This window comes from Populus nigra, chromosome 16, assembly GCF_951802175.1.
Source record: "Populus nigra chromosome 16, ddPopNigr1.1, whole genome shotgun sequence".
In the NCBI taxonomy this organism is placed as follows: domain Eukaryota; kingdom Viridiplantae; phylum Streptophyta; class Magnoliopsida; order Malpighiales; family Salicaceae; genus Populus; species Populus nigra.
In genome coordinates this window covers 7,496,205-7,568,293 of record NC_084867.1, presented here as the reverse complement: position 1 = coordinate 7,568,293, position 72,089 = coordinate 7,496,205, and the positions used below count along the sequence as shown (strand labels likewise).

Here is a 72,089-nt window from a genome sequence, read left to right as displayed (position 1 = left end):
GAAAAAGAAATCATCACCTATCTATTCACCCTAACAACACCACATTCATTCAACCATTGAAGTTGATAAGGCTTCTCATGTTTTACGGTATTCAATCCTAACTTTTTAACCAAAGTAACACTAGCTACATTAGTACAACTACCACTATCAATTATCATACTACATATCTTATCGTTGATTAGGCATCTAGTATGGAAGATGTTCTCCCTTTGTTGCTCCATATCATCCTCCTTAGTCTGAACATTAAGCGATCGTCTAATCACTAAAACTTTATCACCAATAACATACTCTAAATCACTAGCATCCTCAAATGATGGCATGTCATCACAATCAGACTCCTCACTAGTGGACACAATCTCTTCATCATCCCTTAGAATCATAACTCGCTGATTTGCACACTAATGCATAGTGTCCCAATCTTTGACACTTGAAACACTTTATATCATAATTACGCTTTGGTTGGACTTCTCCCTTAAGTCTTTTATCATTAGGTGCAACCTGCTTCTTCATGAAGGTAGGTTCAATATTTTTGGAAGTCACCAATGGCTTTGTTGGTACACTACCCTCTCTCTTAAAATTCGTTCTCTAACTCGAAGAAGACCCCATATAAGCTCCAGATCATGTGTTACCCTTCATTTTCAATTGTCCTTCAACCTTAATGGCTAAGTGTACTAACTCCTCCAAATCAATATATGATTGCAACTCTACAACATTAGCTATGTCTCTATTCAAGCCATTCAAAAACCTAGACATAATCATTTCCTCATCTTCATTAACATTAGCCCTAATCATAGTCATCTCTAATTCTTTATGATACTCCTCCACACTTTTATTACCCTGTGTAATCATTTGTAAACAATTAAATAACTCCCGATAATAGTGTTTAGGAACATACCTCTTTTTTATTATTATCTTCGACTCCACCTATGTGCTAACTGGTCTTTCTCTATTCCTTCTTCTTTCTACCACTAATCTCTCTCACCAAACCATGGCATAGTCAGTAAACTCTACTACAGCTAACTTAATCTTCTTTTCTTCCGAGTACCTATGAATGTCAAAAGTCATCTCTACCTTTCTCTCTCACTCTAAGTAAGCTTTTAGATCAGTATTTCCTTTAAATACTGGGATTTTCAACTTAATACTACCCAAATTTTGATCTACATCACCCAAATCATCAAAATTACTCCTATGCCCAGAATCCATGTCTGGTCAAATTCTACCCATCCTTGGCCGAGCCTTATACAAGTCATTTCTATGTGTACGGAACTCACTACCACGGTTAAAATCATCTTCGGCTCCTTTTGTAGAGTTTCCAGCAACACTCTCCTTTTTCCTAGTTTCTCTACCCTTTTTCCCAAGCCCACTTTCAACCTTAGTCTCCAATTTTTCAAACTTATCTTCAAACCTACTCATCATCTCTCCAAACATGAACTCTATCTGTTTTTGCATTTTAGATAGCCCATCCTCTAGAACTCCTTTCTTTTCGGTGACACACTGCTTGAAAACATTATTTCTTTTTTTATACCTGCATGAAATTGTTAGTAATAATTAAAAAAAAATACCTCGCACACTCATGTTTCACATAAAAATATAGGCTTTTCTTTCTAATATGCTCACCGTGCCTTTTTTTCACTCAAAATTGCCTTTTTTTAGTTCTTAAGATCACTTAGCAACAATTTCAGAAAACAACCAACTACGCAGTAAATTTATAAATGCAATATAGACTCAAGAAGCATGAAATTACGGAACTAACAAAACGAAACTCGATGACAAATTCACGAATAGCAATGCAAATTTGTACGAATAATATGACGATTTGAAGACACAAATGTTTTTTAAAAAAATCAAAAACGAGCTAAACAATTATGAATTATCAAGAACTAAGGATTTAATTCAAGAAAATTCCAGAAACTTAAGAAATCAACTAAACTACCCAAATTTTCAAGAAACACAATCAATACTACTAAAAGATTAACGAATCAAGACTAACCAATTGCCTAATGATCAAGGTTTCTTCAAGCATGTATTCAGCCAAAACTCAAACAAAGTGATTTTTTTTTCTCTTTTTTTTTTGTGCGGCAACAATCAAGATTTCAAGATAAAGCCTCTCATATATATATATATATATATATATATATATATATATATATATATCTAGCAAGAATAAAAACAAATCAAGAACTTAGGTGTATATGCCAATTTTGATCAAGAAGCATAAAAAGAACACTAACTTATGATTAAGTGTTCAACAAAGCAATAAGAAGTAAGATCCCTAATTTTTTTTAATTTATTTTATAGGTGGCCAAATCTATCAAGAATCAAATAAGAAACAATAAAGACTCAAATTGAAGGATATAACCTGTAATTAGATCTGCTCTGATACCAACTGATCGCGAACCCTAGCAGAATTTAATGAAATTCATGACCCCAAGATCAATCTAATCCAAGTTTATTGATATTTGAATGAGCTTATCACAATGGAAGACTTGCTTCAAGGCAACAAGATTATAAACCAACTCGATCACAACGCTTATACCTAGAGACGAGCAAAGGAAGTATAAATTCACAACAAAGAATGGTCAATTCTTTGAAGAGTTGAAAGTTCAATCAAGAACCAAGATTGAGCAACCAAAAATTCAGCTACAATGCTAAAAATATCATTAAAATTCTGCCCTAAAATTATTTCTGAAGAGTATTTAAACTCCAAGCCAAAACTCTAGTTTCCCTAATGGGTCTCACATAAGCCCAATTTAAATATAATCAACCCAAGCTAAAACTAACCCAAACTAATTAAAATAAACAAAATAAACAAGTCTAAGACCCAAATAAAATGTCTCCTCTTAAAATAAATAAATTTTGATAGCCCAATTAATTAAATAAGACAAGATTGTTGTTTTCACATTCTGTCTGGCAACAGCAAAGCCCAACTTAAAATGAATAGTTCTCTATGTTCTTAATGAATTAGATGGCTTGCCATATACCGTTGGAAAGGTATGAAAGTCTAACTTCCAGCTCAACTGGAATCACATCAAAATGCGATCTGTAGCTTCAGTTATGACCAAAAGAGTAACTAAAGGTCAAACTGTCCGAATCTAATCTTCTTCTCCCAGTCCTTATGTAATGGTCTTGGATCCACCAACAAGCCCCTCTTGAACATGAATCAGATTAATCAAGACTTGCTCTTTATTATTACAAATCCTCTTGAAGTCCACCTTAGCCCATGTATCTTGAAGAAGTCCATTGAAAGCTTCTTTGAACTTTTTAGCCCTAAGCCTAGTAATTGGACCAACTAGAACCTTCAATGGATCCTTTGATGGTTGGATCGCATCAATAATTGTTATAATTGTTGCCGGTGTTGATCCTCCATCCACCATAAAATCTACCCAAAGAACCAGAATTAAAATTGATGTTATAGTATCCTATAAACTGACTTTGAGATTGATGTGGCTAGCATTGAACAAAAATGGCTGAAGAAAAGCTGAAAGGTATATGCAATAGTGATGTCGTTGTGTAGTAGCCAACAATAGGCTTAAGAGAACTTTTATTAAGGTATTCATGAGTGAAAAAATGACTACGCAAGTTAATGTAATTGAGTGGTTCAACTTTGGTTAAAAGGCTAGTGACCAAGTCTTTAAATTCTCCTCATAAACCCTTTAACACATAAAGATTGAAGTCCTCTAACATAATTGGTCTTCTAGCTAAGCATGCTCATCAAAAAAGGACTTGGCTTTCTATAAGTAGGCACTAACAATATCATTTCCTTATCTTAGTTCATGGAAGGACTTGTAGAGCTACATAATTCCTGAGTTCGATGAAGATTCAAGAACTTGTTCAAGAGTCTGCCATATATTATATGATGTTTGACAGTCAACAACCAAATTTAAAATTTTGATAGATAAAGAGGAAAAAAAGCATTCATAATTAGATGGTCTTGTTGTTTACATGACATAAATGTTGGATTAGTTACTAGAATATCCATGGTTGGTGAGATAATATGAAAAAGAGTGCATGGAAAAAAACCATCAATAAAAGAATAAAACCCCTAGCCTAATAGATAAGGCTTCTTCTGCATCCTTTAATATAAGTAGTTTGTATGAGAAAATTTCAAAGAAATCACTTGTTGTGTGAGAGATAAGGAAACCATAGTATTGCCTTGAGAAACATTAGCATATAAGGAGGAATTGAAATCAGCATCAGGAGTAGGGGCTTGATCAACAAAATGAAGAGAAGAATAAAACACTAATACAACTAAAGAATTCATTAACGTTGTTTGCACTAAATGAAGGCTTTGTGTAAGAGGAAAGGAAGAAGAACCACCAGGTGGCAAAACAATGTAGAAAGTGGACATAACAGAAATGGTATGTCCAACAACAACATAAGGATTAAAAACAAGAACAGTCTTAAAGGAATCAAAAGCAGGATTAGTAGTAGTTGTATATCTTGATTAGGATCTATGTATAGCAAGATTAAAGAGAAGTCTATTATATAAAGTTAAGATATAAGAAGTGTATGAAGGCTTAACAATTGTATAATTCATCCTCTCTATTTATACAATTAGGGTTGTGTAAAATATTAACAATTTAACACCTTACATATGATGTGAGCTATAAGTTATACAAGGTAAATATAACTTTCTATATTTGTATCCTATAATTAAGCAGTGTATTTCCTATAATATAAGATAATGCCTCAATATATGATTTATATTATTCTCAAACACAATCGTTTAAGAGAAATTCTTTTAAGTTTGAAACTTGCATAGATTCATACCACCTTGTGCTGCTAATTATATATTAATTAGAAGAGAGAATGAGGATGGTGAGATTTGAATTCATGATCATTTGATTCGAATTCATGATCATTTGGTCATCAAAACTTTGATATAATATTAAAGAACCATCTCAACCCAATAATAACTATTAGGTGAGGTCCAAATGTATGATTTATATTATTCTCTAACAAAAAGTAATGAAGAATAATATAGATAATAACCATCTTAACGCAATGAAGATAATGAATCACCTTGTCTTAGACCACATGTAACTCTAAACTCTAATGATGGAGAGCCATTAATCAATACTAACAACTATGAGCCAAAAGACTTCAAAGCCCATATATTCCATTACCTTATCCAAATATTCCTATGAAATAGAATAAAAAAACTTTTTGAAAATCTATTTTGAAAAGAAACATTTAAAGCCCTTTTCTTTTTATAAAGTCAATCACCTTATTAGGAATCATTATTGAGCCTAAGATATATCAATAGTTAATAAAAGCTAACTAAGTTCTACTTATACAAACCATTTATTAAGTTTATTAAGTTGATAGGTTTGAAATGGCGAAAGTTTAAGTTTCCTTTCTTTTTTGGAATAAAAAAGATGAAAAAAATGTTTATACATTTAGAAGGCTTCCCACTTCTAAAAAATTCTAAAACCACATAAAAAATTTCAAGCCATCTTTCAATGTGGTTTTATCATCTTCCATAAGCCCCTTGAATTCTGCTTGGTTTTCTATCTGTTCAATACAAGTCTCCAGGTCTAATAAAATCGTATCCTGGTTTCTAAAAGATTACTTGTTCCAAACTTGTAACTTTGCTTTAAGGGCATTGGTCTTTTGAATAAACTTAAATCTAACTAGTAGCATATCACTCACCTCTTTTCAAAACTCATTTAATATGGAAATGAATTTTGGATTGGAGAACTAGCAACCTAGTCCCTTGAAAGGCTGCCATCCCTAATACATCAAATCCTCATCAAGGACGATAGAATAGTGATTAAAAAGCCCACAATGTAGATAGAGAAATCTGAAAGCATTGAATTGTATTAGACATTTCAAATAAGCAAGAGCCCTATCAATCCCACTCATGGAACCTCCTCGAAACAATGTATACCAATCTGCTGCAAAGGTGCTCAACCAAATTACAGCCCTGAATAAACTTTTGAAAAGCTTTAGCCTCTATTGTGTCTAAGTAACCATTATTTTTACCATTCAAGCAAAGAATTGTAGGAAAAGTATATTGCAGCTCAGTAAATTCATGCCATATAATCTTTCTATCAATATCCATATACATCCACAACTACATATTCAAAATTATTCTCTGTAACTTTCCCAATATCCTTTCTCTTTTGATATCTCTTCTTGGAACTTGGTTGTAATCTTTGTATCATATAGCCCCTAATCAATACCTAAATCCCTACCCACTTGCATAATTCTCTCTATTTCATTCTCAGCATTAAGCTGAAAAGTGTTCTGGCAAGGCAGAGATGACTAGATTCCAGAGTTTACTACACGTATACATGAGTTTATAAAGTCACCAATCTGATCTATGTCTATTGTCATAAGGCTACCTTTGAGTGAGATGTAGTTAATCTTGTATTTTCTACCCTGCAGAACCATGAGATGTTTGCAACCATGAGAAAGGCTCATAGTAGCGAGCTAGATTGCTGAAGTTGCTAACTCCTGATTCATATCCTTAACACCCAGAGTACCAGTAGTGTTTTGGTTTGTACTTCTGGTTGGCTCATTGATGAAACATCATGCTCCAAATAAGAAAAGTCTGGTTCTGAATCAAATGTTTTAGCTGAATGTATGTGAAACCCGTAGGTGATTCTCCTTTCTCTTTAAACTCTATAATCTACATAAGCAAATCTAATGATTTATTCATGTCGGCAGGTTGAGATAAAGTACTGTTCATTGCCAGCCTTTTTATACATTGGTGATAAATGATATCAATATCATCCAATTATGGTCTGCAGTAAACTAAAAGTTCATCATTGCCAACCTTACCACTGTTATGGAGTGACATAATGTCATCTTCATCCTCAGATTCTGATTCAGGTGTGTAATCTACAAAGTGTTGAATTGGTGAGAGTTTTGGACCGGAAAAATGTCCAATCTCTATAATTGTTACCTAAAATTTCTGTGTCTAAAGCCAGATGAAGTCTATCATACAAAGAGTCAGCAGATGATATAGCAAGCAAGACACGTACTCCAGAGACGTACTCCAGAGAAGTAGTTGTGACCAACATTATTTAAGTCATATCCAATGACCTTCCCTTGTGCTGCTAAAATATTAGAAAGGAAATCCTTGTTCCATATCTATACAAGTCCGCTCATCCCTGAGTTGCACCAGGGTTTGATTCATCTTAGGTAGTTCTCTGTCAAATGACCCTTCCTAATGCCAATCTTGGAACGTTTGGAGAAGATTTACTGAATCACACCACATTAGCCCTAAGTTTAAAGGTGTCAAACTAGATTTGATCTTGCTTTGCAATGAGACTATCATATGATTGATAGGATCGTATTGTAATAAATCCAAACTGTCTTCCAAACTTTGTTTTCCTTATGGAGAGAAAAAAGGTAATTACTTGTCCATGTTTATGAAATTCCTTCTTCAATTCTCTATATGTCAACCATGTTCGGAATCGTTCAAAGTAGAATCTGGGAACTATGTGTGGGTTTTGTAGGCGTTGCTTACACTGGAGGTTAACGGGTGAGGTGATTTAGAGCGTTAGGCATTATTTTAGAAGAGGATGAACGGATAAACTAGAGAGTTGAAAGGTGAGTATAAGGTTTGTGTGGTGGTTGTGAAGACTAGGATTCAAAGGGTGAAGCAATAACTGGTTGTGGGTTGAAAGCTATGGTGGTTTATGGAAGACCATGGCGGCCAGAAAGAATTAAGACAGAAAGGGTTTGTTTCTCTCACAGTCATTTAGTCGAACATATGGGGTGCAAGTTGAGGGGGGCGGGCTATTCTACCTCTGTTCCATACACGTAGTCTGTAAAGATTTTACTATATTCGCCACTGATTTTATAATTTAAAATATCATATATTGGTTATTCTACATCAAATAACTAAGTCAAATGATATAACCCATAAATCATAAACATAAAGTTTATTTATGCAGAAAATAGAATTTTGTGAAGGATATATTATTTTATTCGGGATTTATAATTTTCTAAGATATTAAATTTATTGTTAAATCCTCTCAATATATTACAATTGCTTGCCTAACCCAATACCTATAGTTAAAAACCGTACTAATACCCTATGTGTTCTTTACGGCCACTGGAGTTATCAGACAGGTTGATGTATTTTAGGTTAAACTTTCATGATGATCACAGATTGGGAAGTTCCTGAGGTAAATACATCAGTGTAGGGGTAAAACATAAAAAATTAAAACAGTAAGGATATAATAATAATTTAGCTTAGCATTTAACTCAGACACGGTTCATACTGAATAGTAGCAGAAAAAGAAAAACACAAGAACCAAATAAAGAGAGAGACTCCCACTTGAACATGAGAAATCCTTCCAGCAATAAAATTGTGAGTCGTGGGTGCTTATGATTGAGTTTTGGTGGAGAAAAAACAACTTAATCCAACTCTTTTTTTTTTAGAAACCGAGCTTGAGAAACTAAAGGTATAGGCAAAGGAGGAGGGACAAATTAATGAGGACCTTGCAAGAACATCTTCAATTAAGTTTTAAGTTTGCTTGGCAAGGTGTTTTCTCTAGTTTTTCTTCTAAGAATAATTGAAAATTTCATAAATTCTTAATTCTAAGGTTCATACTTGAAATTGAGGGAAAGGATATACTATAGAAATTGTTGTGGAAGACATGGAAGGAGTAAAAAGGGGTTAACTATAGTAGAAATATGTACCAAATTGAAGAAAATTAAGGAGGGAATTATACCTTAAGTCTATTACTAGATGAGGGATGAATTGTTTGAATGTGAGTTGCTTGGGTGCTATTAAAACTTGAATTACAACAATATATTAGTATGATTTTGGAACAAAAATATTGAAATAATTGAAGAAGAAATCTCATTCCTCACTAGGTACTAGTTCCAGCTAAAGGAAAAAAAATATAGGGAGGTGGATTGTTTGATAGAAGAATGAAATGTAGACAATGTCATATTTGAATAAAAAAAAAAAAAGACCTACTATTGTCCAATATGAGAATTAACCATGTTTTATTTATATAGAGAAGTTAGAATTATTTCCATGCTTGAATGCATACATTGAAGTATTTCAAAGGTTGATAATAAGTTGAATGTAAGAACCATTGATAAGGAATCCACTCTTACCTTGGATAGAAGTTTCGGTTAACCACTCTTGAAAGTTTTAAGATTTCAAGTGTAAAGGAAATATAACATTGTGTGAAGTGTGTGGATTTGAAAATAAATGATTCATTAATGAATGAAAGTTTAGGAATTCCTTGAAAATGTGTCAGCCAAAGGGTAAAACAAGGGGAAAAGAATGATTTATATAATAGCTATTCATATCATACATAAAATAGGATCAATGGAAGGACTTAGGGAAGAAGTAAGGAATAAATGGTGTGAATAAGATGGAAAAAACAAAAGAGAAGAAATGAGAAACTAAGATAAGTCACTTATAAATGGACCATGTGACAAATATAGATTTTAGATAAAATTGGATGAGTTAAATTGATAGACATGTATGTTGTGTACATAAAATGAGAGATGGTGTGACTGAACACATAATTAAAGAAACACAACATTTTCTTTTTGTGTTTCTAGGTTCGGATAAAAGAGAAAGATAAGGGAAAGGAGAGACAATTTCAAAGTTATGCTTAAATTAATTTAAAAATTTTTTGTTATAATTGTTAAGATGAATTCATGAAAATTCTGAATATGAATATGTGCTGAAAAGTATTTAAATGGTAGATGATTGAATATAGAAAAAATTGGTATGTTTCGTATCATGAAATTGGATTGAAAATTTAATTAAGATTAATAACATTACACTTGACTTGGACATGATATAGTACTTCCATCGATACAAGAGAGGTCACAGGATCCATTTAGCAGCAAGGAATTTTGGCTTCAGCTTAAACATCAAGTAGGTGCTCTACACCTCTGTTAAAGTTAAATATAAAACAATGTCTACTTGTAATTGTTTTAATTTTGTTATTAGACCATAAGAATTCAAAAAAAGGAATTCAATTGTTGTAAACCCCTAGTCAAAATAGATAAAATTGGGTTAAATAAGGTAACTATTAATTGAAAAATAATAAATTAGGGAGAAAATCTTATGAATTTAGATGAATATTTCTGCGGGATTAATTTAAAATTTAAAGAAGCTAAAGTAATAAAATAATATGTGAAATCACTTGAGAAATCTTTTCAAATTATGAGATTGAAGCTTGCAAATAGGTTTGTGAGGAGAGAAACACTTTTAGATCAAAATTAAGAAGCTTGGTTAGAGGAGAGGAACTTGAGAGACAAGTATGGGTGATGAAGAGAAAGAACAATTGAAGAAGAAATTGGTAAGAACTCTTTAATTTGAACTAGAAATTATTGATAAAAGTGTTCTTCCTTAGTTTTCCTCCTTGATTTCATAATTAGTAAATGATAATTAAAAAAACCCTGAATGTTGTGATTCTAGGATTTTTAAAAATATTTAGAAAATGAGAGTTTCTTTGAACATGGAGTAATGATAATGGATGTTGTGATGCATAAAGAACCCTAATATAATACTAGACAGATTTTGAGTGCTACTATAATTATTACTATTAAGCCTTAAACTGATGTAATTTGGAGTTGGTGTCTTTATAACCGTTATAGGTATGGATGTTATCTATCAAATGGAACTAGTCTCGACTTATTTGTAGTTGTATAAATCCATATATGAGAAACATACTGAGTAAAGGTTTAGACTGACATAGTATTGGATAGATTTTGAGTGCTACTATAATTATTACTTTTGAGCCTTGAATTGATGTAATTTGGAGCTAGTGTCTTTATAACTGTTATAGGTATGGATGTTAGCTTTCAAATAGAACTAGTCTCAACTTATTTGCAGTTATATAACTCCAGATATGAGAAAAACACTGAGTAAAGGTCCAGACCAACATAGTATTGAATAGATTTTGGGTGTTACTGTAATTGTTACTTTTGAGCCTTAAAACAATGTAATTTGGAGTTGGTGTCTTTATACACGTTATAGACGTGAATGTTATCTTTGAAATGGAATTAGTTTTGACTTATTTGGAGTTGTATAACTCCAAATATGAGAAAACCACTAAGTATGGATTAACACAGTATTCGACAACCTTTTTATGCTGCTGTAATGAGTGAGTTTAGACATGTAGATGGAAAAACTAGGTGTTGTTCCTGAAAGTTGTAGCCCTATGTATTAGCTTTCTATAGAGACAAACCATACTCGAAAAAGAGTTCTGAAACTTTAGTTATGATTAAAACACCAAACAATATTCGGGGTTGGGTGTACTAAATCAGCTATGATTAATCAAGCTCTAATCTTTACTTGGAATTTGTTGTTGATTAAAGGTTCTAACACTTAGAATGATGTAATAAAAAAATTGATGAAATGAAAACTTAATGTTAATACCCATGCTTCGACCTAAGAAATGTAGATGGGAGAATCATTGAACTAACCTTCAACTATTTATGTACATGTTAAACTATTTATGTATAAACTAATCTTCAACTATCTAAACCAAGCATCAATCATAGGCTTTCATTCAGGAACCTGAGTCCACTGAAACAAAGGCATTTTCATCGATGATTTCATCACTTATATTATTATGCGAGCAACCTTCACATTTGTAAACCTGAAATTCTATTAGTTCAATGAAATTAATTATTCAAAAATTATTTATTATTGTTTTTTCTTATCATGCAAAAAACAAAAATATATTTACATGTTATGCTAGGGCTTCCATTGAGCAAATTACTTCCTATTGTATACACCCTTCTCATAAAGGCCACCTCTCTGTGAATTTCCCTCGCACTCAATGAGCCTACATCGAGAGAGGGTGTTTATGTTGAGGTATCTAATTATAGTCAACACCTGGTGAATCATAGTTATCAGAAGCACTACTAGAAAAACTAGTAACACTCCTATTTGTATTACTCTTTAATAACTTTATCTTTGTCATCTAAACAAGTTAAGTAAAAAAGTGTAATAATAATATTATTATATCCTATTTTTTTAAAATTCTGACAGCACCTTCCCCTTATAAGAGACTACTGAAAATTTTATAATCTGCAAATACATATCAATAAATAAAGTCACAAACCAATTGATTGTATGTATTACTACTATTTAACTTATTTATTTTGAAATATATATGAACAATATCTCATTACCTAAAATACAAGTATACCTAAGAAAATTCTTCTAAAAATTATCACATTATTTTTTTCTTTACGGTTTAAACACACTAAAATGATTTATTGTTGACCTTAAATTCTAAAATTTCAACAAGCATTTAAGAAGTTCTCCATATAAAAATATATAAAACAATAAAATTTATGCATGCTTATTAGTTTAATCATTTTAAGGTTTAGCCATTTTTCATTTCTCTCTTTGTTTCTTTTTCTTTTTTAAACTCACAATCTATCTTTGGTTTCATTTCTAACAATTCTATTCAATTTAAACTCTAAAACTCCATAATTGGTCTTGGAATATATGGTTAGCTAGTGTTAGTTTGTAGGATGATGTAGGAAATTCATTATTATCTTAATATAAGCTTACTCATTCGATTTTTTAGCAATTTGCAATTTACTTTAATCTTCAAATAATTTACTAAGGTTTCAAAACTTTTAACTTATTTTTGCTGCCTAAAGGATATATTTTTGGTAAAATTTACTAAATATTTTCTTTTATTTTTATATTTCAGTTACTATATAAAAAAAACTCAATAATTATGTTTTTTTTAAGTCATTAAAATCCTTTCCTCGTAACTTAGCATGTATACTTCTCTTATTTACCAAGTTATACCAACAATTTCAATTAACATGTAAACAATCCATCAAATGACAAAAGAAATTAGTGCTAGAGAGAGAAGATAGGAAGAGAGAGAGAGAGATGATGTTTTGTTCTTCTGAAATTAGAGATTCTGATCTATTAATATGGCTTTTTACCGATGGAATTACCGTTGAACAATTAAATTTTTATTTATTTTCAATATCAATCAGTAATTTTGTTGGTAATTAAAACTTAAAATTTTCAATAAAACCTAAAAATTTCCAACCCCTCCTAAAATCCTTCGATGAAATTTCATTTCGTCGGTAATTCCATTTGTAATTGTCAGTGATAAAGTCTTATGATTTTTTTCCAACTTTTTGGAACTTTCTAAAAGACGTAGTCCATCAGTAATTATATCTATAATTGTCGGTGGCAAAGTCCTATAATTTTTTTGCAACTCTTTGGAACTTTCCAAAGGACTTAGTCCATCAGTAATTTTGTCAGTATATTATATTCTATCAGTAATACCATCGGTATAAAAAACATTTCCCTAGTATTTTTGTATTCCCTATTTTTCCAACCTGCAAATACGATAAAGTCACAATAATAAATATTCCATCAGTGTTAATGATAGTTCATTGTAAAGGAACAACAAAAAAGATTACATTAAAGTCAATTTCATTACACATTGATATTTTACATTTAAAATTAGTTTGAAATCTTTTTAATTAGAAGTGTTTTCTTCTTCTTTAATTTCATTATTGTCATGCCCATCATAATCTACTTCATTGAATTGAAGCTCATCGATATCATCATCTTCATTGACTTTTGTATATCCATTAGTTTTCAATATATCATTTAGGTCATCAGCATCAACATCAATAAAAATATTCTCAAGTACATGAAAATTTGAATTTTCTTGTAAGTTGGTAAATAGAGTAACTAGATATGCATCAACTAACTCATTAAGTTGGAAGACATTGTATCTAGTAGTTACTTCATCGTTACCATCCTAAACAGCTCAGACAGGGCCCCTTGGTTTAGTTTTCACTATGGATAACCAATCAACCCTAGAATTATTCTTTCTAAAAAAAGAGTGTATGTGTGTAATAAATTTGTTGGCATTGTTTGGCAAAAATAAAGACATCATCGACGTTACAAAGTCTAGCTTTTGTATTAATTTCTACCAAAAAATGGTGGGGATCTACTCTGATTTCTCTATCTGTGGTATCATCCTAATAGCATTTGAATAAAAAGTATTTATTTTGCTCGCCATGATATTGCAGTTCAATCACCTCTTCTAACTTCTCATAATAATAAACTTCAAACTCACTAGAAGTTCATCTCTTAACACAAACTCCATTATTATAGGTCTTTCCACCTTGACCATAATCTTCAGTATGAAAGACATATCCATTAACAAAAAAATCATTATAGAACTTGACCTTTCTTTCAGGACCTAAACATAGTAAATTTAAATTACCATTAGCATCTCTTTCTATTTGAGAAACCAAGTACAAGATTACAACTGTTAATAATTAAAGAGAAATGTATAATGAAATTAAGTATAATGAGAGTTAAGTATTATTAAGTAATAGTTACGAGGAATTATACAATCTATCAATTTATGAGAGTATGAGAGAAAAATTATTTAAAAATAACATGTTAATATTATACTTACTAAATAAAATGTCTTAGTTCATTAAAGTTAAATAGCACATAATTATGTGCATATCTGAATTCGATTTCTATCAAGTATCTTCCCATCACTATATTTTTGATAAAGGCCATCTAAGATGAGAAGATATTGGCAAATTCTCATTAGAAGGTATTTTCTCACCGTCATCATGTATTAGAACGCAATTGATTCTTGTTCTCAAGTGAGGCTTAAAACAATACAAAATAAATGTTGATATCTTTTCAACTATATAAGCCTCACATATCGAAGCTTCAATATTCGTCTTGTTTTTAACTTTTTTCTTAAGGTTGAACAAATATTTGTATGGAATTAAATAAATATTTTAAATTAAAAAATAAAGACAATATAAATTTAATTAGGATGCATGTGTAATCCATAACCTCTCAAATGGATACATCCATTTGTACCAGACATGGCCTCCAACCTTTACCTTAAATGGTAAATGTATAAGTAGATGCTTTATTAAGTCGAAAAAAAATTAAAGATAATATCATCTCAAGTTTTCAAAATCTCTTAAATGATATTTGTTTCAAGTTTCTCCATGTGTTGGTTATGCAACTTGTTAAAGCATTTATCTCTAAAAAACTAATTCATCTTCATGAGTATATCCCATATCTTTTTTGACAATAAATCCTGATAACCAGGTGGAAAAAGTGTTTATATAAATACGTGACGGTTATGACTCTTCATTCCATATAATCTATCATCCTCTAAATTCACCAATTTAGATATGTTTGAAGCATATCCATCAGAAAAAACACAGACTCTTAAGTCATTGGTAGACAAGTAACTATGCATTCATCTCTAAGGTGAAGCTGACTTTGAGCTTTGCAACTTGTGACCCATCAAAGACCAACTTCATATTCTTATAGTGATACAAAAAAAAAGGTATATCCATTTTAACCTTTATATTGTCCTTCGTCTTCCCTTTCACGTCCATCACCATGTTAAAAATATTTTTAAACATGTTCTTTTTATATGTATGACATTTAGATTATGGCGGAGGAGATTAGGCTTCCAATAAGGAAACTCCTAAAAAATACTTCGCTTTACTCAATTATAGGTCACACTAAAACCAAAAAACTTATGTTTATCGAATTGAAAGCTAAACACAATGCCTTTATACTACAAGACCACATCATACAATTCTTCATCTAACAGTATCGATAGTGCAATATTCATTTCAACTTTACCTATAAAGAAGTCATTTTTGTTCTTTATGTACTTATGATCAGTTGGCAAAAACCTATAGTAGCAATAAAAAAAAAGACTTTTACCAAATTTTGTTCGGGAGAAAGCCTTCTTATTTTCCATAAAGTATGAGCATGCTAATTTTCTATATGTGTTCCAACCAGAAACCATCTCATACGCAGAAAAATCATTAATAATCCACATCAAAACTGCCTTTATCTAAAAATTTCACTTCCTTGAGATATCATACGTCAAAGTTGAAGATTAAAATCTATATTCCTGCCTAGACTATTAGGATCAGGTATGACCGTAGATACGAACATGAACTCCGACCTCATACACATCTTCGATGGCAAGTTGTAAACCATGAGTATTATTGGCCAACAAAAATATGGTGCAAAAAATGACCCGTATGGATTGAATTTGTTTGTATATAACCCAACACGTATGTTCTGTTGTTCTATTGAAAACTGAGGATGCACCATATTAAATCACTTCAAGGATTGATCGTCAAAAGGATACATCATGAATCCATCTATTGTATCATGTGAATGATGTCATGTTATGCACCTAATAGTCTTTGGAGACATGAATAACCTTTACAATCTAGGAGTGATTGAGAAGTATCTTAGTTTTTTATATACAAAAAAAGTCTTTTCCCTGCCAGTTTTGGGTTTTACCAAGCATGCCCATAAGTTTTACACTCAGTCAAATCTATATTTTCAAGGTAGTACAAAATGCAGAAGTTTGATCACATGTCAATTTTTTTTTGTATCCTAGGCCAAAGGATTTCATCATGGATTTAGCAACATATAAGTTCTCTTTCAGCTTATTTTCTTTAGGTAAAATACTTGTCACTCATTTGATGATTTTGTCATAACCGGCCACACTCAGCCTAGGATCTGACTTGATAGTGAACATTTATGTAATGACTAATAATTTAATGTGATTTGTGCACCCATCCCGTAATGGTTCGTGAGAATTTTTTAAAAGTTTAAAAATCATGGTTGTGTCTGCATTTAGTTCTTTATCTACGATTGAACATTCACATATATAACCCTGATTCATTCTCAATGCATTCATAACCATGCTCCTATAACAATTACTATTATCATCTACAACTTCATGCACGTTGCTAGAATTAGAAGTTGACTCAACTATCTTTTCCATCATGGTCTCGTAATGAACATAAGGTTCTCTATCTGCAAACTAACATAAATATTTTCCCATGAACCATTTTTATAGAAGATGCATTGTAACAACATCTGGATTGAGAAACTTTTTATTTTTACAACTCTTACATGGACATCAAATATTGCCTTCACTAATATTTTCCGGATTAGATAATGCATAATTAATAAAACCCTCAACATCATTACAATAATTCATCATGCACAACTCTTTAGGTAAAACTCAATACATTCAAGAACAATCACTCATTACTTATATGAAACCTTTATAGAATATTGATAACAGCATGTTTTAATTAATAATGTTAACTAAATAAATTATCGATACCTAGTTAATTAGCTATAATTGGTTGAATTCAAAATTATTCAATCAATTTTAATAGTACCCTATAATGATTATCAATTTTCTCTAAAAAAATCAAATTCCTCCAAATTTACCTAAATTTTCAACTTAACAATAAAATTAACAAAATGTGAAACGTACCCATTAAATAACTCATTATTTATTTCATTATAAAACCCCTAAGTTACAAAATCAAAACTCAATTTTATCATAAGACAAACAAATACAATTTTTAAAATCTCAAATAAACCGTAACATGTACAAAGCATACATTCATACAACAAATTTCTATAGGAAAAAGATATAAAACAAGTAAACACACAAACAAACTATATATACTACTTAAAAATGCCAAAACAAATAACATAAAAAATAGGTCCAACAAAAAAAATAGGAGTTTTTGCTTACTTGATGTGGCGAATCTTTAAAAATAATTTAACCAGAACAGAAATACTAACAAATTAAGTGTTAGGGCGGTCGAATTTGTGATGATGAGAGCTTAATTGTGATAAAATAAAGGTGAAGAGTGTTTTTTCTACATAAAAAAGGGTAGAAGAATAAGAAATGAGGGAGAGAAGGAGGAGGGTTCATCTAGCATGTTATGACTTAAATATTACCGACAGATATTATCGATGATTATATTTCTTTGGTAATTTTGTCTGTAATACTGACACATCATATTTTCATTTTTTTTCATTCCTTGATTTCAAAATGTAATTTCCATAATATTCACCAATAGATATTTTTCGTCTACGAATATTGATGGAAATAGCGATGTTATTTTCTGTCAGTAAATGTAACTGTAATTTACCAATATTATCTTTTTTTATTGGTATTTTTGTTTGTATTTGACAATTGTTTGGTAATGAAATAGGAAGTGGAAAACAATATTATTTCAAGAATGAAGAAAGAAGTCATATGTAACAACCCCAATATTTACACATAATTTTCATATAATTTTCTTATTATTGTTCCATTTATTAGGTGAATGTTTTTTCGCATTCATGAATTTACATTTCCAATTATGAAAAATATACCGAAATTTCGATAGAATCTCCTATATACCAGAAGATCATAAGTTATTAACTAAAACCTATATCACTTTAATATTCATCAAAACACAACTTGGTCATCCTGGACTTATCACATCAATGGATTAGAATACCTATAATCTCATCCACCAACATTTTCACCATCATAATTCATTTATTACAAGTGTACAAATATGCAATTTATAATAAAGCATCATAGATTAATTACATACATTCATAATTCTATCATAACATAAGAGTTATAATATCATAAAAGTCTATTAACATATTCAAATTTAAATAGCTTAGTAAGCATAAGGATTCTTATTATTTACATGCTAGATTTAAATTATAAAAGAAATACAGTTTACATATTTATTTAATTTAACAAAAGGGATCTTAAATATCTATCAATCTGCTCGTAGCTACGAGGTACTTGAAATTTAATTCATCACATAATAATAAAATGTTACTTAGTAAGTTAATCTAACAAGAGAAACAACCTTATGTCATTATCCTCAATTTCTTTTCCAAACCAATTAATTCTAACAAACACATTATGAATTCTGGTCGTCCTCAACCCAATATTATTAACTGATATACGAGTATACTCTCACCCCTTTTGAGTGTTTACTTTCATTTTTCATTTCCGGAAAATATCCCTTCACCAGTTAATTAAATCTCTCTGACCATTTCCTGAGCACTAGTTCCTTCACTAAATAACTAGTTCATCTGCCCATTACCAGGCATTATTCTCATTACTGGAAAGCTAGTTCCTTCGCCCATTTCCAGGCATTAGTCCCATTAACGGGAAGATAGTTCATTCGCTCATTACTAGGGGAGCTAGTTCCTTCACCCATTACTAGACATTAGTCCCATTACTGAGAAGCTAGTTCCTTCATTTCAATTATTTATATGAAATCAAAACAATTTTTTACATTGATAATTGATTGACTCTTAAAACTAGATAAATAAAAGGATCGAGGTGTTAACACCTATTTGCCATTGAAGCTCTTGTCATACCTCCATGTTGTTGCATAGCTCCTAAGGCCTCTCTTGTATCACAGGTATACCATATTATTTATAAACCCTAGGATAAATATAATGAAAAAAAATATAAATAATAAAATCATTTGTATTAAATTGTAATGGTATGAAAAAAAATGATGAAAAGAATAAATTTGGAAAAGAAGTGTTAAGAGGATGGAAGAAGAAAAAGGTTTCTGGCTGAAAATGTCAAATTTTCCAATAGCAAAAACAGTTTATTTGTATTGAGAAATGGCTAGACCAATTTGCTGAACTGGTCAAAACATTTCCCAAAATGGTTAGACCGTTTTGATTATTTTCTCTGTAAAACTAAAGGGGTGTTGTTTTGGGAGAAGAGATAATTTTTCATTTTTCTTATGTTCTTATACTTCTAAAGGCTAGAAAGTGAAATTAGGAGTGAAAATAGAGTGTTTTAAGAGATAAAAACACACTCACTCTTGGAATTAAAAAATATCAAAGAGAGAAAAGATTGAGTTAGAGAGAGAAGGTGAAGAAAAAAAAGGAAAAGGGGGAAAACATGGAAGATTTTGACTGGTTGGGGTTTGAAGACTCGATTATCATTCGGTAAGGAGTTATAAACCTAACATAGCAATTTCATATGAAATGGATAACAATTAAGGTTGAAATCATGATATTGATGCTAGGGTTTAAAGTGAAAATTTAAGGAAAATGTAAGTTGATTATAAATTGATAAATTGGGTTAGATTAAGTTGTGTTGGGTATTAATTTAGATAGAAATAATGAAGGAAACCATAGGGTCCTTAAAGGCCCAATGACTAGTCATTTAGGGTTACATTGCATAAAGTAGAATTATATGTAGTTAAGTGATATTGTAATAGATTAATGTATATATGTTGAAGGAAATGATTTTAAAAGAGTTTAGTTACGTTACATAGATTGACTTAAGTGTTTACGTTGTTGAAATTTAGGGAGAATTATTGAACCTAAAGAAGAATGTTATTGTGTGTTTGACTTCTCATGCAAAGGAATGATACATCCAAAAATTGATGTAAATGCGATAATGTTTGTGTGATATGATACATATATGACTATGATTATATGAATGCGAAACTATAAATATTGATAACATTGTTATTGAGTTTTGTTAGAACTTTTTATACGTGTTTGGAAGAATGTGTTAAGGCATACATGAATTTTGTATGCCTAATTGGAAGAAATTTATATGTCTAATTGTTTGTTTAACTATAGTTGTCCTTGATATGAGATTTAAATTGGAAATTGTTATAAAAATATAGTTTGAGAAGATATGTGTGTGCACAAGTTATAAAAGTTTCTTTTGTTGAGATAATTAAGAAATTGAATTTAAGGGAAAATAAAAATTCAATGAGGATTGAATAAGAAATGAAGGCTAATATGAAAGAAATTGATTTAGAATATTGATATGGGAACATACATGGAATGAAAAATAATGTGATATATTTGTTTATACAAGAGAAGCCACGGAGTTATGCAGCCGTAACAAGTCACCACTAGAGCTTCTATTATAGGTAGTGTCGTACACCTCAACCTTTTTCTTTACTTAGCTTTATTATAATAGTTTTGATGATGCAATGATATTATGTGTTAGAATTGAAACTTAATACAGAAGGAATTAGTTTTCGTAATGAAACTAATGCTTGGTAATAGGCTAATTAGTTTGATTAGTGTTAAGTCAGTCTGATTACTTTGTTCTATAAAATATCTTCTTTTATGTCAATTTTTTCGTATTATTTTTTTTTCTTTTTTCTTTTCTAAAATAAATAGATGAAAAGAGCTAACTAATGATATTTTAAGAAAATAAAGGGACTATTTCATTATTTTATAAAATTAGAGAGACTAATTTATAATTTACTCGGAGTAATTAACTTTTATTCCTGTCTTGAAAAAACAATAATCACTCACAGGTTTTTGTTTATGATCTCAAGCTCCCAACAACACTATTAAACACTCCACAAATCTCTTGCGATTCCTTAGCTTCCTTTGTGATCTTCTCTTCGCTCTTTAGTTACAGATCTCTTTCTCTGTTTCTCCAAGCCCCAAATCAGAATCCAATCCAATCAGGTACCTTTGATCTGTTATTGTCTTTGTACTGTAATTTCTTGTTGATCCATCTATTTATGCATGTTTAATCTTATTTATCTTCTTTGAGTACTTTTCTCTATTTTATTTTTCACTTTCTTGAATTCCCCCCTCTTTTTTTGCTCCTTTCAATCGCTGTCTGCATCTCTCTTTTTTGTCCTTTTCTTTTCGGGGTTTGAAGTTAAATTGGGCTTTGTGCTTCGGATTTTCAATTCTGGATCTTGCCATGCTATTTGACTAGTATTGGAGTGGAATTTGTCGCTGATGCTTTGACATTCTTGTCATTGCTACTGCTACTTTTGCATTCGCTCTGACTGCTGTATTTGCTATTATTGTTTCTCTTTTATTCCCATCAAAGACCACCCCTTTTCACAAGCTGTTGAATCGGAATTTGGCCATCAATAAGCTTTACAATGCCAAGGACGAGCTTTTAGCATGCCTGTCTGTTGAGCATTTGGTCTTGTGTGGTTGGATCAGCTCGCTGAGTATTTCTATTTTAGTTAGTCAATGCTTTGCTTATTCATGGGTTTGAATCCTGTGTGGACATATTTGTTGATGGTTTTCTCTGCTTGTTTAGATAGTGCCCCATTTGTTTATTTTCTTACATTTTCCCCCTTTCCAGGGTTATGCTTAACTATATTGGTTCCTTTATTTTTTTGGATAAAAGTCATTGTCTTATTAGCTTATCCAATTGGTTTCATCTGTATGCTTCCTCCATCGAATTGGCTTATTGAATTTCATGTGCAGATGGCAACGCAGGAAACAGCTCCTGCTTCTGGTCCCAGTGCTGAAGTTGTTGGCAATGCCTTCGTGGAGCAATACTATCACATTCTGCACGAATCACCGGAATTGGTACATAGATTTTATCAAGATTCAAGCTCGCTAAGCCGACCAAATACCGATGGTTTTATGACAACAGTTACTACCATGCAAGTATGTTTATATGCAGACTTTCAGTGCAAATGCACTGCGCGTGTTAATATGATGAAATATGGTGACTTTTCTCTTGCAGCAAATGTGGATTGTACTATTTTTGTTAATCTGTTCACCAAGTAAAGCATATTGCTTGCTTTCTCTAGTTAATAAATGTGAGGCTAACAAGCTCATTCAATTACTGTGATTTAGGACATACTCTGTGATAATTGCTGATGAGTGCATTAGATGAGACATTTTTTTTTAATAATTTAAAAATGGGAATAAAAAAGTTTGCTGAATGATCTATTTTCATTACCCTTTTTATGTAAATGAATTGTTCTGTGCACCATTGTCTAATCTGCTTATATTGCTTTGGGAATCTCTGTGATCAAGTTTAGATAGCTCAGAATTACTGCAACATAACTTAAGGTAGAAAAGCTTGTCATCCCACTATTAAGTATGGGTATTTTTCTTAATGGTAATTGATGCACTTTCAGAATCAGCACAATCACTTCAACTCCAAAGGTTTGCCAATTCACATTTTCTGACTTGCATTTAGTCCTCAATATAGCTCACACAGAATAAAATTTTCATGAAAATTTTCTTCAGACTGGTATTCATTATGGGATTTACCTCTCGTATTTGTTCAGGAAACTTGGATATTCTGTACTGATAACTGGCTTGAATGAGAGTCTTAAATTCTTATTATAGTCTGGCATAGGTTGATGGGCGGTTTTTATTGTTCTTTGTCTTGGAGCAGGCAATCAATGACAAGATCCTTTCATTGAATTATGAAGATTACACAGCTGAGATAAAAACAGCAGATGCTCAAGAGTCGCATGAGAAAGGAGTGATTGTTCTTGTAACTGGGTGCTTAACTGGAAAGGATGACGTGAAAAAGAAATTCACACAAACATTCTTTCTTGCTCCTCAAGAAAAAGGGTACTTTGTATTGAATGATGTATTTAGGTTTGTTGGAGAGAACGAACCAATGCCAAACACTTCTGCTTTGGCTAATGGCATCGTTGAAAGTGCTCCACCTGCCTTGACAGCAGAATCAGGTTGGGATGATGTGGTAGAACCAGGTTGGCATAATATTCTGGCTCTCACTTCTTTTCTTTTTTTCTCCCTTTTTTTATATTTGTCATTATCCTCGGTTTCATTGAAAATGCTCCACCTGCCTTGACAGCAAAATCAGGTTGGGATGATGTGGTAGAACCAGGTTGGCATAATATTCTGGCTCTCACTTCTTTTCTTTTTTTCTCCCCTTTTTTATATTTGTCATTATCCTCGGTTTCATTGAAAATGCTCCACCTGCCTTGACAGCAAAATCAGGTTGGGATGATGTGGTAGAACCAGGTTGGCAGAATATTCTGGCTCTCACTTCTTTTCTTCTTTTCTCCCCTTTTTTATATTTGTCATTATCCTCGGTATATTATTGGGAATGCAAATACTGAACTTGCAATTAAAAATCTCTCCAGATCCCACTCAGGCTACTGATCATCTTACGGTGGATCCTGCTACTTCCTTTGAAGAGGAAGATCTAAATAATGGTTCTGAAGTTTGTGATCATTCTGATAAGGAGGATGGTTCAGTGATTGACATAGAGGTGGTTGAACCTGTAACTGATTCAACTCAGAATGAAATTCTTGCAACTCTTAATGCAGCTCCTGCTTCCTTGGAGGATGCTCCAAAGATATCATATGCTTCAATTGTGAGTTGATGCTCGTAATTATCTTATTGTACATTTTAGTACTATTTTAACCCCTTCTGACAATTTTTTAACCTTAATCTTGTATAGTTAAAAGTGATGAAAGGTAACACACCTCATCCAGTCCATTTTTCTATGACTAAAATGAGAGCTGCACCAATAAGCATTGAGCAACAGTCAGCTAACTCTGCAAAGTCAGCTGCACCAGAGGCTTTGGCTTCAGCTGGTAGCAGTGCTGGTGAAACTAGCGATGTTCATGAAGAAGGTATCATTTGCCTTTTGAATTGATAGATTATCATACCTTGATATTTTTTTTCGAGTTTGGTATGTACATATTCTCTAATTATCAATCCACATGTATTATTCTAAAATAAATATGCTTGTGGTGTGAGTGGAGTGATTGAATCTCTTTTGCCAAGTGGATATACCCTGATGGCAATATCCCTCACTTTAGAAGGGAGGCACCTTTATTGATGGGGTAGGTGAGGAGCCTGCCTCATAATGTTATCTATATTGGATGCAGCAGGATCAATATTTTTTATATCTGACTTTCGTGTGGTAGTCTGGTGGATGTTCTGTTGGTTTTTGTTCTATTTTCCTGATCACATATTGTTTACTTTGCTTTTGTTGCAGCTGAAGGTCACTCTATATTTGTTAAAAATTTACCTTTTGACGCAACAGTTGAACAGCTTGAAGAGGCATTTAAACATTTTGGGCCAATCAAGCGTGGTGGCATTCAAGTCAGGAGTAGTAAGGTCTGGTTTGCATGACATTTTTGCATTCCATCCCAACCAAACAATTATTTCTGTAATGCTTATGGTTATCCCTGATGATCTGCAGCAAGGATTCTGTTTTGGCTTTGTTGAATTTGAAACTATGAGTTCCATGCAGGGTGCTCTTGAGGTAATGTATAATACCTTCCTGTTTCATTTTTTTGTAAGTTTTCTCTTGTATTGATTTAACATATGGATTATGAAGTACAAAATAAAAATGATGATCCTATGGCAATTTAAGCTTATCCAGCAACATACCTGAATTGGTTCCTGTTTCTTTCTTCAATTCTTAATCTCTGTTCCTGTACATTTGGAGAAAGGTTATATGTATTTTGTACTGATTGATGGCGCTTAGGTTTTTCCACTAATTGGATCAAGAGATCAGAGTTTTTTTATGAAGGTGTGGATCCTTGGGCCATTGTGCTTGTAGGTTCTCAGCCGAGGTGCCTTCACTTAGATGCACATGAGGTGCCTTTTATGTGACCAACATTGCATGTATATGAAAGAAAAACAAAGCTAAAGGTCACTCAAGTTTTTCTGATCTTGAGCAGAACTCTCTCTCTCTCTACACACACACACACTTGCATGCTTGCACACAGCCACAAGCAGATGTTCTCAGTCTTAATAATATTTTAACTTTTCTCTTATCTTTTAAAAGGTTATATTGATTTGAGCCACGAGTGTCAATGGCATATTTAGTGCTTTCACTCCTTTTTCCAACTGTGCAAGCTTATGCCAAGTATCTTGTCTCTTATACTAATTTAACAATTGCTAAAACAAATTCCAGGCTTCACCTATCAATATCGGGGATCATCAAGCTATTGTTGAGGAAAAGAGAACAAACACCCGAGGTAAGCTATATATGTCCTTGAATTGGTGCTGTGATTTGAATCCCAACCATTGGGGATGGCAATGGGTATCTATGGGTTGGGTTTGAAACTATACGTACCTGAACCTGAACCTGAACCCTAACCCAAAATTACTATCCATGCCCAACTCGAAACCCGATGGATATGCATTTTTGATATCCAAACCCGAAACCGACCGGGTTTTGGCTATCCATACCCTAGAAAATAACGATTTTTTGCATCTCTTTCTTTCATGGTTGCTGGGCATGATTAGCTGAGTAAAAAAAAATGAGATCAAATCTTTTTGCCTAGCTGCTCAGAAATTGAAAAGACATGAAAACCTGTATCTTCAACCTTATTTTCCAGCAACAATTAAACTTATCTAAACTTGAAATATTCCTTGTGAGGTTGCTAAGCAAAGGAGATGATGATGACTTGTCTTTTTCTTGCAACAAATCAAAGGAATGTCAAACCAAAAGAGATCGAAGGCTTGGTCCCTTTCACAAAACAAATTTTGAGATAAACAGTATAACACATAGAAATCAGTTGAAAAACAAACAACTCCATAGAGGGCCACAACTAGGCTGCCACTGCTGCTAGATCTGCTGCCGCCACCACAGGATGGAGAAGAGAGTGAGAGGAAGTGAAGTGATGGCTGGAAGCTGAAAGGAGAAGTGAAAAACCTAAATTTTCCATTAATATATACATAGCTGGGTATAAGTGTAATTTCATCAAACCTTAAGGTTCTTAGTGTATTTCGGGTTGGGTCTGGGTAGGTAGAGCAATATCTGAACCCGACCCGAAACCTGAATTTTGCCTTCAGGCTTTACCCAACCCGAAACCTGATTGGGTAAAAAAAAACTCCTATCTATTCAGACCGGGTAGAGTGGGTATCTATCGGGTTCGGGTAAAATTATCATCCTTAGCAACCATCACAGATAGGATTGCATTTAAAGAAGGCTAAAACCTACATCCAGGCCTAGATGGAAACTAGCTAGGGTTAAAATGGTCCAAAAGACTAGAAGTTTATGGTTCGGTCCTATTAAAGACAAGTTTTAGATGGTTGGTTTCAAGACCAGGATGTAGAATATTGTGTTTTGGGGATTTAGAAATTGAAAATAGATGTAGAATAGGATAAATTAATGTAAAAACAAAATAGAAAACTACTAGCCTAACACTAGTAAAATCAAGGAATCATTCCTTAATGAAAGAATCCCACTCTACATGTTAAGCACTCTATTCCTAATAAATTCTCTCACATTGAAATTGAAAGACTACTACAAACATATTAAATAAACGGTGCTTGGACTTTATTCCTGCTCTAATGGAACTTGGACTTTATACCTGCTCTAATGGAACTTGGACTTTTAACCGAGAAATATATAAGAATTCCTAAACAAGAAACCTAAACAAGTCAATTGTTTAAAGACTAATAAAAAAATGTATGTCCTGCTGAAACTTCCAGCAATCTATAAAATACAGAATAGCCTGGCTACTAAATGGAAGGCAGCCTTTGCGGAGACTGAAAACAACCTGGAAAACCTTTAACGAACTTCCAAAAGAATCCTCGTCCCACAGAATTAACTCTTGGGGCTTGAATATATTCTTTGTTTGTTCCTTGCTTAAATATTTGCCTAAAGTCAAAGCTAAATCCTTAGGTTGCATCATAGTTTTTCTAGAGACAGACCATCTAACAATACTGCAGACACTTTTTTACCTCCAAACAAAGCCCATTGTGGGCTATAAGATTCCAGAAGAGGGTGTGCAAAGGCTACAGACGCTTCTTTATAAAGCCTTTGCGTGGCACGTGCCACCTTCATGAGAGGCGCAAAACAATTACAACCTGTTTGGAATCAAATCACATATGAAATTGAATTCAATTCAACATGAGATTTGAATTCAATTGATAACCTATTATAATTCTTATGCTTAGAATAAAATACTATGGAATTGAATAGAATTAACACTCTTAACTATTTTATTCTTAATTCAGAATTGCATGGTACAACTTCTTAGTGAATAATTTGACATTGTGACAAGTATTACAAGTAATGTCCTCTTCAAGTTTTTATATTTCATTGGAAAATGACTGCCTTCTACTATAATAATTTGGATTAACAAGCATGAAAATTCAAAATGTTAGTTAAGATGCAAATGAATGTAAAGAAGCCATTACTTTGGTATGTTCTGGGAATAAAAGCCATGCCACTGTGAAGTAGTAGACCATGGAAATGGATATTATAATAGAGGCCATTATATGATCATTAATGGACATTTAATCTTAGGGAAGATGTAAAAAACCAGTATTGCTTAATTTAGTGGGTTTTAAGAAGGGCAATGACCGACCGTATTATTACCACTAAAAGACTTGTAATTGTAAGAGGAGGAAATATTCAGTGATTGTCATTGATTTGTTCATGTGCTCTCTTACAAAGGAGAGAGAAATATATATAGACCCCATCTTGTGAACTATATTGCTAAATTGAGGTGTCATTTGAAGAACGTTTTGATGTGCTGATATTAAAAATGATTTTTTTAAAATAAAAAAAATTATTTTGATGTATTTTTTAGTGAAAAACACCTTGAAAAACAACCATTACCATACTTCCAAAAACTCTCTAAGTTCACTGTGCCAAGCCCACGTCACTAAGTAGTCACCGGAAATTCATATTATTTAGATGAACAATTTAAAGTGAAGAGAAGTTTTTTTGCAAATCAAAGGATCTCCCCTTTGATTTACTTTTGTGTATTTTTTATGATTTGAATTTCATTTGGAATTCAAATCAACACCCTCAAAAGAGTTCTAAATACTTGAATTGATTTAACCCTTGGAATTGAATTCAATTCCAAGGGTTCCAAACAGCCTGATAAGATCTGCTTCCTTGTGTTTCCATTAGGGCCAATTCCTGGCTACCTAATGATTTAAGGTTGGTGATAAAATGGCAGAAACGATACAATCTAAAAAAATGAAGAAGGGGTTGAAGCGGCTGCAGCAATTCCTTGGCATCACTGCCTCTTAGATCCAGTGAAGACCTCTACCCCATACTTACCATCTCTCATAAACCTTTTTCAGAGTTGAATCAATCTTAAGTAAGGGCATATAAAGACAAGAAAACGTCTCCTAAGGCTTGCACCATCACCACATATCTGTAAAATCCGAACTTAGACAGAACAGGCAAGAACCATTTAACCACTAAAACTTAGATCTCCTTGAACCATCCAAATATCTACCAAGTTCAACCTCCACCAAGACCAGTCCAAACCACCCTTTTGAGTCTGGTCACCACAAGCTTCAAGCTACTGTAGGAGACCATTATTGTAACCAAATACAAAATAAAAGACAGACATCTCCAGATATGCCTTGAGAGCAGCAAGGATCTATACCACCCCTTAGCAGGTGGTGGAGGTAAAGAACCATGCCTTGAGGGAGTAGCATGAGATAATGAACTTTGATATGCTAGTAAAAGGAAGGTTATGGAACCTGTATAAGAGTCTCCCTCTCTTTAGTTTGGGAAAGGAAAAGAGAGCTGTCAGTTCAGTTGTGTATTTGCCTTCTGTTTTTTCATTTTTAACTTCTACGACACCTGCAGGCATAAATAAAATTGTAAAATTTTGCTGGTGCTTGCAGTTGGAAGCAGTAGTGGGAGGGGGAGGTATTCTTCAGGAAGAAGTGGGTTTCGGAGTGACAGTTTTAAGAGCCGTGGGAACTTTTTTGGTGGCCGGGGACATGGCAGGAATGAATTCAAAAACCAGGGTGAGTTTTCAGGGCGGCCTAGGGGTTCAACTGGATATGCTGGAGAGGATCATCAGCAAGGTTATCAGAGTGGAAGCAGAAGGGGAGGGCGTCAAGGTGGGACAAAAAGCAGTTCATTTTCTACATGATTACAGGGAAGGAAAGTTGACAGATGATTTTTTTGACAGTACAAATGAGGGGCATGATGACAATAGATTTTGTTTTGGTTTTATTTTTTAGTGTATTTTTATATTTGCAACTGCTCGTAAGAATATTACTGAATCTTTTGTTTTTTTTTTTCATGCCCCCCTCTCTCGGGGGACATTTCATAAAAGCTTACATGAGATTGAAATGGTGTGGCTGCAATCATCGATTAACGTTGTGATGATTTCTTAGCTCCCTCGCTCCGTCTTTTTCTTTTATTAAAAGAAACTGTTTCTCAGCTTATGTGGAAGGGAAATTGATATCGTTAATCGTATTGAATGATTTCTACACACACTCTCACAGAGCTTGTCTCTCATTCAAGGCTGATGTTGGTTTTTAGCGGCATCAAAGCATCATAGATGGACTGCTAGCACTAGTGATAAATGATCTGAACTGGCATATAAATTTGGCAAATGAAAATCAATTTGATTTCTGCAAGTTGGATACAAAATTTGAAGCTGCAAAGGCTGCAGATCCACCAGCTACGCAAAGCAGAACAACTGCAACTTGCAAAGCAACCTCCCAAGGGTAATCCTCGGGCACAAGATAGGCACAAGAGGGTCCTAAAAACAGCAGTCCCAGGCTAAGGCTTAACAAAGCCCCTGGGGTTCCCGGGTCTGTAGCTGCTGAGAGGACTCCCAATTCTTCTGCCTTCGAGAGTAGCCCCAGTTTCTCTATTGTTGACAAGGAGAGGCCAAACTTCTCTGCTGCTGAAAGTAAGCCTGCTTTCTCAGCTTTGGTTAGTAATTTAAGTTGCTCCACCCTTGTCAGTAGCTTAATTGGAGGTGAGGTTGCGAGAGGGCGGCTTCTAGGGCCTTGCTCGCCAATGGGGAAGACATTTGAGCTCTGGCTTGGTATTAATTGTCACAGAGCAATAACAGAATAAGAAAATGATGGCTGCTACGAATTAGAGTTGATAGCAAGATGATGATGAAAGGTAGAGCAGAGAAGAACTGACCTTTCTAGAGCTAACAGTCTTGGCAGCTGATGGCAAAGGCTTCTGGGAGGCCATGGATTTGATTAGAAGAGGTGAAGAATTAGCATGTGATATAGCTGCTGCTGCTGCTGCTGCTTTCATTCTGAATGGAGGTCCTCTGCTGCCACACAATGCTGTGGCCTCCATCTTCTGGATTTTGGAATAGCTCTGAATGGAATGGTATGAAATGAATGATAGACAAAGAAGTGATGATGGATTGGGTTTTTGTCACTTGGGGTGTCCAGCTGGCAGTATATGTTTGGCTACTTATTTCATCTAAATATTATTGATTGGTTGCTATTTTTCCTCCAAAAAAATAAATGAGCCCAGCCCACTCACATCCTGGGGGGAGCCATAATTAATGATTAAAAAAATCATATGTAATGTTTCAATTACTTCTATTATAAAATAAAAAACAAAAAAAAAAACACCCCTTTTATCAATGAAAAAAGACTTTTGCCATTTGCTTTGATTTCTAGACAAAATGGTTTTGCAGCACTAAAATGACATGGAAAACAAGAAAGAAATATTTCGTACATGTTTGCCCCTGCATATTAAAGCCACAAGAGGCAGTCAAGCAAGGCTTCCTCTGTAATTTTAAATGACACACCGCATCAAATAAAAGCCCTAATTTCGGTGGAAAAAACCCTGTTTTCTTCTGCCTCTCTAAAATCTAAAACCCTAAACAATTCTCTCTCAATCTTACAAGTTCACCAATGGCAGATTCATCAGTTTCTATTGACCAGCTAAAAGCTTTCTGGCACTCTCAAGTTCACGATGAGGAAAAATGGGCCCTCAACATGGTACTTCTCTCTCTCTCTCTCTCTAAAACACACACACAAATTTACTAAATTATTCCTTGACTTGGTTCTTGCTTCCCTTTAATCAACTTTTTTTTGTTGATTTGGAATGTGAATTGAATTGAAGCATCAAATTTTGGTATTTAGAGAGATGCTACGGGAGGACTTGTGTTACAACTTAATCTCCTTTACCTCAAGTTCTGAGGAGCTAGAAAAGATAGATTCGGTTATAACAGTCTGTGTGATACTGTCTCAATATATTTAGTTTAAGATTTGGGTCCTTAAATTGTACTATGATTCCTTTATTAAGTAAACCCAGAGGTCCCAAATTTGTCTGTCTTGTTATATTTTACTTGCGAGTCGAAGTTATAATTACATAGAGGTAGAAGAACATAATGCATTAACAGAGAGACAAAAACAACTCTAATGGATGACAGCAACCCGCAGGAACAGCCAACATTAGGAGAAACAAACTCTGATGAATTTGTGCTTGACCCTGTTCTTGACGTAGTAGCTCTGTTTGTAACACTGGTTTTTAGATGAACAAGTGAAAACCATATAGGTTACTTGGTCCTGGAGTCTTCTGACTCTTCCTTCCTGAGCGGAAGCTGATGGCCTTGTTTTGGTTTGATTAGGGTTCTGCTGTCACTAATAGAACCGAAGGGGCATTTCATATAATAGAGCCAGAACATTAGCTTTGAGCTTGAAGGTGACGAATAAGCTACACATGAATCCAAACCAGAATGCGCTTTTGTACATTGAATAAGCAATTCTTGCTCGGTCAAGCGGTTTCTCCCCGTTTCTATTGCGGTGTGGCTTGAAGCCCATCTTCCGTGGAAACGTCTTCAGTTCTTTGATTCGTTCCGTAGTCAGAAATCCATGTTTAGCAAAACAATTATTTGGTATGCTATTTTGGGATTTGCTCTAACGGAAGCAATCGCCCTCCTTGCCCTATTGATGGGATTTTTTTATCATTTTCTAATTCTATATACTAAAATTTGTTCTTTGATCACCAAGCAGTCGAGAGAGAGTTTCTTTTTCTTTCTAGGAGAAAGACTATAAAAGTTAAGGATATAGTGTCCAAAAACCTCTCATAGCAGGAGTTACGTCTAAATCAGACAGAGATTGATGGTCCAGGGTTGCGACACCTGAAATCTTATTAATAACCTCAGGGTTTAACTCAGATTTTTGTGTGGCAGAACGCCAAATAGGGTGGGTTGCCACACCTGATTTCTGTAAATGCCTCCTATGTCCTGTTGACTGGAATTTAAGACCTTAGAAAATGCTTTCTGTATTTAGTTGAATGAAGTTTAAGGCCTTAGGTTTAGTTAAAAGAAATGGATTTGTTTTGGTTTTGATGCAAAAAGCTCGCTGTTTTTAAGACCAAGATCTACTCTGTGCCATTTGGAAAAGCGTTGGGGAATGCCCTTGTCTTTTTGCCTAAAGTAACTAAAAGAGATGTTTAAGCACAGCCTGGTTGCAGATCCTTGCTAAGAGAATGTTATTCAAAGTGCTATTTTTATTTTTAGAATTTTTTAGCACTGCTAATGCTGAATCTTAGCCAAGACAGCGACTAAAATCAATAGTGGAAATTAGCAAATGCCTGACTTTCACGCTGTTTAGTTAGATGAATAATCCAGCTCCTGTTACCATTTTCTCCATCAACTGGTAAGGATTTTACTAGTAAAGATTTTAGCTTCACTAGCATTATTTTCTTAGAACTTATTTGTCTGCTGATGTTACATATCTTTTATCCTTCATAAGATTTTGTTCAATTTCCATGAGCTCGGCTAGTAGCTGATTTCATTTGTTGTCTAGTAAGGAACTGCTTTTTTCTTGTTGCAGAAACTGCTGCGAGCTGTTGGACTGTTTGCTGGATCTATTTTTCTGATGCGGAATTATGGTGATCTTATGGCAATATGAGGATTGATGAAGGGCTGCTATACTGCAGTCTTATTTCCGGCCAAATTAGTACTGTGAGCTCATGAGGTTGGATGGGTCTCTTTGGATACTGTGAATGGCAGATTTTCTTGCAATACTTTCAGATTTTCCGTAGTTTAGTGTTCTTACTTTGGAATATGGACCTGTTTCTTCAATCTCTGGAAAATAAACATATATGCTAGATGACTTGTCTTTGTTTGGACAACTTGCCAATCTCATTGATTCCTGGTAGTTTCTGTTGTTAATTAACTTAAATGACTTGTTTTGCTAGTACGTGTGTTCTTAATGCATGCTAATAACTTGTTATAATAAGGTATATGGAGCTTTGGAAGATTTTGAAATTGCTGACCAAATAACCTCGATGATTTTGCACTTCACTCTTGATTATCAATACGTATTCTGTATGAGCTGAGAAATATAAGCACGAGAGAGAAAATGAGAGATAATTAAAAATCTGAGTTTAACTTTCGAATATTTTATTTTTCATTTTTATATATTTTTTTCAAAATAGATACATGGAATAAGAATTCCAAGTTATTTCTAGGTTTTAAATTTTTTATTAATATTTTTTTTCTTAATTTTGTCTTTTAAGCTGAATAGTTATTTTCATTAACTAGTAAAGTGGCAAACTGAATGGGGGTTGGCTACGTGTGCTCTCTTTTTATTTACAAGATTTCCGGATAAAATAAAATAAAAGTGGCCATCCAACAATAATTATTTTCGTTCATGTAACTAAATTTTTTATAGGTTTAACACATTTGATATTTTTATAAGTGTAAAATATTTCATTATAATGTTTCAAAAGTTTATATAAACAAGTTACCATACAAAGATTATATATATAAAATAAATATGATTATTTTTCCTCTATCTTCTCCTTTTTTTTCCATAGATTTAGAAAGTTGTTATATTTGTCTTTATATAAGATAAATAAATATTTTAAAGATAGTGTTTTTATGAAGCCAACTCTTTATTTGTTTTCATTAATAAACAGTTTTTTCAACAATTTTAAGGTGTTTAATTTGATGGAGACAAATATGAATTCAAGCGTCAGGGTTGCTAACTTGCTAATGATGTTAAAATTTAACTAGATTGTTTTGATGATACGAATTATACAAAGTGGATGGACAAGATGATGCTTCTGCTTACTTCACTAAAGATTTACTATATTCTTGGCTCAAGATGGTGCTTCTGCTTACTTCACTAAAGATTTACTATATTCTTGGCTCAAATCTGTCTGCACTATTTGAACCACAAGAAGATGAATTTGTTGTTGTTGTTAAGATTGAAACATGAGGAAGATGAAGTGCTTTATCGAGTGCATATTTTGAATACTCTAATTAGTTAACTTTATGACATCTTCTTCAAATTAAAGTTGTCAGATGAAATTTAGGCAGCCTTGGAGATACTATAAATATATATATATAAAAAAATTCAGGTTTTGATCTTTTTCTTGCTTTAAATTTTCTAGTATGAAATTACTAACAACAAGCTAATCATATATCAAGTTCATGAAATTTAAATGTTGATATCAAAACTTAGTGATTTGGATATCAAAGTTCTTGATTTACTTCAAGTAAGGGATTGTTTATCAAAACTTTTGCTATCTTGAAATGAACAAAGGAAGAAAATGTTGCATTCAACAAACAATCCTAAAACAGTTTCAAACATACTTGCAAATTAAAGTTCAATTTAGTATATATGAATTGCAAGTAATGTATTCTAAAATAAATTTGGTTATTGAAACTGGTTTGACAGTGACTCAAAACAATATGAAAATGCAAAAGAAAATAAACAAATTCAAGAAAAAAACAAAATACTAACAAGAAGCATAATGTTTGTTTTCATTATGGAAATAAAGGACACTACATAAAAAGAGTACATATTTAAGAATTTCAACAAGAAAGGTGGTTTTTTTAAAGTGAATATGATTGAAAATGACGAAGTCAAAGAGTTGGTTCTCATAGTTTCAAACATTCAAATTTTAATGATTACTTAATTAAATATAACAACTAGTGTTGTGAAAATTTCTTATTGGTGGATGGATTCTGGTGCAACAATTCATGTCTACAACAACAAAGCATAATTAAAAACTTATGAATAATCAAAGAAACTTGAAAAGGTCTTATGAGGAACCATAATTCTGCTAAAGTTTTGGGAAAAGGAACTATTGAGTTATATTTTATTTTTGGATAAAAATTGTTTTTAGTTAATGTGTTTAATGTTCGTGAGATTAGAAAAAAAAAATATTGTATCTGCTAATCTTTTGAGCAAAAAAATGTTCAAGATTGTTTTAAAGTTTGATAAAGTTATTACAACTAAGAGTGAGATGTTTGTGGAAAAATGTTATTCTTGTAATAATACGTTTAAATTCAATATTGATGAAATCATCAATATTATTTATGTTTATATGGTTGAATCTATTTTTTTTTTATTTGGCATTGTAAATAAGGATATCTAAATTTTAGATATGTAAAATATATGTGTAAGCATGATTATATTTCATATCAGCAAGATAATAATAATAAATATGAAGTATGTATTCAAGCAAAGATAACAAATTTTTTTTTAAATTAAAACAAATTCTGAATTACTTGAATTAGTTCATTATAATATATATGAAATAAATGGTATGTTAACAAGTTATGGGGAAAGATGTTTCATAATTTTCATTGATGATTGTTCTTGTTTTATCTATTTTTACTTGTTAAGAATTAAAAATAAAATCTTTGAAAAATTCAAGAAAATAATAGAAAATGAAAAGAAGATGAAAATGAAAAGTCTTATAAATAATAGAGGTGAAAATACTTTTCTAGACGTCAATGATGCCAAAGTCTTATAAATAATTTAGTCTTATATACTAAATTATGAGAACAACAACAAAATCATCGATAGATAAATAGATACATAGATTTATTTTATTATTATTTTCATCGGTAGTTTGACATTTATTTTATTAAAAAGTTACATAAAATTTAAGAATTTATGACGGAATAGGAGATTGTAAACTCCATTCGAAATTAATCTTTGATGGGGTTGCCGACGGAAAATAAACAGTAAAACATGATTGTTTTTAGAAGGATAAATTGTTGGCATTCCGTTGAAAATTCTGTGATCCCCAGCTATCATCTTGCCAATGAAAGGTCTCGGGTCCATCTTATTTCTTTGAGGGAAAATGACAGAAAAGGACATTTGGGTGGTAAAATAGTAATTTCATTTCCATAACTTTCTAGGAAAGCAAACTTTTCTCTCTCCCCCTACCTTCCAATTTTACTTCGTCAAGACATGAAATCATTTTTTTTTTCTCATGTACGATTTCCATTTTAGATTTTATTTTGACGTTTCGTTTTCAAAAATAAATTTTATATATTTAAATATATTTATTAAATTTACTTCTTGTTATTGTTAGAATAAATATACTAAATTTTTATTAAAAAAATATAGATATTGAAATTAAATCAAATATAGAAATAATTATTTTCAGTTCGATTCGGTTCTGTTTAGTTTTTTTGGACAAAAACCGGTTCAAACTGGTTTGACTCGGTTTTTTTCCTATTTTTTTTTGTTTGGGTTTGATTCGATTTTTTCAGTTTCAGACTTATAAAACCAAAACCGAACCGAACCAATCGGTTTTTTTAAAATTTTAATCAATTTAATCAAATTTTTTTAAATTAAATTTTTTCAGTTATTTTTTTTTATTTTCTCATTATAATTAATTTTTTAGTTTTTTTCTGCCTCCTAATCAAATGTAATCAATGTTATAAGTGAAGTAATAAAAAGTAACTCTTTAATTAGGAAAATGGTATCAATATTCCATAAAAGAGATTAGCTCATTAGCATATTTCCTGAATTAGGTATGAAATCTAAACTCCTATCCTTGAACTTGTAGAATTAGAGGTTTTTTTTTTTTTTTTTTTTTTTTAAGGAATTGCGTTGTTGTCCGGAAACGAAAAAAAAATCTTCCCTTATCACGAAGTCAATCATTTAGCAATGACATCCTCATTCTACGAGGAATATTCTTGGTTCCAGTATAGATCCACAGCCAAGAATGAATCGCTCTGGCAAAATCACCAGAATAGTAATTTTGACTTGCTAAGAAGAGAGGAAGAGGACCCATAGCATGGAAAAACTAAACGCAATGCTTGAGTGAGATTGTTTGTGTGATTTAGATTGAGGTGTGTGTATTGGATTATAGAAAATCTAGAAAAACAAAAAAACCTAGGTTTTGTGGTTGAAGTTTATGCATAATTGAATTATATCTAACCTCAATCACAACCTTAATCATCAAAATAAACACACGTGTTACGTGTGTTTGTTTTTGTGGTTACAAAGAACAGATCAAATCACAGTGTCTTTATTGGCGAAGAAAGAGGGAGAGAGGAGTTGACTGGAAGGAAGCTGAGGCCAAAAACATGCCTTCAACTTGTAAGTTTCAAGACTACATCTCCAATTCATTTCTGGGTTTTCTTTTTTCAGTTTGTTTATTTTGTTTTTGCATATATTGGTTGGTTTCGGTTTCTTAAATGAAGCAGCATATGATGAGTGAGGATCTTGATCTTGGTTTTGAGAGTAGTAACACCAACTGATCGATGTAGATAATTGTTCATTGATTAATGGGAACCACAGGAACTGATTGTTCATTGATGCTTTATGTATGTAATTATTATTTATTTGCATGGATATAATTCATAAATTGTTTATTTTGTAACGAATGAAATGGCAGGCTCAGGCTTTGGTTTTGGCTTTGCTCCAATCTTATTTCTATCACTCGTAGTTGCATGTGCTGCGAGGCCTATCTATCCTCTCCCTAGTAAAGTAAGCCATGGTAATAGACTGCCTCTACAGACTTCTCGACCGTATAATATTGCTCATCGAGGATCAAATGGAGAGATTCCTGAAGAAACTTCTGCTGCATACATGGTGTGTATTGGCGTGCAAGTTAATCTACTTTGTACTTTCATACGTTTGATTTTTTGAACCTACTTCGTTTCATGTCGAGAGCTGGGAATAAATCTATTGTCTCAAGATTAACAAGCATTCAGTTATGTGCATTGATTTGGCATGCCTCATTCAGCCACAAAAAAAGGTTGTTTATGCACAACCATATTAGATGAATCATTTGCTGTGATGCACTTAGTTACCAAACTTTTGCTTGTTTTGCTTGACGCGCATGTTTTTCCCAGCTTATGTTCCTTATTATGACCTGTTTCTACAGAGAGCCATTGAAGAGGGAGCTGACTTCATAGAAACCGATATCCTGTCCTCCAAAGATGGGGTTCTTATATGCTTCCATGATGTTACCCTTGATGACACAACTGACATTGCAGATCATAAGGAGTTTGCAAATCGTAAAAGAACCTATGTCGTTCAAGGGGTCAACACCACTGGCTTCTTCACCGGTAACTCTTATCCATTCTGCCTTTGGTTTTATGTTGTTGCTGTGTTAGCTTATGCATCAGCACCCAGCAGAAATTAAATCAGCAAGTTTGCCCAAGTGTTATCTTTTATTCCATGTCTTGTTGAATTCTCTACCGACTTTTTTTTACATGGGATTTAATTGGGAAAAAAACTGAAGTTATTGCAATTACTTGCAGTTGATTTCACTTTGACAGAACTGAAGTTGTTACGTGTGAAGCAGAGGTATAGTTTCCGGGATCAACAATATAATGGTTAGTTTGTTACAGTTCTTAAACCATGTCATGGTTCCTCAGGGGATGAGGAACCAAACCTGTAATGAATTCATATCACACCTCTCAACAATTTAATGATCTTTGCTTATGTTTTTGGAAGTAATCTGCAAAATGTAACAGGCTATATTTTAAATTTATGTTAATTACACATTGTGTGCTCTGTCAATGAAAGTTACAGAAATGTATTACCCTTAGGACATGAAATAACCATAGATAACTCACTATATTCTCTTGTTGTATGTTCCTCAGGAATGTTTCCTATTATCACTTTCGAAGAATTCATATCAATTGCACTGGATGCACCAAGAGTTGTTGGAATATATCCAGAGATTAAGAATCCGATTCTCATAAACCAGCATGTAAGAAATTTCTCACTATATCAGCCTAATAGATAAGAATTATATGATTGCATTTAAGATTAATTAGAATCATGCTATTTTCCTATTCCTACGATGCCACTCATCTCCCATCCAGGTTTTTTCTTTTTTTGTGCCAGCATCATATCTGATGCATGAATCCACACTAGAAAACCATGTGGAGACATCAACTATGTGAGAATTGTTTTGTCATGGGATGTGGGGTGTGTTGACGTTTGATAGTATCATATGTTGTGATATACTTATTTTAGAGTATCATGCACATTGTCTAATTTCTTAACAATGCAACAGGTGAAATGGCCTGATGGTAAGAAATTTGAGGACAAGTTTGTGGGGATACTTAAGAAGTACGGATACAGGGGTTCATATATGTCTGAAAATTGGCTGAAACAGCCATTGTTTATCCAGTCTTTCGCTCCAACTTCACTTGTATATATATCAAATCTGACAGACTCGCCCAAAATCTTCCTGATTGATGATGTTACCATTCCAACTCAAGACACTAATCAGGTTTGTGTTTCCTCTAGTGCAAACTCCCCCTAATTTCGTAGTTAATTTTATTACCATTTTGCGTACAGTATAATTTATTGTATTGAATACCTGTAGAACAGTTTTCTAAAATACTAGAACTTTTGGACCTTGGTTGTTTTCAACAGATTGCCATTAGGGTGGAATCATATGAATTACTCTACCCCATGGGGGTTCATTCATAAGGATGGTGACAAACACTGTAATTTGTATATGTAACAGGAACATTCACATGTGATTGTATATTGTTTCCATGAAATTCTGTACAGATTATTTTTATCACCTGATCCTTTAAATTCCACAGGAAGGATGTACTAGACTGGACCCCTTTGTGGTGAAAAACTGGACCTGTTATATGCAATGATCTCAATTGTCTGATTGATGCAATATGATTTCAATTTTCATTTTAAACACTTCGAGTTTTCAAGTTCTAATGCAAAATGATGCTATTGACAATCTGCAGTCATATTGGGAAATCACTTCCGATGCTTATCTAGACTACATCAAGGACTATGTGGTGGGTATTGGACCTTGGAAGGATACGATAGTTCCTGTAGGGAAAAATTATTTGCAAATACCCTCAAATCTTGTTGCTAGAGCACATGCCCATGATCTACAGGTAAACCTCGCCTCTGTTCTTATTTTCATGTAGCGATGATATGGTGATATAAAAATGTGCAACGATAATTGCAAGGAATTTCTAACATAATTAAGTAGGCCATATGGTGATAGAGTTTTTAAAGTGGAAAGCAACATGCCTTGCACTTAGACCAGCCGCAATTTCTAACACAGTTTGTAAAATTTATTCAAATGAAGACTTCTAGGATGAGAACACAACTTAAACACATGGCCAACATCAAATGCTGCAACAGAACACGTTCCAGGTTAGAATTGAAAGGGAGATGTCTATGAAGAAATTAATGGCGTTGCATGTAGAACTCCATAAGCATTGGAATATTTGTGTGATTATGGAGGGAAAAAAAGTAACGGATACAATTTGATTTTCTGCTGTCATTTTATATAATTTATACTTTACTAGCATCGTGATTTAAATAACTTGCTTGCATGGCCAAACTTCATTATTCGCAAGAGCAAAATCAAGTGCATTGGTTCATTTCAGTTTCGCAGTTTCTCTGACAATGATATTGAACTGCTTTTTTTCTTCCATACACTCGTAATCATAATCATTCACCAGTGTTCTTGATTTGAACTCAGGTGCACCCTTACACTTACAGAAATGAGAACAAATTCTTACACTTCGACTTCCACCAAGACCCATATGAGGAATATGATTATTGGTTAAACAATATACGAGTTGATGGACTCTTTACAGACTTCACAGGCAGCCTCCATAATTTTCAGGAATGGACTTCTCCTCTCTCCAAGGATGGTGGTGACGACAACAGTGCATCAAAGCTATTGCATAAAATAGCTTTGTTAATCTCGTCATATAAAAATTGACGAGATCCGAATGTATCACCTTTTAATTCCTTGTTAAATAAATTTGAATTCATTGAATTCAATTAATAATCTGTTACAATTTGTATGTTTAGAATAAAACAATAAACCTTTGAATTTAAATATATTGTTTTGTTCAAAATATCTGTAGAAATGAATTGAATTATCAATCTAAATTATTTTGTCTTTAATTTAGAAATAATTTCTTGTTAAGAAAAAAAACTTTTCTTTTTGCTACAAGAATCTTTATAATTTCATAGCAAATTGAATTGAAAATCTAAGAAAATTTAGTGATAGGGACTTGCAATGCATTCCTCCTTCATTTGATAACTTCTTTCCATTACCATGTAAATAATTGTGGTCTCGTCAACTAGAAAGACCAGCATGACAGTAAAAGCCAATGGAGTGAAAATCAGGGGCCATATCATCTTTTCATAAGATTCAATTTGTATTATCAAATTCATTAGACTTAAATCAGTCTTTTTATTTTTTCTAACAAAGTAAAATAATTTAATTACACTTAAAGCCAACAAAAAAAAACTAGCATACAAGAGTGTTTGTCTTTTTATTTTTTTGTCAAAATAGTAAAATGACTAAATTATCTTAAATTTTTTTTTATTTAATTGGTTTTCAAGGGATTTCTCATCTTTTCATTATGGTTTTTTTTATTATAAACAAGTGCATTGAGAGGAAATTTAGTATTTTAATAAATATAAATATTATTAAAAAAATACTAGTATGTGCAATGCACACGTCAATGCTTGGGTGTTGCTAGCGCACTTTGAGTGGAATGTATGGTGTCGCTCAGCAGCCAAACGCTAGCTTCCGAGGCAGCGTTGGAATCTATTTAACTACTCATCCATGTTTGGGTGGCACGTTAGAGTCGATAATATTTGTTTTTTTTTCTTTTTTTTTCTCTCCTTGATTCCCATGCCAAACTTTTAATTTTTCAAACCAACCTTTCAATTTGATTTTTCCTTAAATTTGATCTATGTTTTTTTTAATTATTATTTTTTTATTTGAAATATTCATAAAATTGAAATTTTGGTTCAATTTTATCATTATTCAATTTTTTTTTTCATATATCAAATGTGGTCCCCATTAATTTCATTGCTATTTTATCATTATTCAATTTTTTATCATTTTCATGATTTATTTTATTTTTAAATTTCATCCCTTGTTATATTACTTCATTTCATTTTTATATCAGATTTGATTATCATTCTTTCGATTGTTTTTTTTTTTATTTTTTTCCCTCATGAATCAGGTCTTGTGTTTTGAAAATTAACCTAATTTGATTTTAGCTTTTTTTTAATTCAATTTTATTTGATAACATTAGGTTATTAAGCCTTCAGCTTCGTGATTTGTGTTGCTTTATTTTCTATGGGGTTTTTTTCAATCTCATATCCTGGATCATAGATTAATTTAGTTAATCCTAATTGACTCAAGTTTTTTTTTTCAGTTTTGTTTTCCATTATTTAATTTGCTTAAGAGTTGACCTCCATTATTTTTCTTGTTTTTTTTTTTACAGGGTTATCCCAACCTCACAAGTGGGCTACGAGTTTAGCATATTGACCAGAATCAAGTTTTTTTATCCTTTTTTAAAAGTGATATTTTTTCAATTCATCATTCAACTTCATCCTTCAACGTTTGATTTGCTAGTAATTGAGTTTAAGATTTGTTTTTCATTTTTTTTATAAGGTTATCCCATTGTAATTCTTTTTTGTTATCAAATAAGATAATTGAGACATTTGAGGAATATTTAGAAGGTATCTTTGCATAATATTAGCAAGCATTTATATTTTTTCAATTAGTCATTATTTTTTTGGTTTTTTTATTGCCATTTGCTTTTTTATAATCGTTATCACACCCGATATCGCGATAACCTTTAAAAATTAGAAGAAAAAAAAATATTTAGCATCTTGTTTTTTAATTTAAGGAGTCACCACCTAGTATTATGATCATTAGAAAACCTAACTGGTCAACAAAGATTCTATAGTACGAGATTGGTTCCGTAAAAGGAAAGACACTATCACCCTTTAAATAGATTGCATTGCTGGTTTTATCTTAAATTATTATGAGTTTATTGTATTATGTTATTGATGGTCTGTCTATAATATTCCTAACTCTAGCAACATTAAATGTTCAACTACAAACACTTCCAACTATAGTATTGATAAGTACTGCATGTAGAAAATGTATAATATTCTTGACTTTGACGTTAGTGAATATTGAGTTCAAAATAATTTTCAATTCTAATGTCAATATTCATAACTCTAACGTTAGTGAATACCAAGAGTATTTCTAATTTCAGCATTAGTGAATATGAATACTCGTGACTCTAGTGCCAGTAAATAAATAAGTAAAAATTTAAATTAAAAATTTTGTATTTAAGAAAAATATTTGAGAATTGTGTTATTATTTTTATTGTTCAAGACAACAACTCGCTATGAGTTCACTTATCTCAAACATGGGTAACAAATATTTTTTATTTAGAAAGATTAGGTTGATGGTTTTATTATTTTGAAAATTGAGGTATGCTTTAATTTCGATCAAGTTCTAATGAACTTTATAAACTTGTTAGAGAGTATCAATATGCATGCAAAACATTTTTGTATTCTTTTATTTTTTTCACAAAATTGAAAAAAAAACTATTTAAAATATGCAAAAGTCCACCACTGCTAAACAAACGGATTTTAAGTGAATGATAATCAACTTTCTCGACTTCTGAAAAAGATGCATTAAAAAAATAGAAATTGAAGAGGGATGGAGAAGCACCAAGACAACAAAATAAACTATAGGAATTTGAAACGGATCACACCCTTGATGGACTCTTGGCTTTCTCTTGCAAAATAGTTTTTAGTTTTATATTTTTTTCAATTCAGTTTTCAATTCACTCTTTAAACTTTTAATTTTTATAAATTCATCCCTAATTAAGTCAATCAAAACCCATGGAACCTTAATGATTATTCATTTTGGTCTTTGTATCTTTATTCCTTGCAATTTTTACCCGAATCAACTCCTGACCTTTGATATTTCTCCAATTAAACATCTAATTGCACTAATTAAATTAATTTAAAGTTCAATAGAACCCTTGGCTTCTCCTAATTTGCAATTTTGCTTCCATATTCAACTTTCTTCTTAATTAAGTCTTTATTTGTCAAAATTGAATTGTTAAACTTTGCAATCTTGTCTATGTTAGTCCTCAAACTTTCAATTTGTGCAATCTTGACCACATTTTCAATCCAACTTTTAATATTTCTTCAACAAGATCCTAAATTGTTCATCCACTTGGCATTTTGAATAGTTGTGCATGCCTAATTGATCTGTAGTATTTTTTTTCTTTTTTTTTGTTCTTCATTTTTTTGAAAGAAAAATATTTTTTACGTAAAAAAATGAGAAATTTTGGGAAAATCTAAAATTAAGTTATGACAATTATATTATTAAATTAACTGAATTTATTGAACCTATTTGAATCAATGACTCAGATACTAAGTTTTTCTTACTCCTTTAAAAACACTATCATTGTTTGAGCTTTTTTTTATATATTAGAAAAAGTTTGACTCGACCCGTGAAGTAGTGCATGCTATCTATTTAATTAACAAAACACTAAAAGGTGTGGGAAAAATATTGTCCCCAATCACTGTAGACCAACACGTATTGCACCATGGATTTCCATAATACAATTTTCTTTCCGTCCTAAGACTCTTTTTTTTAACCCTTATATGACCAAATTGAAGGCCGATTTAAGTTGGTTTGTTAGGAAATGGTAAGAGTGAAAGAGAAGGGACTAAAGTGAAACAACAGAGGAAATGATTGGCTTTTTCAAACTTTTGGCAAAATATTCATTGTAATTATCATACCTTTTTATTTATAAATATTGAGTCCTTATGATTTCTAATTAAAAAAAATTCAATTTTAGCCCAAATTTTTTATTTTACTTTTTAGTCCCTGGTTTAAGAGATAAGAGAGAAAGTCATCAGATTTTAGTGTTAGAAAAAAAAAATTATTGTTGATATCGATTCTGGCCACCAAAATAGTTGATCTTAGTGTTAAAGGGTTTTATTCTACGAGGGAAGCTTCACATAGGTGTTTTTTCACCTTCAAATTGCTTAAAAAAATATGAACTCGGGAAGATTTTTAGTTTCGGGTTGATTACAGGTTTTTGAGGCCAATATGAGTTTATCATGATGTTTAGGATGTTTTCAAGGTATTTTGGATCAAAATGAGTTGAAAATAAATTTTTTTAAGAAAAAAAATACATAAGCCTCGATGTGTGTGGCTATACTCACGCACCTAGCCACCAAACAATGCGTCATCTATAATTTTTTTTAATTAAAAGGCAGACAACACGTCATTCATCCTTTAATATTTTTAAAAAAGAACGGATAACATGTTGTTTGTCTATTTCATGGGTTTGATGTGAGGGCTTGGCCTTTTATGGATAGGCATGTGGGTAGGCTACACACTTAGCCTTCTTTTTATTATTATTAATTTAATGTGTTTTTAACTCCTTAAAAATAAACACATCATTTCATTGTTTGTTTGTTTTTTAAAGTCTTTTTTTATTTGGCTTAAAAAAAACATTTAAGTTTTTTATAAAACTTTTAAAAATTTAGGGTTATTTTTTTATTTCATTCCCACATATAGCTTCTATTTGTTTTTTTAATTGTTATTTGATATAAAATAAGTCTATTGAGCCTATTTTTTGTATAATTAAATGAAAAAAGATTTTAAAATAAAAATATGTTAAATTCAATGAGATGTATAACCTGAATCACATATTTTGTAGATTAACTAGATTTTTTTATTTTTTAAATTGAATATTTTAATTTTTAACTTTTTCTTTCATTTGTTATAAAAAAATATATTAAAAAAATTATTTGATTAGCAGGCAAAGCACGGACAAATGGCTATCGGAGGACTATTTGTGGAACAAGAAAACGACCCTCTGTTTGTGAACAATAAATAAATAAATAAATAAAAATCTATCCAACCAGTCATGTGTAGGTACATCAACAAAATGAACGGCCGATAGCTCTCTTCCATGATCACTATCATGTGGGAACTCCCCACCCAAAGAACCAAAATGACCCAATAAAATTCGAGCTCTACCCTTCAAAATTGAAAAAATCCCAATTCAAATCAAATCACAAACCTCAAAACCCGAACTTGATTAAAAAAATCTCAAATTCAATGGCTCAAAACCGAAGACCCAAAAGTGTTCTTGATTCTTTAGGTGAAGAACTAGTCAGAATCATAACACCAGTCTCAATCTGCATGTTCCTGGTGGTGGTTCTGGTTTCAATTCTCAATACGGACGACTCCTCTTCAGCTTCATCAATTAACACCATAGCTACCATAGCTTACAATGAGACAACATCTGACTCCTTTTGGGACAAATTCAAAGGTGCCCTTATCAACTCCCTTATCTTTGTGGCTATAATCACTCTTGTTACTTTTGTTTTGGTGATTCTCTTTTACCTCAGATGCACTCATTTCTTGAAACTCTACATGGGTTTCTCTTCCTTTTTAGTTCTGGGATTTATGGGTGGTGAGATTGCTTTGTTTCTTATCGGAGATTTTAATATTCCCATTGATTCTATCACTTTTTTTGTGATTTTGTTCAACTTTGCTTCTGTGGGTGTTTTGGCTGTGTTCATGTCAAAAATGGCTATATTTGTGACACAAGGGTATTTGGTTGTTATTGGGGTTTTAGTTGCTTATTGGTTTACTCTTTTGCCTGAATGGACTACTTGGGTACTATTGGTTGCCTTGGCATTGTATGATCTTGCTGCTGTTTTATTGCCTGTTGGTCCATTAAGGATCCTGGTAGAGCTTGCAATCTCTAGGGATGAAGATATCCCTGCATTAGTTTATGAAGCTCGGCCCGTGACTAATCATGATTCAGGCTCAAGGGATGGTGTGGTTCGAAGGAGGGTATGGAGAGAAAGGAGCAGTGTTGGAAATGGTTCTGATGAGAATTTGAATTCTGAGACTAATTCTAATCTCAGTTTGGATTCTGAGTCTGTTGTCGATTCTAACTTGACTCGTGGGACAGTTAATTCAATTGGTAGTGACCACAATGACAGAATATTGATTGGAGCTGAACAAGGGCAAGTTTTGGAAAGGGAGGCTGAGCTTTCTGCACCATTAATTGATCGTAGGACGAGCGTTCAGTTGCACGGACAGGAAAACTCTGCATCCAGGGAGAATTTGCTGCTAGAAGGTATTGGGTTGGGGTCAACTGGTGCTATCAAACTGGGGCTGGGGGACTTTATCTTTTACAGCGTCTTAGTTGGGAGAGCAGCTATGTATGACTTTATGACTGTATATGCATGCTATCTTGCTATTATAGCAGGTCTGGGAGTTACTCTGATGCTATTGGCGTTTTATCAGAAAGCTTTGCCAGCTCTTCCGGTGTCAATTGCACTAGGCGTGTTGTTTTATTTCTTGACTCGGCTATTACTCGAAGTTTTTGTTGTACAATGTTCTTTGAACCTTGTAATGTTTTAGCAATATAATTAAGTTATTGAAGTTTGATACTTCATCATAGAAAATACATTATTTGGAACTCGATTTGTTGTTGCAACTAATTTTATATTTCCATGTAATTGCATGTTTGGAATTCATCATTCCCTCGAGAATTGGACACATTGTAGAAACATGAGACTTGCAAAGCCTCTGAATCTATCATTTGAGGTTTGTCCTGGCTCAAGGGGATGCGTTTTCAAATTTAGAATGTTTCTTAACCATGAAAATAACAGACACTGTTAATAAACTCAAAAAAAAAAAAAAGGAAAATGGATCTGGTCCTAAATCACAGCGAGGGAGGGTAAAAGGGAAGTAATGTGAGGTGGTCAGATGCTCCATAAGTGGATAGCACCAAGTGCACGGGAGGAAAATGTGGAACAGATGGAATGACATATATAAATATGACTGGGAATTGGAAGACAGAAGACATTCTAGCGAGACATTCCTATATTGCTTTTCTGTGCTGCATTTGAGGAGGCAATATAGGAAGTTCTTACTGTTCTGTGCTTGATAGATACCTCATACCTCAGATCCTTTGCCAACTCAAACTATCGGCTGATATTTTGGCGTTCTAGCAGGGGTGATCACCTATGTAAAAGGTTACTCGAACTCTTTTTTTTTTTTTTTTTAACTTTCTGGGAATATTATTTTTTTCGTTTTATATGTATATATATTTAGTAAGTATGAAATTTGGTTATTATTTGAGATAACTAGAATACAATTGTGCATAACCTTCCTGAGCTTCCTCCTCGTATATCTGTTCTTTATTTACTTTTATTTTCTTATTTTCTTTCAAATTTTGGTTTGATATTTTGCAAAGAATTTTAGGATTTGTTTGCCTTTCAATTGTAGTTGAGACACTTCTTTTTTATTATTTTTTAAATTTAGTTTTTAGCCTAAACTCAAATTTTAAAGGGTAAAAGATAAAGTGATAACCCAATGATAGAAGGGGGGGTTTACGTTCATAACTAACATCTTTGTCAGGTCTAAATAACATGGGTCTGACTTGCTTCCAAGCCTAACATTTATAGGTTCAGCTATGTGATGAGCTTAGGTTGAGCAAACTGGCAAACTTAACATCCTTGGGTTCAACTATACGTTGAGCCTAAAATCACACAGGTCTGGCGAGCTGCTAGATCCAATATTCTTGGGTTCAACTACGTGCTGAGCTCGAGCAGACATGGGTCTAGCAAACTGGCAAACTTAATATCCTTGGGTTCAACTATATGTTGAGCCTAAAAACACACGGGTCTGACGAGTTGCCAAACCAATGTCTTTAGGTTCAGCTACGTACTGAGTCTAGACTGACATGTGTTTGGTGAACTATTAGACCCAACGTCCTTAGATTCAGCTATGTGCTAAGCCCAAGTAGAGATAGATCTGGTGAGTTGCCATACCCATCATCCTTGGGTTTAGCTATGCACCGAGCCTAAGCACATATGAGTCTAATAAGCTACCCAACTAGACAGGGGTCTAGTAAGTTGTCAAACTTATTATCCTTGGGTTAAGCTATATGTCAATCCCAAGTATACATGGGTCTAGCAAACTCAAGTACACATTGGTCTAGCAATGTCTTTAAGTTTAGTTACGTTTGAGCCTAAACAGACATGAGTTTGACGAGCTGTCGGACTCAACGTCATAGGGTTCAGTTGCCCGTTGAGCCCAAACATGCATTACTCTGGCGAGCCGTGAGATGCAGGGTTCTTGGGTTCAATTATGCGTTGAGTTTAAGTACACATGAGTTCGACGAGTTGCAAGACCTAGCATCATTAGGTTCAGCTGCAATTGAGTCCAAGTACATATGGGTTTGACGAGTTGCAAGACCTAAATTATTGGGTTCAGTTGCGTGTTGAGTCCAAATACACATGAGTCCGGTGAGTTGTTAAACCCAGCATCCTTGGGTACAATTGTGTGCTGAGCCAAAAGTACATATGGGTCAGGCGAGCTACCATACTTAACATCTTTGGATTCAGCTATATGTTGAGTCCAAATACACATAGATCCAGTGAGTTGAGGTTCAGTACGTGCTAAGCCCAAGTACACATGATTCTGGTGAGCTGCCAGACTCATTATCCTTGGGTTCAGCTGCACGTCAAGCTCAATCACACATAAGTTCGGCGAGCTGTTAGACCCACCGTCATTATATTCAACTATATGTTGAGCCTTGGTGAGCTGCCAGACTCATTATCCTTGAGTTCAGCTGCACATCAAGCTCAATCACACATAAGTTCGGCGAGCTATTAGACCCACCATCATTATATTCAACTATATGTTGAGCCTTGGTGAGCTGCCAGACTCATTATCCTTGGGTTCAGTTGCACGTCAAGCTCAATCACACATAAGTTCGGCGAGCTGTTAGACCCACCGTCATTATATTCAACTATATGTTGAGCCTTGGTGAGCTGCCAGACTCATTATCCTTGGGTTCAGCTGCACGTCAAGCTCAATCACACATAAGTTCGGCGAGCTGTTAGACCCACCGTCATTATATTCAACTATATGTTGAGCCTAAACACTTATGAGTCTGACGAACTATCATACCTATCATCATTGGGTTCAATTTCGCACTGAGCCCAAACACACATGAGTTCGGCGAGTTGTGAGACCCAACGTCATTGAGTTTAGTTGGGCGCTGAGCCCAAACACACATAGGTCTGGTAAGCTACCAGACCTAGTGTCCCTAGGTTCAGCGGCATGTTAAGCCAAAGTACATAGGGGTCTGACGAGCTGTCGGACCTAATATCTTTGAGTTCAGTTACGTATTGAGCCCAAATAAACATGAGTCCTACAAGCTACCACACTTATTGTCCTTAGGCTTGGCATCATGCCAAGTCTAAGTGGGTATAAGCCTGACGATCATTATAGATCCCATGTTGGGCCATAAGGCTTCATTCATTTATTATAATGACTTTTAACATAAAATGCTAATGTCAAGAATACTCGTCTTTTTACACCCCTAGGTGCAAGAAAGTCTTTTAAGGACCTATAATATTTCCATCAACATTAATATTATGTAAAAGATATTTATCTCTTATTAATACTATTAGGTGAAAACGACTCTTCAGCCTCTCCATACCAAAAAAAAATAACAAGGTTCATAAGCTATAAATACCCCCTGAACCACTTAAATAAATGTTCACAATTTCTATTCTTTATGTATTTGTATATTTATTCTCAGAGTATTTATCATACAAAAACAACAAAAACTCTTGTTCTTGAAATTTAAAGCTCATTCTCTCATTTATTGCAATACTTACTAAAAAGTCACTGACTTTATCATTTGAGGGTCCCTAAACCCTATCACAATAGATTGTTTTGTTGGTGTTGAGCTTTCTACAACCAACTATCTACTTCCTGAGTTCTAGAGAAAAAAAACATTGACATGAACACATGATTACTCACTATCCAAACACCAAATAACTTTATTTTTTAGCATATTGAATTTTGAAACATCATTAACTAGTAATGTAGAAACAAAAAATATCATAATTTGACATCTTTTTTAACTTGGTTTTAGTTAGTGCACTTAGGCGAGGAGCTTGCATTAATATCATGTAAAAACACCATAAATGCTAAAGGCTTGGAATGGAACAATTTCAACTAAAGGAAGAATTAGCAAACATATGTGAATGATTACATCATATTTATGCAATTACATCATATTGCATTAATTATATTTATGGATTAAAGTAAATTCACGTGTTTATGTAGCTATATTGTCATTATCGAATTGAAACTAGTGGTTTGATATTTAAAACATTTTTATTAATGTAGGAGACTTTATTTTAACACTTAGCTTTATGTTAATAGCTATAAATTTTGATTTGTTTATTTGATTAGACTGGAGTTTTGCTAGGGGTTACTAGAAGTTTTCATCACCATTTGAGATTAAAAAGATTTTAAAATAATGTCTAGAAGTTACTATTTATAATTTGCAATAATTTTTTCTAATTGATTTAAAATTTTTTTTTTCCATTTACTTAATTTTTCTTTTATTTTTCAAGCTTTGTTTAGAATATTTTCTTAGTATATAAGCAACTTAAAAGAGCTGTAATATTGAGTTTTGTTTAAATAAAACATTGAGTAATAAAATTTCAAATAAGTGTTTTTGTGTGAGTTTTATTCGACATAATTCTATTTTGATTGTGATTGTTATTTTTTTGTGTTATTTTCATGATATTAGTTGATATCAAAGCTATATTATTTATTCTATCATTTTGAGGAATTTATTAAATTTATTTGAATGTATCAAGTTGATGTGAAGAGTGTACTTATAATCACTTAAGAAATTACCTAGTTTCAATCAATGACAAACTAGCTCGTTGAATAAAAAAGAAAGAAAAAAGCAATTACTATATCCTTGTTATACTTGGGTGAGATGGCATGCACAGAATAAAATGCAATTATTCTATAAAAACTTTATGAAATAAATCTCACTATTCAATCTTTACTTTTTAACTGCAATTTATTTTATAAATAACAAAAAAATTATTAGTATAAATTATTTATATAACGTTAAAGATGTTAAAAGAAACAAATAATTTTATAATAAATAAATAATTTTAAATAAACATGCTAGGTTCAACCTTAGTATAGAATTTATTAAAAAAAATTGATTAATGATATGTCTTTCTAGTTTTCTTATCTATTACAAATCTATAAACTAGAAAGTTTCCAACCATTAGAATATTTTTTTAAAAATATTTTTGGATAATATCTTCAGCTAAAAACACTTTTAAAAAGTCCTGATAACCTCTATTAATACTTTTTCAAGCTCAAGATCATTTTTATTCAATTCAAAACATCTAATTATCAAATCACTTTACAATTTTTATTCTTACATTGGAGCCCTAGTGTATATGTTCTATAATAAAAAAAATTAGTTACACATGAAATTGAATTTGTTAATGTAAAAATATATTTATTGTTAATAAAAATTTTTTTTATCTAATATTCATTTATATTTAATTAATAAATCTAGAATAAAGATAAAGTCAATGAGATAAAAATTCTTTGCAAAGAAAATTATAAAGTGATTATAATTATGAAATTTTTATTGCATCAAAGTATTGTTGCTAAATGTTATTGGTCAATGTTATATTAAGACTGAATATTAATTAGAGCTATTGAAACTAGTATATACTATGTATCTTTCTTTTATGATAGAAAACAATTGTTCTTATAAGTTAAGGTATGAGGAATATCTAAAACTAATATAGAGGTGCTTGTCAAATGATATATACACTGAATTAATTCACACAGGAATTCTGCATATATAGATCACTTGTGTCTTTCAAAAGGCTCACGTGATAATTGTACAAGTGATCCCTAGAATTGCAATCAATAAGGTGTCTTATATAGGAAATGTATGTTTTGATTTTGATTACATGTTGTCCTAATCAATGGTAACAAACGATCAGATATTAGGTATAACATGAATTATATGGAGGTATTTAAATGATTAAAAGAGGATTCATTACCCTAGATAAATTAGAAAAATATTTTACATATTCTTAGATAATATTGATTGTGAGACTCTTGCGCATGATGAATGATATTTGAAAAGAGTTTCAAATCTTATCCAAAGAATCAATGACTATAGTGTTGAGACAAATATGATTTGATGAAGTATACTACACACTTCATGCTCAAATGTCAAGATCAGAATATTATTGATGAATAGATAATAATTACTTTGAAAAACTAGTCACTCAAAAATTAAGTTAAATGACTTATGACTTTTCTAATATGTCAATGATCATGACACGTTGTTAGACGATGAACTCGATCTTCTAATATAATGAATCAATTGTTGAATAGATAATAAATTAAATTATTTAATTTATTGAATCCTATTTTATTTAGAATTATGATTTATATTTAGGTTAACATATTAGAATCCTAATAGGTCACACATATATAGAACCACTGGTGAGAAACTAAACTTGGATAATTAATCAAGTGAGACTTGGGTCTCGTTTGTTTGCTCGAAAGTAGTTTCATTTTGAAAAGTGGTTTCTTTGGAAAATGAATTCCTGGAAAGTAAATTATTTTCCGATGTTTGGTAGTGTCATGGAAAATAAGTTGGAAAGTTGGTTATGTTATGGAAAATGAGCTGGAAAATAGCTTATTAATGTTTTTTTTCAAGTTTATTAAAATAATGAGGAACAAATCTTACAAATTAAAAAATTGAATGAGAATGAAATTGAAAAAAATATAATTTCATAAATCATCTCAAATAAAATAAATAATAATCAAAATAATGGAGATCAAATCTAACAAATAAAAAATTGAAAGATGATGAAATTAAAATAATAATAATTAAAATTTCATAAATTATTTCAAATAAAATAAGTAACAATCAAAAGAATGAGGACCAAATTTGATAGATAAAAAATTTCAATAAAAAAATGATAAGAGAAAAGAAAATAACAATCATAAAAATGAGGATCAAAGATAATATAAAAATTAAATCAAATTAAATTTTAAGGGATGAAATTAAAAAAAAAATTCAAACAAAATATATATCAATCAAAAGTTTGAGGACCAAATTTTATATAATCAGCAAATAATATGATATTTCTAAATTTTTCACAACTTCTAAAAAGTGTTTTCTGTCCAAAATAAAAGAAAAAAACTTTCCTGGAAATCAAGTCAAATTTTTCTTTGACTGAAAAGTATTTTTTGTTGACCAACTTTCTTAATGACAGATAAACACAGGAAAGTTTAGAAAGTGGTTTATAGGAAACCACTTTCCGAGCAACACAAATACTCCCTTGGTTGTAAATAAATTTTAGAAATTAAGGACTGAAATATAATTTATATAGAAAATTATAATTATGGTCCTAGAAAAATCAAGTAGGTACTTGATTGGATAAGTTTCTAAAACTATATTGGAATAATATATGTGATATTTTTCAGATGATAAATTGATATTTTGTCATTAATAGAATTATCAAGTTTTTCTATAAATAGAATATTATGCCATATATTTTCAAGAGAGAAATATAGAAGCATGTTATAGAATATATGGTATAAAAACACTTGAAAACATAAAATGAAAGAGCTTCAAAGCATATCAAATTCTCTCCCTTAAAAAGGTTTTAAGATATTTGTAATTTGATTATTAGTGTGGATTACTATTAGAAACTGGACAATTAGATAATTTATGATTTTAGACAATCCAACCTTGAGAAGTTGATCAAAACTCAGAAAAAAGATATTATCTTAAGATAATTTTTACTCAAACCCTAAACGACTTATTTAACAGGATCCTTGAGACTCCCAAGAATTTTTTTTTAAAAAACTATTGGGTCATTGTTAGATAATTAGAGTTGTTGACTGTATATTTTAATTATCATTGAATTTAATTATGAATTAAATTTATATGCAAGATAATTTTTTGTAGAATTATTGTTTTTATATGCAAGATATATTTTGATTACTGTTCCGGTCTTACCTAGGTAGAATATACAAAAATTAAAAAAATAATTTTAGAGTGGCTGCGATAGTCACCACCGACAACGTAATGCCAATGTTGCTAGCATGCTTGGCTATGTTGTGCTCACAACTAGCTCGCTGTTGGCAATAGAGGTAGTAGTTCATAACGTGAAAATGTTCCACATGTTCATATTATTAATTGTGAAATCCTTGGTAAGGTGAAATAAGATTTGAAAATAATTTTAGGTCTTATTCAAATAATCAATTACTATGATGTTAAGATTAAATTTGATTTGATAAAGCATACATGCTCAATGTTTAAATTTTCAAATCAAAATATTCTTGATAAAAAGATAATAGTTACATTGAGAAACTAATCACTGAAAGTGTAAGTCAAATCATATATGACTTTCCTAATATTTGGAAGTTTATGATACTTTTCTAAACAGTGCACTTGATATTCAAATACAAATAAATTAATTTGTTGAATTGATAATAAGTTCAATTGTTTAATTTATTTAATTCTATTTTATTTAGAATTGTGATTTATATTTGAACTAATATATTAGGAACCTAACAGATACACATTAAGAATCATTGCCGAGAAACTAATTTGGGATGATTAATCAAACGAGACTTGATTGTAAATAATTTTTTAAAATTAAAAACTAGAATGTAATTTATACAAGGAAATTACAATTCTAAATCTAGAAAATTAAAGTAGGGACTTGATTATATAAATTTTTAAAATTATCCTGAAATATTATATGTGATATTTTTTAGGATGTAAAGTGTTATTTTTCCATTAAAATGATTATCGTGTTTTGTATATAAATAGAATGTTAGACCTTATTTTTTTAATGATAAAAACTAAAAAAGACACACTCTTCACATGAGATACACCTATACAAATAGGTAGAGTAGAGAAAATAAAAAGCTCACAATATTATTAATTGTGAAATCCTTGATAAGGTGAAATGAGATTTGAAAATAATTTCAAATCTTATTCAAATAATCAATTACTATGAAGTTAAGAATAAATTTGATTTGATAGAGCATACACGCTCCATATTTAAATTTTTAAATCAAAATATTCTTGATAAAAAGATAATAATTACATTGAAAAAGAAAAAATAATCATCAAGTAAATTTTGTACAAACTCTAAATAATCCTAAATTATCTAACGAGACCTCGAGATTCCAAAAAAAATATTAAAATTATTGTTTTTGTTACATTTATGTATTTTAAGAAACTCAAAAGTTTTCCATATTAATTTGATGAAATAAGAGAAAAAACTAAACTTTTAATACAATTTCATTTTTAAAAAGTATTTTTTAGAATTTAATATATATATATATATATATATATATATATATATATATATATATATATATATATATAAAGATGTAGTTTTCATGTCTAATGGTAGAACTTAATTTTAGAATTTGTTCTAGTTTTCATATCTAATGGTAGAACCTAAGTCAAGTAAAATCAAAGATCCATATTTGAATATAAAGATAGAGATTGAAATTATAAAATGCTTATAAGGATATTTGTGATAAAAAAAAAATAATTTGGTTGTCTCTATCTCCATCTCTCTCTCCTTTTTATTTTTAAAAGAATAAAAAATTGGTTTAAAAATTATTTTTTTAGATAGACAAAATTCTATTTTTGTCTCAATTTTCATAAGTAGAGTTTCTATATCTCATTTTTTTTTCCTTATTAGAGTAAAAAACTAAACACTACCTAAAAATTTGTAAAACTTAATTGCTTATACTAGTAACTATATAATTTTCTTACTTGCTTGTGATTTTCTCCAGAAAATACTGAGATTTTCTAGATGTTCTGGATGGATAAGGTTGGTGTTCTTTATTGTTGACTTTTCATTGTTGATGTTACCATAAAAAGCTTTAATTCTCTTGAAAATTATTGCGAATAGTTATTTAAATATTATTTTAATAAATGTATTTAAAGATTATTCTATTATAAAATTTAAAAAAAAAAGGAAAAACGAAAAGAAAAGAAAAAGACTAATGTTTGCTTAAAAATAGACTAGGTGTCATGGGGTTGGAGGGCTAGGTTCATCTGTGCCTACGGTTTTTCTTTTTGATGAACATAATTTTTAAAGTTTAGAAGACTCGTCATCTTCTAACCCAGATTTCAACCGTCTCTAATGGTTGAAAAAACTTCAAAAACTCATTTTTATTTTGATCTGAGAACACCTAAACAAACATGTTATTAAACCCAGTTTTAAACCAAAGCTCCCTCCAATGTGTCAAAAAAGAAAGAAAAAAAAAACCAAAATACAATAAATTATGTTCGTTTTGTTTCTGTAACTTAAGTCAGGAGATTCATTGTTTGTCTCTAACGATGATTGATGTCACCGAAGACCAACTGAGTGGTGGCTTAACTAATAAAGAATGTTTAGGACTCACCGGAGGTTTCGAGTTTCGGATCCCTCTCCACCTCCCTTGGATGACGGGAATGACAAATGTGCAGTAGACAGATATGATTTTCTGTAAGCCTCAGCCTCTGAAAAGGTAATCGAGACTTAGATAAGCCCAGCCTGATCCAAGAGTTTTGTCCAGCACCAATCAGAGCTTTTCAAACTGTTTCAGGTCAGCCAAGCCGAGGCATCTTCACCGTACAGGAACACCGCGTAGAATATGTCAACATTAACATCTGGAAGCCGGCCTTTGTACGGTAATGATTTTTTTTTTCTTTTTTTTTCTAGTCAACTATTTTCATATGCATTGAATAAACAACTCCATCATCAACACTTTCACTCTTATTACACACTACCCAACTGGTGCATGATCTTCAATTGAAGAGAGAACCGTCAGCACTGTATTAGTTCTGGTCAATAACATCTGGGTGACATGAGAAGTCGACCTTTTCACTGGCCTTTAAGAGGTTGTCCTATGCTGTACAATTCTGACCTGCCTCGAGGACATGAATCAATTAATGTACGCACAAATTTAAGGTCGTTAATTATGTCTGGATGCGTGCACGTACAGGAACCAAGGATCTGGTCCTATGGTTACAGAGTTCACATACAGGATTCTTGCTTCAAAGCAAGCAGCTGCTGCACATGCACAGCACCTAGAAAATATTGCTTAAACAAAACCACAGTGCAACAGCTGCGCGCGCACAAGCACTTGGGAGATATGGATGACGAATGACCCCTGATTTTGAAGAAAGTTGCATACAAAACTCGACCAAGATTTGATCGAGAACCATTGACAGGGCAGGTGATAATTTACATATGCATCTAAGACAATCATGGTATGTATAATCACGGGACGAAAGTTACAAAAAGAAAAGAAAAACCGAAACTCAAATCATTGAGGCTTCACCACTTGTGTGAATTGCGCAATGACCTTGGTGATCCTACGAAAAGATCCAAAAGCATTTTCTCCATATCATCAGAAGTGTACTTGATGTACTTGTCGCTACCATTTTTGTCGTTCATTCCAAGGAAAGCTCGATAAGCTGGGATTACTTTCTGTGAAGTAGAAATTTGCAAATCTTCCCGAAGATGAAGATCTGGAACATGCCACTGTGTCTGAATTTTGTACACATCGTCGAAAGCATTACTGAATCTCCTGCACCTTTCTTTCAGAGAAGTCCTTCCATCATCTCTAAGCAAAGAAACAACAACACTCCATGTGGCTCTCTCATAGCTTGTTGCATGCTGCTGAAACTTCCCATTATGCTTTCTGATCCATTCATCTCCAAAGAAAAGCCTGAGTTCAGAGCCCTTGACCTTCTGGACCATGTAATGGATGTTGTTCATTAAGAAAATATGCCCTAAAGAACCATCCTTGTATAATTTGGATTTGCAAGTAAGATTCGATTCTAGAGTAGATGTAATTGACCTAAGGTGGCAACCCATGGGACTAAAAGTAGAAGTACAAATGTCCTGCCCATTATCCGTCTCAAGAACAGGATTTGGATCATCTACATCTTGGTCATTGAGAAGCAAATTGAGAGTATCACAGTATGCAGTAAGGGTCTTGATGTAATTCATCACATACCTAGTGAGGGGATGAATTTCACCTCTGCGGAAAGGGTGTATGGAGGCATCCAATGCAATGGCATTCCCAAATTTAAAAAAAGTGGTACTTGCAGATTCACCCAATCTCCTAAGAAGGTCATGGAACTCGCTCGTAACATAAGAATTGGCCACTTGAGAGAATAAAGCTTCCATATCAAGGTGGAGATCTGCCAGAACCTCGTACATGTCAAGAAAGCGAAACAACTTTTCAGGATTATAGGGTCCCATTGCTATGGCTTCACCAAAACTCAATAGGTACAAAACTGAAGCCCTTGAGATCTCAACAAAGCAATATGAATCGAGGGAACCAAAATCCCCTAATATCTGGTTGCAAAACCGTTTCTCACTAGCAAGATAGACCCGAATGATGATTTTCACAGCCCTCACCCATTTCTTAATTTCACAACTCAAGGTATCCCATTCTAGTTTTAATACACCATCGATGCTGAGTTTCTGAATTTCAAGGTTGGACAAATGCTCATCCAATGCTTCTTTACGGTTGCCAATGAAAGCCTCACAGAATTCCCTATCATAACCGGAAGCAAACATAACACTAGCAATGGACTTGATGTCAGGAATCACAAGTGGATCAATCAAATCTACTGTATATTCAGTAGATTCTCTTCCACTGTTGTCTCTCTGTGATGTATCCTCGACTATTTCATCCTCTACCGAAACAAACGACTCATCATAGAAAAAATCAACACTTGGGGGAAAATAAATGTTCTTTGACTCAAAGGATTGCTTATGTTGAACAAGAATGTGGTAGAGCTCTTCCTCAAGCCTTGACATTGCTATCTGCTGAACACACTGAGCTCGGAAAGCAAGTTCCTTCGGTCTCCCATGGTCATTCATGGGCAAGCCACCTAAAGTTTCCATCACCGTGTGAATTTCATTAACGGCTTGTATGTACTCAGAAGCCTCTGCGGGTCCAGAATCCCATATCAGAGATGGATTAGACTCCCAACGCATGACCTTTCTCTCAGCACATTTCAGCTGCTCCTCAACCTCAGCAAATCCCCATCTCTTGCTTTCATTAATTATAGTCATTGCAGACAAATGGGAGTCCAGTTCTGTGAGGGCTCGTCTAAAGTCACCAGTCAGGTTCTTATTTTCTCCCAATAACTTCAAAATATGCTGAGCTGCAGCAATGATATGTTGTTCCCCTTCATAAGTCGTCGTCGTCATTGATTGACAGCCGGGCATTACCACGGAAGGAAATATGAAAAAAGAAATTATTGTAGCAATACAAAATGTACACCTTGAATAACCTCCCAAACAAAATCCCAACTTTCTTGAAATGAACTCCAAACCTATGTCATGTCCATGCCAGAGCCATGTTCAGTATTACAAAAGGTCTGTTGGAGAGAAATCGTTGAGTCGGGTTCATTGGAACTCCAGTTACAATACAGAAACGAAAACTAAAGAAAGAAGAAGTGATCCAACTAAAAAGGAGGGATTAACTGAAGAAGAAAAAGACTCCTCTCATTCTCGAAGTTTGTTCATGAAAAAAATATCAGTGAAAACCAATTGGCAGAAGCAAGGATTTTTCTCAAAGTTTGAACAATGAAAGATACCAGCGAGATAATAGAGAGGACAAAGGGGGTGAATGATCAGTGATAAATGATATTAAAATGCAGAAAACAACAGAAGCAGAGCCTTAACTACGAGAAAATCCACTGAAAATAAAGACTGGACAATCAGCAATACACTATGGATCAGAATCAGGAGTAGGTCAGTTAAATTTACTAAAACTCAAAAGAATAAAAAGGGTAAGTTTTATAAGAATCTCAATTTTCTTTCTGTTAAAACCTTTCATGCCCTTTGCCATGATCTAATCACTGTCTATTGAAGATTTTTCCAAACTACATAAACACCCCGCAGATAAATATGGATAAAAAAGCAAAGTCAAGCTGCTAAGAAAACCTAAGAGAAGAACCCTACAAACTGTAGGCCCGTTGTTAAAAAAAATACAACAGCTAGTGCCAACAATAAGAAAGCAGAAAAGAAAGAATTCAACTCTCAATTCAATGATGTTCCAGATCAAACAAAACAACAGCCCACAACTAACTAAAAAGCCTGATCAAAGACTAATTAAGAGGACCCCTTGATCAATTACAACCCCGTAAAAACATAGAAACAAGAAAATCAAAATAAAAAAAGCAAGAGATTTTATTGGGAAAGAAAGGAAATTTACTTTGTTTCGTTGTGCAGATATATTTCCACTTGAGAAGATGAAATCCAAGGCAAAAAAGAGAGAAAAGGGATCCAAAGAAGAAGGTGAAGAGTTTGGTGAAGGTAATAAAATAAGTGATGAAATGGTTATATTTCTTGGCAATTTCTATAACGCTCTTTCTCTCTTTCAGTTGAATAATCCTAGAATATATATTTAAGTTCTGTGCACCGGAAGTGTGCTGGTGCTCCGTTCATTCAAGGTCATGGCTTGACTTTTGACTCTCATAAGCGTTGGCTTATTTGTCTTAGCCAACAAGCAAATCAAAATCCAACACTTAAAAGAAAAGACTTTGTGATTATACGAGGGTGATTAGTATTGTAGTTGTGATTGTTTTTCAAATAATTTTTTATACTAAAATGTATATTAATAATTTTTTTTATTTTTTAAAATTTATTTTTGACATCAGCACATCAAAACAATCCAAAACGTACAAACCATATTAAATTTTAGCAAAAAAAAATAAATTTTTTTTAGAAACACGGTTTGTACCGCGTTCCCAAACATGTTCTAAATATAAAATTTGAAATAATTTTATAAAAAGAAATACAAATTTTTTTTTTAACTAATTCCTAATAAATTAAATTAGAATATAATAACTCCAAAAATAAAAAAATAAAAAAAGTAAAGCTCAATCTCTAAAAAATAAAATGTTGAAGGATAAAAACTAAGAAAAAAATATAATTTAATAAAAGTTTAAAAAACTTGGTCCGAGCTCACCCGAGTCAGGACACAAAATCTTTGACCCAATCATGATACCAAGATGATCATGTTCAAAACAAAATTAAATAAAATCATGAAGTTCAATCATTGAACAATATAATGTTGAATTACAAAAACAAAATTAAAAATAAATGGAAAGAAATATGAGTTATCCGGGGTTAACTCTCGAACCCTACGACCATTGAAATCATGAAATTCTTAAACCAAGTTCAATGAAGTTTATTTCCTAACAAATTTAATTTTAAATGATGAGATAATGAAAAAAAAATATAAATTTAAAACACTTTTCAAAGAGAAAAAAATAGCAATAAGAAGATATTGGATCAAATTTGATAAGAGAAAAAAAACCATGAAAGATGAAATTGTAAAAAAAAAATGATAGAGATAACCAAGTAGAAAGGAAATGAAAAAAAAAAGACATGAGATCAATTTTCAATAAATCAAATGTTAAATGATGAAATTGAAATAATTCAATTTAAAAAAAGGACAAAAAAATCAGTATGCATTAACATTTAAAACTAATGACTCTAATCATGAACCAAGGACTAACCCATAGCAATGAAAACAAATCTGAGTTAACCCTAGTTAATCCGCAAAACTCGTGATCATGGATATAAGATTGAGACAACCAATAAAAAGGAAAGGGAAGAACAATTTCAAATAAATTAAATATTGAAAGATAAAATTAAAATTAATTAATTATTTAAAAAAAAACCTGTGACTAATCTCATAGAACTCAAACCATAAGAAATAATAAAGCAAAACTCTAAAAAAAAGGAAAAAAAATATCTTTCAAAAAGGAAAAAAAACCAAGACAACCCAGGAAAATCTTCTAAACTCGGTCTAGTATCTAAAACTCGCAACCCATTAAATCCTTGAACCGGGTTCAATGAAGAAACTTAATTCTCAATCAATCTAATTTTGAATTATGAAATCATGAAAAAAACATCAATTCAAAAAAAATTCCAAAGAAAAAAATAGTAATAAAAAGAATGAAAATCAAATTTAAAAGAAAATAACCCATGGAGGATGAAATTGTAAAAACAAAACGTAAACAATGATCCCAAATAAAATAAATAACAATCAAAAGAATAAAGATCAAATTTAAAAGATATAAAAAAAGGGTGAAATTGGAAAACAAGTGTAATTTTAAAGCTTATTAAAAATGAAGAAAATAGTAATAAAAAAAAGAGAACAAATAAGAAAGATTAAAAAAATAACAGAGAGTGAAATTAAAAAACATTTGTAATTTCATGGCTTATTAAAAATTAAAAAAATCAAAAGGACAAAGACCAAATATAAAGGGGAGGGGATCATGTGGAATGTGAGGCAGGGAGAGAGAAAAAAAAAAATCATTGGTGTCAACCTGATGCTTTTTAGAGGCACACATCGCCCCATTCTGGTGTTTGGTAGCTAAGACCTTTTAAACTTTGTTCTAGAAGGAGATGTTTGATGGTCGAACAACCCTGCAAATGCTACCCAGACAATGGAGGGGTGGCATCCACATGATGACATGTGCTAGCAACTTTTTTTAATTATACTTAATAAATGTAATTTACAACAATATCCCTGAGTATCATTGAGATTTACAATAAAACCAATATAAAATAAAATAAGCCCTTGGACAAGAGTTATGTTGGATTTTTTTTAAAGACATCAAAGTAATTACATTATTCTAAAAAATTTGAAAAGATAAAAATATTCTTGAGTAGTGTCATAACTCAACTTTGGATCCCACAAAATTGTTTTATAAAAAAAATTTCAAGAAAATCCAAAAACAATAAAAAAATTTAAAATTCAAAAATATTTCAAGACACAAGGAGATAAACCTTTGAGCTATAACATGTCAAAAAGCTAGAAGAATAGTCAGATTGTCACATTTTGATAAGATGGGTTGAAGAAAAACTTAATAGAAAGAAAATCGAGGTTGAAATCAAACTTGACCATGATTAGAAGAATTAGTTAAGTCCAAGGACTTAATTAAACTTATAATGAGTTTAATTGGTTAAGGACTTAATTGAATAAAAAAATAAATTTAAGAGTCAATTTGGTTAAAATTTGAAGAATTAATTAAGTTTAAGGACTTAATTAGATTTTTAATGGGTTTTGTGGATTCAATCAAAGACGCAATTGAAAAAAAATAAAGTTTGGATGTCTAATTCAGATCAATTCACAAAGGTTTGAATATTAAAGGTTGATTAAGGGTCAAATTGAAGAATTTGAAAATCAAGAACTACAATGCAAAAGACACGTAAGTTAGGGGACTAAAAGTAATAAAATTAGGGGTCAATTTGAAAGAAATTAAAAGTTTGATGGTTAATAAGAGTCAAATTGCATACTTTTAAAAATAAAGACTAACTCGAAAAAGACATTAAATTCAAGGAATTCGATTGAAACATTTCAGGGATGAAATTGAATAAATTCCCAAAAATTGACTTCAATTGAGGGCTGAGTTAAACAAATTAAAAGAGTGGGGAATAGATTGAAGAAAGTTATGTAGACGACAAGTCGTTTATTTACAAAAAAGAAAACATAGACTACATGTCGTTCGAATACTATTTATTTTCTTTTCCATTTCAACCCAAAAAGGTTACCCGAGTTGCCCTATTTCACCCTGATTCTAACCATCATCCTCCAATCCAAATACCCCAAATGTTTTCCAAAATGTAGTAATGATTTCTCTTAACAATATTTAACAATCAAAGTCATTATTTTATCTCCAAAAGATCAAAATCTAAATACCACAATGACTTATCCCAATCACAGCTTATGAAAAACATGCCTGAATTACCCTTTTCTAGACTCTTCCTAACCTTCATATTTGCATCAAATAAAACCATAAGTGTCCAGATTAATGGCCATGATGTCCCTATACAATTCTAACCACTCAAATCCTCTTTATTTTCCCCAAGATTCAAGAAAGAATCATAACAACTCGCACTTTAAACTACCAAAATTACAGATAGTGTGACTAACCATCTTGCCAACTGCAGAAATAAGAAGATAATGAACTTAACCTCTCACCTATAACCCAAATCTTTTCCCAAATATTAAGGGAAGAGATTCACCTAGCTCAAAACCCTCCAGAACCTTCCCATTCCTCCTATAAAACCCCCTACAAAACCCCAACCTAAACAGTCTGGGAGGGGGAATAAAAGAGAGCCTAAAAAAAGGGAAAGCTAAAAAATCAATTATGGATTTCCCAAAAGACTTAGACGTGGTGCAAACGATATTATAAAATATTTTGGGGGTCTTAAGGACTCCGTTAGATAATTCTAATGTTATTTAGGGTTTGAGCGAAGATTACCTAAATGTCAAATCTTATTTCTGATATTTGATCAACTTTCTGAAGGTTGAGTTATTGTAAATCACAAGTCATTCAAGTATACAGTCTTTAACAGTAATTTATATGAATTACCAATGAAAAATTTTCTAAAACCCTTTTAGAAGACAGGGATCATTATGACTTTTAAGTTCTAGCTCTTTCTTTTATGTTTTCAAGTATTTCTATGTTATCTATAACATACATAATGTTTCTCTCTATAAAAAATATGAGGTATAACATGTCATTTATAGAGAATTTAATAACTCTATCAATAGAAAAATATCATTTTTTTTCATCTGAATAATATCACATATATTATTTCAGAATAGTTTTAGAGATTTATTCAATCAAGTCTTTACTTGATTATTGCAAGTCTAAAATTATAATTCCTTGTATTAATTACATTATAGACATCAATTTATAAAACTCATTTACAATCAAGTTACACTTGATTAATTATCTCAATTTAATTTCTGATCAACGGTTTTTATATGTGTGACCCATTAGGTTCCCTAATATATTGTCCTAAATATAAATCACAATCCTAAATAAAATCGGATTAAATAAATTAAATAATTTAACTTATTATCAATTCAATAAATTGATTGATTTATATTTGAAGATTAAGTATAATATTTAGCAATATGTCATCGTCCATCACATATTTGAAAAGTCATATGTGATATGACTTAATCTTTCAACAACCAATTTCTCAAGATAATTATTATCATTTCATCAAGAATGTTATGCTTTAGACATTATAGTATGAAGTGTGTCTGCTTTGTCATATCATGTTTATTGTCAACATTATATTCATTGATTCATTAAATAAGATCTGAAGCTCTTTTCAAATCTCATTTCACCTTGTGCAAGGATTTTCATTCAATACTATTTGAGAACAAATAGAACATTTTCCTTAATTCACTTAGGGTAATGAATAATTTTTTGATCACTTAAATACCTCTATATATTTCATATTATACCAAATATTTGCACATTTGTTACCCTTGATTAGGATAATGTTTATCTAGGATCAAAGCATAACATTCTCTATATAAGATAACTTAATGATCTCAAGCCTAAGGATCACTTACATAACTATCACATAAGCCTTTCCATAGAAACAAGTGATCTCTCTATATGGAATGCTCAAATAGGATAATTTAGTGTATATATCATATGACAAGTACTTACATATTTGTTTCAGGTATCCCTCATACCCTCACTTATGATAATAGTTGCTTCTTTTCATATAAAAAAAATAATATAATACATATCCGTCTCAATAACTCCAATTAATATTCAGTCTTAATAAAGTATCGACCAAGAACATTTAAGAATAATACTATGATGTAATATGAATATCATAATTATAACAACTTTATAGTTTCCCTTAAAAAGTATTTTTTTTCTACAGACTTTAGCTTTACTCTAGACACATTATTAAAAAATAAATTTATTAATTAAACATAAATGAATATTAAAGATAAAAAAATCTTTATTAATAATTAAATAATTTTTCATGAACAAAGTCAATGTCATGTATAACCAATTAATTGGTTACAAGGCATATAAACTAACAATATTCTACTCACACTAAAACCAATCGATCATGTATCTAATACCATATCATTTCATATGATGATTATGCTTCTATTTAAATAATGTGAGAGGATCTATAAAATTCTCTTCAATGGGTACTCATTTTATCTTTACATGTTACATTTCTATGATTCTGTAACTAAATGAAATCACTTAAGTGCATGTTTAGATCATTAATCAAATTTTGGTTCCTTTATTATGGAATGGCTCTATTCTTATCATAGTACATGATTACTAGATCAATAATTCTAGGAACCACACTTAGTTCAGTGATGAACTTCTTAGTCTAAACAACATCTTTTGTTATTTTAAACATAAAAATGTACTTAACTTCAGTTATAAAATATGATATGGCCTTTTATGTGGAACTCTTCTAACTTACAACACCATCATTCAAAGTAAAAACATATTTAAACAATGATATGCTATTAAAAATTACTAATTGAAAACTAGCATATGGATAACCATTAACTACTAGTTCATCTCCTCCATATACCACAAAGATATTTTTAGTTCTTTTAAGTACTTAATAAATTTTTCAACTTTCAGTGACCTTCAACTATAATAGATTGATCTCTAATCATTATATTTAAAGCATATGATACATATGTTCTTATATATAGTATCACATACATTATGGATCTGATAATCCAAGCATAAGGAATCATTTTCATCATATCTCTCTTAATTTGTGCTTTAAGATACATGTCATTAAGAGATGTATCCCATGTGAAATTGGTAATTATCATCTCTTGGATTCTTCCATGCTAAATTATTTCAATATCTTGTCCATATACATGGATTGGAACAATCCAAATAATCTTCTAGATATATCTCTATTTATCTTTGTTCCTAGTATATAGGTTGTTTTTCCTATATCTTTATGGAGTCATTCTTGAACAATTAGATCTTTACTGATTGGAGTAAAGAAATATAATTTTCTATCAATAATATGTCATATACGTATAATATTAGGAAAATAACTCTACTCTTACCAACCTTTTTATAAACATAAGGTGTATCCATATATATTTTTATGAAATCAAATTATTTGATTATCTCATCAAAATAGATATTTTAGCTCTGTAAAGATTGCTTAAGTTCATAATTGGATTTTGATAGCTTACATACTTTGTTGGAAAACTTCTTAAATTCAAAACCTTTCGTTTATGTCATTATGGATTTTAATATAGCTAATGGTAAGAAGTTTTTATCAAAGTCAACCCTTTTTTTTATTTGTAACCTTTAACGACATATATACCTTTATATATTTATACATTGTCATCCATATCATTCTTTCTCTTAAAGGCCCATTTACATCTAACCCTTCAAGTGAATCAACCAAGGTTCAAACATGGTTGGTGTATATGGAATCCATCTTAGATTTCATGGTCTCAAGCCAATTCTTAAAATCAATATTAGAAATTGCTTCCACGTAGTTGGTAGGCTCATCAATTATAAGCAACTTATCATTTTTAGCTTCAATGAGAAGTCCATATCTTGTTGGTGTATGATGTGTCCTACCATATCTATAGAGTTCTTGTATTTTTTAAGCTTTAGGTTGAACATTCAATGTTATAACCTCAATATCAAGTTCTATTTCGATATTTAGGGATGTCAATTTGTGGTTCTTAAACTTTTTTAAGTTCCATTTTCCTTTCATTGCTAATTTTAAAAACAAAATCTTTCTCTAGAAAGGTAACATTTTTTGAGACAAACTCTTTTTTATCAACTGGATGGTAGAAATAATATCTAGTACTTTATTTTGTATAACTCATAAATTTATATTTATTTAACTTAACTCCTAGTTTTTCAAATACATTACTCTTTATATAATTGTCACATCCCTAAATTGTTAAATATGATAAGCTTGGTCTCATATCATTTCATATCTCATATGAAATCTTATCAATAGATTTTGATGAAACCCTATCTAAAAGATAAGCAATAGTTTATAAGGCATAATGACACGATCAAAGAGTTGATGTCTTATCCCAAGTGCAGGAGTGTCGAAGTAATAAATAACTCGGCAAGATCGGGGTCGAACTATAAGGAGGACAACTATATAAATTACAAATAAAAAGAAAGATTTGAAGAGAATAATAACAGAAAAGGAGTTGAAGAGAGTTTTGGGATGTGATATTGGTGTAAGGATTAAATAATGATAAAAAAGATGTTAAGGTTAGAGGATTCACTAATGGTATTTCAAATAAATATAACATAAACTCTTTTTATTACTCAATTGGAAACCACACACAAAGGAGGTTCCAATCGGATGATTAATCGTTATTAGCTCATTATAAATTATTAACATGATCATATTAATCATCTTATCTAAGTAACACCATACTTATAAATATTATCAAGCATTCATATTGCTAGTTTATGTTAACAACAAATCAAGTTCCTCTCATAACAATGATGTCGGCTGAAAATTATGAAGGATCAAGCATTTGATGTACCTAGTGTTATACAACACAAATCTAGATTAACCATTTAACAATCAATATATTAAGAATTAGTGAGATAAAAAGATAAGACATGTTAATAGCAAACTTTCTTGGATATAAACATTGAAGTCCATGTTGAGTTTATATTATACATATTCTAACACCATTAGAGAAACCTTTTCACCTTGACATAATTAACTTAGCTAAACATAATGAAGAAGAAGAACATAAATAAACTAAATAAGAACATAGTTATGATGAAAAGCATAAACAAAAGATTAATGAAAGCAAAACTTAAGCATTACAAAATATAAAGAAAGAAAGCAAGAACATGATCTTGATTTGAAAACCAAGATGACTAAATACATGACAAATGCCTCCTTTTATAGGCTAAGATTCAGAACTATTGATTGGTTGACTAAGAAAATAGTTAGTGGCCAACCATTGATTTGGTGGCTAGTTTTTGACATTGTTGGCTGCTGGTTATTGATATTGTTGGCTGGCCAAAACATCATTGCTAACATCAAAATTTGAGCCCTTTGTTCCATGAAAGCTGTGGGCAATTGTCTTAGATTTCCAACAAAAAAAACCAGAGCTCATTTGGACTTCTAAAACTCAAGATATGAGCTGAAAACCGAACAGTGTCTAAGCTGCAAGACAGGTTCCGACTTCTCCGTTGTTGCTAAGATTTGAACTTAAAAATGAAAAAATTGAGTCTTGTCATGAAAGTTTTAGGTCTATGTCTTAGATTTCCATCCATATAAAGTAAACCTAAATCCGAGTTCTAAAACTCCAGTTATGATCCAATAACTGAATGGTGTTCCAGTTTGGAATTGAACCAACATCTCTTCTCTTAGCCTAGTCCTCTTTTTGTCTCTTCACTTTCAATAGTTAATCACATCAATCAATCCTTTGAATTGTGAGATATACCTGCATTCAAAATAAGCATTTACCATAAATTAAAGATATATTATATTATCAGACTTGTTATTATAAAACATGCTTTAGTTAGGGAATTTAATGATACTTTAGTGCAATATGATGATATAAAGTCTTAATGAGAATGCACTTTTAAGTACTAATCATATAACCCTAAAAACAATATGGAAGGTTTGTATAACTCATCATGGACCGTATCATATCCAATAAGGTAATATTTATCCTTTCAGAATCTTTATTACGTCATGATATTACAAAAGATGTCTATTATGAGATAATTCCATTCTTTTTTATATAATCTTGAAAATATTAGCTCAATTATTCACCACTTTAATTTGATAAAATTATTTTAATACTCTTTTCAATTTGTTTTTCAATTTCACTTTTAATTCTTTGATTCTTTCAAATGATTCAGACTTATGTTTCATCAAATGCCATAACCATATCTAGAATGGTAATAAGTAAATGTGATGATGATGATGATGATGATATATAACAAATCATTATTGGCCCGCATATATCTATATGTATTGGACCTAACAATTCATTAGATCTTTCATTCTTTCCACTAAAAGGTATTTTTGTTATCTTTCCCAATAAACAAGCTTCATACGATTCATTATAAAAAAGATAAAATATCCTTATCTATCTAACTTGGTGATTCTTATTTCATTGATATGACATAATCTATAATGTCATAAATAAGATGCATATTGATTATCTAATCTATTCTTCTTCCCATTTATACTAAACATGAGTATTTCTAAATCAAGTATATACAAACCATTTGTATAATTACTAGATCTATAGTAAACATTATTATTATTATTATTATTATTATAGGAACAACATTTACCTAAATAAAAAATTTTAATCAATTTAAAGCTGAGTAAGAAATAGATACGATGTTTCTAGAAAGTATTGGAATAAAATAACAATTATCAAGTTCTAGTATCAGCTTATTTGACAAATTTAATACAATAACACTTTCTCCATTGCCAACACATGGGTTTATTTTACCTTTATCCAATCATAAACATACCTGAAGCAAAAACTTCAATAAGTTTCTTAGCCTTCTCGATTGCAAGATAGTCATTGCAGAATTCTTTTTTAGTGGCTTTCCTTGACACAATGATGAGAAGTAACCTTATCTTTTTTAATGCCACAAGTAGGCTTCTGTTGCGATGTCGCGGTCGCACAAATTAATTACTCTATCTTAAAACACACAAGATAGTATAGAGCAAGCAAGGGGTCGATCCCACGAGGAAGTTTCAAGTTAGATTTTTATGTTGTACGTTATGTAATTGGGGGGATTTGGTTTGTGATTATCTAAACTATGACAGCAATTAAACTAGCAAACAAAATCAATTAAAACCGAAACTTATCAAGAAAACAAACCTTGGTCGCAAGCACACATCCACCAACGGAAATTAGAACCGATCCTTGAAACAAAAATTACAGTTTATGTTCTGAAATTTTATCTTTTCTTAACGTTGATTAATTAACGGATCCGCCGTA

The 72,089-nt window shown here is 31.7% G+C and overlaps 5 protein-coding genes across 8 annotated transcripts; 3 read left to right on the top strand and 2 right to left on the bottom strand.

Annotated features, from left to right (window-relative positions):
• Positions 1-21,102: 21,102 nt before the first annotated feature.
• Positions 21,103-33,484, top strand: LOC133675015 (mitochondrial import receptor subunit TOM5 homolog). 3 transcript variants are annotated; one of them, XM_062096279.1, is made up of 12 exons: positions 21,103-21,295; positions 22,061-22,246; positions 22,989-23,313; positions 23,418-23,450; positions 23,555-23,587; positions 23,710-23,942; positions 24,030-24,204; positions 24,573-24,694; positions 24,780-24,842; positions 25,500-25,563; positions 29,189-31,276; positions 33,119-33,484. In XM_062096279.1, the coding sequence occupies exons 2-11, from the start codon at positions 22,061-22,063 to the stop codon at positions 29,440-29,442; spliced, it is 1,488 nt and encodes a 495-aa protein (XP_061952263.1). In that variant the 5' UTR covers positions 21,103-21,295; the 3' UTR covers positions 29,443-31,276; positions 33,119-33,484. The 3 variants fall into 3 exon arrangements, with proteins under 3 accessions (XP_061952263.1, XP_061952264.1, XP_061952265.1); XM_062096280.1 differs by lacking the exon at positions 23,418-23,450; XM_062096281.1 differs by lacking the exons at positions 21,103-21,295; positions 22,061-22,246; positions 22,989-23,313; ... (5 more) ...; positions 24,780-24,842; positions 25,500-25,563 and having other exon boundaries at positions 30,953-31,276.
• On the bottom strand, positions 29,903-30,620 carry LOC133675017 (uncharacterized). Its single transcript, XM_062096282.1, has 2 exons — positions 30,456-30,620; positions 29,903-30,343 (listed from the first exon to the last, which is right to left on the bottom strand). The coding sequence occupies exons 1-2, from the start codon at positions 30,618-30,620 to the stop codon at positions 29,918-29,920; spliced, it is 591 nt and encodes a 196-aa protein (XP_061952266.1). The 3' UTR covers positions 29,903-29,917.
• Positions 33,485-37,162: 3,678 nt separating the features above from the next.
• Positions 37,163-41,458, top strand: LOC133676107 (glycerophosphodiester phosphodiesterase GDPD6-like). 2 transcript variants are annotated; one of them, XM_062097685.1, is made up of 8 exons: positions 37,163-37,639; positions 37,938-38,134; positions 38,430-38,613; positions 38,809-38,883; positions 39,154-39,263; positions 39,573-39,791; positions 40,273-40,428; positions 41,025-41,458. In XM_062097685.1, the coding sequence occupies exons 1-8, from the start codon at positions 37,627-37,629 to the stop codon at positions 41,268-41,270; spliced, it is 1,200 nt and encodes a 399-aa protein (XP_061953669.1). In that variant the 5' UTR covers positions 37,163-37,626; the 3' UTR covers positions 41,271-41,458. The 2 variants fall into 2 exon arrangements, with proteins under 2 accessions (XP_061953669.1, XP_061953670.1); XM_062097686.1 differs by lacking the exons at positions 37,163-37,639; positions 37,938-38,134 and adding an exon at positions 38,185-38,300.
• A 4,817-nt stretch (positions 41,459-46,275) lies between these two features.
• On the top strand, positions 46,276-47,841 carry LOC133675120 (presenilin-like protein At2g29900). The gene has a single exon (XM_062096398.1). It carries the CDS (start codon positions 46,464-46,466, stop codon positions 47,781-47,783), a length of 1,320 nt encoding a protein of 439 aa, XP_061952382.1. The 5' UTR covers positions 46,276-46,463; the 3' UTR covers positions 47,784-47,841.
• Positions 47,842-58,414: 10,573 nt separating this feature from the next.
• Positions 58,415-61,766, bottom strand: LOC133676020 (exocyst complex component EXO70E2). The gene has a single exon (XM_062097594.1). The coding sequence runs from the start codon at positions 60,503-60,505 to the stop codon at positions 58,595-58,597; it is 1,911 nt and encodes a 636-aa protein (XP_061953578.1). The 5' UTR covers positions 60,506-61,766; the 3' UTR covers positions 58,415-58,594.
• Between the last annotated feature and the right edge of the window lie 10,323 nt (positions 61,767-72,089).

What these genes read in the sequence shown, in the direction of transcription:
- LOC133675015 (XM_062096279.1), top strand. Translation starts at nt 22,061, where the DNA reads ATGGCAACGCAGGAAACAGCTCCTGCTTCTGGTCCCAGTGCTGAAGTT. An exon ending in AGATATCATATGCTTCAATT is followed by an intron (nt 23,943 to 24,029) that starts GTGAGTTGATGC and finishes AATCTTGTATAG; the next exon opens with TTAAAAGTGATGAAAGGTAA. An exon ending in TTCAAGTCAGGAGTAGTAAG is followed by an intron (nt 24,695 to 24,779) that starts GTCTGGTTTGCA and finishes GATGATCTGCAG; the next exon opens with CAAGGATTCTGTTTTGGCTT.
- LOC133675017 (XM_062096282.1), bottom strand. Translation starts at nt 30,620, where the DNA reads ATGGAGGCCACAGCATTGTGTGGCAGCAGAGGACCTCCATTCAGAATG. An exon ending in AGACTGTTAGCTCTAGAAAG is followed by an intron (nt 30,344 to 30,455) that starts GTCAGTTCTTCT and finishes ATACCAAGCCAG; the next exon opens with AGCTCAAATGTCTTCCCCAT.
- LOC133676107 (XM_062097685.1), top strand. An exon ending in CACCACTGGCTTCTTCACCG is followed by an intron (nt 38,614 to 38,808) that starts GTAACTCTTATC and finishes AATTACTTGCAG; the next exon opens with TTGATTTCACTTTGACAGAA. An exon ending in CAACTCAAGACACTAATCAG is followed by an intron (nt 39,792 to 40,272) that starts GTTTGTGTTTCC and finishes GACAATCTGCAG; the next exon opens with TCATATTGGGAAATCACTTC.
- LOC133675120 (XM_062096398.1), top strand. Translation starts at nt 46,464, where the DNA reads ATGGCTCAAAACCGAAGACCCAAAAGTGTTCTTGATTCTTTAGGTGAA.
- LOC133676020 (XM_062097594.1), bottom strand. Translation starts at nt 60,505, where the DNA reads ATGCCCGGCTGTCAATCAATGACGACGACGACTTATGAAGGGGAACAA.